The 52,500-nt window shown below is 40.2% G+C and overlaps 1 protein-coding gene across 2 annotated transcripts; it reads left to right on the top strand.

Moving 5' to 3' along the window:
- Nucleotides 1-32,921: 32,921 nt before the first annotated feature.
- Nucleotides 32,922-45,589, top strand: LOC120554760 (fas apoptotic inhibitory molecule 1-like). Of its 2 annotated transcripts, XM_039793791.1 has the most exons (5): nt 32,922-34,188; nt 34,689-34,925; nt 35,791-36,019; nt 41,728-41,777; nt 44,465-45,589. In XM_039793791.1, the coding sequence occupies exons 2-5, from the start codon at nt 34,809-34,811 to the stop codon at nt 44,612-44,614; spliced, it is 546 nt and encodes a 181-aa protein (XP_039649725.1). In that variant the 5' UTR covers nt 32,922-34,188; nt 34,689-34,808; the 3' UTR covers nt 44,615-45,589. The 2 variants fall into 2 exon arrangements, with proteins under 2 accessions (XP_039649725.1, XP_039649726.1); XM_039793792.1 differs by lacking the exon at nt 32,922-34,188 and having other exon boundaries at nt 34,684-34,925.
- The last annotated feature ends 6,911 nt before the right edge of the window (nt 45,590-52,500 follow it).

Genomic DNA, 52,500 nt, shown 5'->3' on the forward strand with positions numbered 1-52,500 from the left:
TGTGTGTGTGTGTGTGTGTGTCTGTGTGAAAAGTTACCCTACTTTAGCTGTAAGTTTTAATGTGTGGTGTGTGTGTGTGTTTGTGTGTCCCTCTCTGTGTGTGTATGTGTGTGTGTAAAAGTGAAGTTAAGTTATTAAGGTAAACAATGTTAAAATTATGCTAATTGTGTTATCTTAAAATGCTGCGGCTGTGTAGTACACAGTGGCATAATGTGTATGTAATACCTAAATGCAGTTTATTTATTCCATATTTTATTTTTCTCTTTAAACCAGTTCTCACGGGTTGGTCTGACTAGTTAACCCTGTATTATAACTATTTAACTAACTATAACTAACTCCGTAGAAGCCGGTGGGGCCACATTATCAGATTCATAATGATTATAATTGTATATGTGTAAATAGTTCATTATGGAGGTCAGTGGGTAAGTTTTACACTATTAAACTATTGAATGTTTATTTTGTCTTTCCAGGCTCCAAGCAGTCTAAGCATCAATATGACCAGATATGTTGTACTTCGGCGTTTGGTGGTGAACTTCGAGGAATCTACAGATCAACTCTTAAAAGAATAAGGTAATCTCTCCCTCTCATCAATTTTTATTGATATATTCTGACTTTATTACGTGAAATATTCAGACTTTATTACGTGAAATATTCAGACTTTATTACTTGAAATATTCTGACTTTATTACGTGAAATATTCTGACTTTATTACTTTAAGTTTCTTTAGCTGCAAGTTTCAATGTGTGTGTGTGTGTGTCTGTGGGTAAAAGTTAAGTTACTGTAGCTGCAAGTTTTAATGTGTGTCTGTGTGTGTGTGTTTGTGTAAAAGTTAAGTTACTGTAGCTGCAAGTTTTAATGTGTGTGTCTATGTGTGTGTGTCTGTGTGTAAAAATTACTTTAGTTACTTTAGTAGTTACTTTAGCTGCACGTTTTAATGTGTGTGCGTTTGACTTTATTATTGAAATATTCTGACTTTATTATTTGAAATATTCTGACTTTATTACTGAAATATTCTGACTTTATTATTGAAATATTCTGAATTTATTATTGAAATATTCTGACTTTATTATTGAAATATTCTGAATTTATTACTGAAATATTCTGAATTTATTACTGAAATATTCTGACTTTATTATTGAAATATTCTGACTTTATTACTGAAATATTCTGACTTTATTACTGAAATATTTTGACTTTATTATTGAAATATTCTGACTTTATTATTTGAAATATTCTGAATTTATTACTGAAAAACTGAAATATTCTGACTTTATTATTTGAAATATTCTGACTTTATTACTGAAATATTCTGACTTTATTATTTGAAATATTCTGACTTTATTACTGAAATATTCTGACTTTATTATTGAAATATTCTGAATTTATTATTGAAATATTCTGACTTTATTATTGAAATATTCTGCATTTATTACTGAAATATTCTGACTTTATTATTTGAAATATTCTGACTTTATTACTGAAATATTCTGACTTTATTATTTGAAATATTCTGACTTTATTACTGAAATATTCTGACTTTATTATTGAAATATTCTGAATTTATTATTGAAATATTCTGACTTTATTATTGAAATATTCTGACTTTATTACTGAAATATTCTGACTTTATTATTTGAAATATTCTGAATTTATTATTGAAATATTCTGACTTTATTATTTGAAATATTCTGAATTTATTACTGAAATATTCTGACTTTATTATTGAAATATTCTGACTTTATAATTGAAATATTCTGAATTTATTATTGAAATATTCTGACTTTATTATTGAAATATTCTGAATTTATTACTGAAATATTCTGAATTTATTACTGAAATATTCTGACTTTATTATTGAAATATTCTGACTTTATTATTTGAAATATTTTGACTTTATTACTGAAATATTCTGACTTTATTATTTGAAATATTCTGAATTTATTACTGAAATATTCTGACTTTATTATTGAAATATTCTGACTTTATAATTGAAATATTCTGAATTTATTATTGAAATATTCTGACTTTATTATTGAAATATTCTGAATTTATTACTGAAATATTCTGACTTTATTATTGAAATATTCTGACTTTATAATTGAAATATTCTGAATTTATTATTGAAATATTCTGACTTTATTATTGAAATATTCTGAATTTATTACTGAAATATTCTGAATTTATTACTGAAATATTCTGACTTTATTATTGAAATATTCTGACTTTATTTTTGAAATATTCTGCATTTATTACTGAAATATTCTGACTTTATTATTTGAAATATTTTGACTTTATTACTGAAATATTCTGACTTTATTATTTGAAATATTCTGACTTTATTACTGAAATATTCTGACTTTATTATTGAAATATTCTGAATTTATTATTGAAATATTCTGACTTTATTATTGAAATATTCTGACTTTATTACTGAAATATTCTGACTTTATTATTTGAAATATTCTGAAGCTTTATTATTGAAATATTCTGACTTTATTATTTGAAATATTCTGAATTTATTACTGAAATATTCTGACTTTATTATTGAAATATTCTGACTTTATAATTGAAATATTCTGAATTTATTATTGAAATATTCTGACTTTATTATTGAAATATTCTGAATTTATTACTGAAATATTCTGAATTTATTACTGAAATATTCTGACTTTATTATTGAAATATTCTGACTTTATTACTGAAATATTCTGACTTTATTACTGAAATATTCTGACTTTTATTATTGAAATATTCTGACTTTATTACTGAAATATTCTGACTTTATTATTTGAAATATTATTTTATAATTAAATATCTGACTTTATTACGAAATATTCTGACTTTATTATGTTGCTTTATTATTGAAATATTCTGACTTTATTACTGAAATATTCTGACTTTATTACTGAATATTCTGACTTTATTATTGAAATATTCTGACTTTATTATTTCAAATATTCTGAATTTTTACTGAAATTCAATTTATTATTGAAATATTCTGACTTTTTGCTAAATATTTTTTAATGGAAATTTAATTATTATGAATATTTTATTTATTATTGAAATTTCTGTTTATTATTGAATTTGACTTTATTATTGTTTATTTATATTATAATATTTTTATTATTTGTTATTAGAAATATCTGTTTTTTTTTATTATGAAATATTGTTATTTTATTTTATAAAATGTTTATAATACTTTATTGAATATTTGTTTTATTATTTGAAATTTTTACTGAATATCTGACTTTATTGAATATTTGAATTTTTAAATTTTTGTTTTTGCATTATTACTGAATATCTCTTATTTGAAAATTACTATTACTTTATTTGAATTGATGTTAATATGCTTATTATTGAAATATTCTGACTTTATTATTGAAATATTCTGACTTTATTACTGAAATATTCTGACTTTATTACTGAAATATTCTGACTTTATTATTGAAATATTCTGACTTTATTATTTCAAATATTCTGAATTTATTACTGAAATATTCTGACTTTATTATTGAAATATTCTGACTTTATTGCTGAAATATTCTGACTTTATTACTGAAATATTCTGACTTTATTACTGAAATATTTTGACTTTATTATTGAAATATTCTGACTTTATTACTGAAATATTTTGACTTTATTACTGAAATATTCTGACTTTATTATTGAAATATTCTGACTTTTTACTTAAATATTCTGACTTTATTACTGAAATATTTTGACTTTATTTGAAATATTCTACTTTATTTTGATATTTATTTATGAAATATTCTGACTTTATTATTTGAAATATTCTGACTTTATTATTGAAATATTCTGCTTTATTTGAAATATTCGTTTTTATTATTGAATACTGACTTTATTATTGAAATTTACTTTATTACTAAATATTGATTTATTACTGAAATATTCTGACTTTATTATTAATATTAATTGTAGAAATATTCTGACTTTATTACTGAAATATTCTGACTTTTATTATTGAAATATTCTGACTTTATTACTGAAATATTCTGACTTTATTATTTGAAATATTCTGACTTTATTATTGAAATATTCTGACTTTATTACTGAAATATTCTGACTTTATTACTGAAATATTCTGACTTTATTATTGAAATATTCTGACTTTATTACTGAAATATTCTGACTTTATTACTGAAATATTTTGACTTTATTGAAATATTTACTTTATTATTTTTCTTTATTATTAAATATACTTTATTTGAAATATTCTGACTTTATTATTGAAATATTCTGACTTTATTACTGAAATATTCTGACTTTATTATTTAAATATTCTGACTTTATTACTGAAATATTCTGACTGAAATATTCTGACTTTTGTTACTGAAATATTCTGACTTTATTACTGAAATATTCTGACTTTATTATTGAAATATTCTGACTTTATTATTTGAAATATTCTGAATTTATTACTGAAATATTCTGACTTTATTATTTGAAATATTCTGACTTTATTACTGAAATATTCTGACTTTATTATTTGAAATATTCTGACTATAATTGAAATATTCTGACTTTATTATTTGAAATATTCTGACTTTATTATTTGAAATATTCTGACTTTATTATTGAAATATTCTGACTTTATTATTTGAAATATTCTGACTTTATTATTTGAAATATTCTGAATTTATTATTGAAATATTCTGACTTTATTATTTGAAATATTCTGAATTTATTATTGAAATATTCTGACTTTATTACTGAAATATTCTGACTTTATTATTGAAATATTCTGACTTTATTACTGAAATATATTGACTTTATTATTGAAATATTCTGACTTTATTACTGAAATATTCTGACTTTATTACTGAAATATTCTGACTTTATTGTTGAAATATTCTGATTTTATTACTGAAATATTATGATTTTATTACTGAAAAACTGAAATATTCTGACTTTATTATTTTAAATATTCTGACTTTATTACTTTAAGTTACCGTAGCTACAATTTTTAATGTGTGTGTGTGTGTGTGTGTGTGTGTGTGTGTGTGTCTGTCTTTCAAATGCTACTGATAAAAGTACTTAAAGGTCCCATGACATGATGCTCTTTGGATGCTTTTATATAGGCCTTAGTGGTCCCCTAATACTGTATCTGAAGGGGAACTCATATTAATGTTAAAAAAACCTCATGAAGTGAAATTTTCATGCCATGGTACCTTTAAAGTGTCCTTACTGCCAATTTTAGGATGCCAGAAAAAAATGTTGCATTGTATTTGTCTTTTTCTGTCTTCTCTGCCACCATAAACAAGAAATCCCTTCTCTTGCCTCGTTCATGCAGACATCCAACCAGTCCCTCGAGAAGTACAACAGATGGATCAGTCATTCCTACCCTCCCTACAACCCAAAGGTGCTTCTAAAAGTCCCCAAGCAGAGGGTACGTGATCACACCTATGGCTGAGAAGGTAAAATCAGGAACCACCCCTTTCCCATCTTGAAGTAATATTTAATTTGTGTTAAGGTAAATTGGTGTTAATTAAATGCTTAATTATCTGTGATTTCCCTTGTTTTCGTCATAACTTTGAGCTGGTTCATGACACCGTGCTGTCACAATCGCCAGTTCCTGTGATCTTGAAGTAATATTTAATGTGTTAAAGTAAATTGGTGTTAATTAAATGCTTAATTATCTGTGATTTCCCTTGTTTTCGTCATAACTTTGAGCTGGTTCATGACACCGTGCTGTCACAATCGCCAGTTGCTGTGATCTTGAAGTAATATTTAATGTGTTAAAGTAAATTGGTGTTAATTAAATGCTTAATTATCTGTGATTTCCCTTGTTTTCGTCATAACTTTGAGCTGGTTCATGACACCGTGCTGTCACAATCGCCAGTTCCTGTGATCTTGAAGTAATATTTAATTTGTGTTAAAGTAAATTGGTGTTAATTAAATACTTAATTATCTATGATTTCCCTTTTTTTCGTCATAACTTTGAGCTGGTTCATATTACCGTGCTGTCACATCGCCAGTTCCTGTGATCTTGAAGTAATATTTAATTTGTGTTAAAGTAAATGGGTGTTAATTAAATGCTTAATTATGTGTGATTTCCTTGTTTTCATAACTTTGAGCTGGTTCATGACACCGTGCTGTCACAATCGCCAGTTGCTGTGATCTTGAAGTAATATTTAATGTGTTAAAGTAAATTGGTGTTAATTAAATGCTTAATTATCTGTGATTTCCCTTGTTTTCGTCATAACTTTGAGCTGGTTCATGACACCGTGCTGTCACAATCGCCAGTTGCTGTGATCTTGAAGTAATATTTAATGTGTTAAAGTAAATTGGTGTTAATTAAATACTTAATTATCTGTGATTTCCCTTGTTTTCGTCATAACTTTGAGCTGGTTCATGACACCGTCTGTCACATCGCCAGTTCCTGTGATCTTGAAGTAATATTTAATTTGTGTTAAAGTAAATTGGTGTTAATTAAATACTTAATTATCTGTGATTTCCCTTGTTTTCGTCATAAGTTTGAGCTGGTTCATGACACCGTGCTGTCACAATCGCCAGTTCCTGTGATCTTGAAGTAATATTTCATTTGTGTTAAAGTAAATTGGTGATAATTAAATGCTTAATTATCTGTGATTTCCCTTGTTTTTGTCATAACTTTGAGCTGGTTCATGACACCGTGCTGTCACAATCGCCAGTTGCTGTGATCTTGAAGTAATATTTAATTTGTGTTAAAGTAAATTGGTGTTAATTAAATACTTAATTATGTGTGATTTCCCTTGTTTTCGTCATAAGTTTGAGCTGGTTCATGACACCGTGCTGTCACAATCACCAGTTCCTGTGATCTTGAAGTAATATTTAATGTGTTAAAGTAAATTGGTGATAATTAAATACTTAATTATCTGTGATTTTTCTTGTTTTCGTAATAACTTTGAGCTGGTTCATGACACCGTGCTGTCACAATCGCCAGTTCCTGTGATCTTGAAGTAATATTTAATTTGTGTTAAAGTAAATTGGTGTAAATTAAATACTTAATTATCTGTGATTTCCCTTGTTTTCGTCATAACTTTGAGCTGGTTCATGACACCGTGCTGTCAGAATCGCCAGTTCCTGTGATCTTGAAGTAATATTTAATGTGTTAAAGTAAATTGGTGTTAATTAAATACTTAATTATCTGTGATTTCCCTTGTTTTCGTCATAACTTTGAGCTGGTTCATGACACCGTGCTGTCACAATCGCCAGTTCCTGTGATCTTGAAGTAATATTTAATGTGTTAAAGTAAATTGGTGTTAATTAAATACTTAATTATCTGTGATTTCCCTTGTTTTCGTCATAACTTTGAGCTGGTTCATGACACCGTGCTGTCACAATCGCCAGTTCCTGTGATCTTGAAGTAATATTTAATTTGTGTTAAAGTAAATTGGTGTTAATTAAATACTTAATTATGTGTGATTTTTCTTCTTTTCGTCATAACTTTGAGCTGGTTCATGACACCGTGCTGTCACAATCGCCAGTTCCTGTGATCTTGAAGTAATATTTAATTTGTGTTAAAGTAAATTGGTGATAATTAAATACTTAATTATCTGTGATTTCCCTTGTTTTCGTCATAACTTTGAGCTGGTTCATGACACCGTGCTGTCACAATCGCCAGTTCCTGTGATCTTGAAGTAATATTTAATGTGTTAAAGTAAATTGGTGTTAATTAAATACTTAATTATCTGTGATTTCCCTTGTTTTCGTCATAACTTTGAGCTGGTTCATGACACCGTGCTGTCACAATCGCCAGTTCTTGTGATCTTGAAGTAATATTTAATGTGTTAAAGTAAATTGGTGTTAATTAAATACTTAATTATCTGTGATTTTTCTTGTTTTCGTCATAACTTTGAGCTGGTTCATGACACCGTGCTGTCACAATCGCCAGTTGCTGTGATCTTGAAGTAATATTTAATTTGTGTTAAAGTAAATTGGTGATAATTAAATACTTAATTATCTGTGATTTCCCTTGTTTCTTCATAACTTTGAGCTGGTTCATGACACCGTGCTGTCACAATCGCCAGTTCCTGTGATCTTGAAGTAATATTTAATGTGTTAAAGTAAATTGGTGATAATTAAATGCTTAATTATCTGTGATTTCCCTTGTTTTCGTCATAACTTTGAGCTGGTTCATGACACCGTGCTGTCACAATCGCCAGTTCCTGTGATCTTGAAGTAATATTTCATTTGTGTTAAAGTAAATTGGTGTTAATTAAATACTTAATTATCTGTGATTTCCCTTGTTTTCGTCATAACTTTGAGCTGGTTCATGACACCGTGCTGTCACAATCGCCAGTTCCTGTGATCTTGAAGTAATATTTAATTTGTGTTAAAGTAAATTGGTGATAATTAAATACTTAATTATCTTTGATTTCCCTTGTTTTCGTCATAACTTTGAGTTGGTTCATGACACCGTGCTGTCACAATCCTGTCAATTTCCTGAAGAGGATTGCCAGTCAAGACTTGGAAGTTGCCAGTTTCTCTGCTTCAGACTTTGCCATTTCCTGAAGAGGATTTCCTGCCAAGGCTTCGACGTTGCCAGCTTCTGTGCTGCGGACATGTCGGATCCAGAGGAGGATAGCCAGTTTCATGGATTCACCCTTGAGGGATGGGTTAAATGCAGAGAATGGATTTCGCTACATGTATGTGTATGTGACAATAAAGTACCTTTACCTTATGTCTGGTGTGGTGCCGTGGTTGGCTTTGAGAGGCTTGGTCTGTATGTCCAGTAGTTGGTCGGTATGTTGGAGACCCTAGGTCAAAAGGTGAGAGTGAGCTGAAATGTGGACACCTACCATTTCCTGAAGAGGATTGGCAGTGAAGACTTTGAAATTGCCAGTTTCTTCGCTTCGGACTTTAAACATTTCCTAAAGATGATTGCCAGTCAAGACTTTGAAGTTGCCAGTTTCAGTGCTGCAGACTTTGCCATTTCCTGAAGAGGATTGCCAGTAAAGACTTTGAAATTGCCAGTTTCTGTGCTTTTCCATTTCCTGAAGAGGATTGCCAGTCAAGACTTTGAAGTTGCCAGTTTTTGTGCTTCGGACTTTGCCATTTCCTGAAGAGGATTGGCAGTCAAGACTTTGAAGTTGCCAGTTTCTGTTTGCGTTATTTGCCATTTCCTGAAGAGGATTGCCAGTCAAGACTTTGAAGTTGCCAGTTTCTTTGCGTGGGCTTTGCCATTTCCTGAAGTGGATTGGCAGTCAAGACTTTGAAGTTGCCAGTTTCTGTTTGCTTTATTTGCCATTTCCTGAAGTGAATTGCCAGTCAAGACATTGAAGTTGCCAGTTTTTGTGCTGCGGACTTTGCCATTTCCAGAAGAGGATTGCCAGTGAAGACTTTGAGGTTGCCAGTTTGTGTTTTGCGGACTTTGTCATTTCCTGAAGAGGATTGCCAGTCAAGAGTTTGGAATTGCGAGTTTCTGTGCTGTGGACTTTGCCATTTCCTGTAGAGGATTGCCAGTCAAGAGTTTGGAATTGCGAGTTTCTGTGCGTGGGCTTTGCCATTTCCTGAAGAGGATTGCCAGTCTTGACTTTGAAGTTGCCAGTTTCTGTGCTGCGGACTTTGTCATTTCCTGAAGAGTATTGCCAGTCTTCGCTTTGAAGTTGCCAATTTCTGTGCTGCGGACTTTGCAATTTCTTGTAGAGGATTGCCAGTCAAGACTTTGAAGTTGCCAGTTTATGTGCTGCGGACTTTGTCATTTCCTGAAGAGGATTGCCAGTGAAGACTTTGAGGTTGCCAGTTTGTGTGCTGTGGACTTTGCCATTTCCTGAAGAGGATTTCCAGTCTTGACTTTGAAGTTGCTAGTTTCTGTGCTGCGGACATGTCCATTTCCTGTTGAGGATTGCCAGTCAGGACTTTGAAATTGCCAGTTTCTGTGTGCGTTATGTGCCATTTCCTGAAGAGGATTGCCAGTGTTGACATTAAAGTTGCCAGTTTCTGTGCTACGGATTTTGCCATTTCCTGAAGAGGATTGCCAGACAAGACTTTGAAGTTGCCAGTTTCTGTGCTGCGGACTTTGCTATTTCTTGTAGAGGATTGCCAGTCAAGACTTTGAAGTTGCCAGTTTCTTTGCGTGGGCTTTGCCATTTCCTGAAGAGGATTGCCAGTTAAGACTTTGGAATTGCCAGTTTGTGTTTTGCGGACTTTGCCATTTCCTGTAGAGGATTGCCAGTCAAGAGTTTGAAGTTGCCAGTTTTTGTGGTTTGCCATTTCCTGAAGAGGATTGCCGGTCAGGACTTTGAAATTGCCAGTTTCTGTGCGCGTTATTTGCCATTTCTTGAAGAGGATTGCCAGTCAAGACTTTGAAGTTGCCAGTTTCTGTGCTTTACTATTTCCTGAAGAGGATTGCCAGTCAAGACTTTGAAGTTGCCAGTTTCTGTGCTGCGGACTTTGCCATTTCCTGAAGAGGATTGCCAGTGAAGACTTTGAGGTTGCCAGTTTGTGTTTTGCGGACTTTGTCATTTCCTGAAGAGGATTGCCAGTCTTGACTTTGAATTTGTCAGTTTCTGTGCTGCGGACTTTGCCATTTCCTGAAGAGGAGTGCCAGTGTTGATATTGAAGTTGCCAGTTTCTGTGCTGCGGATTTTGCCATTTCCTGAAGAGGATTGCCAGTTAAGACTTTGAAGTTGCCAGTTTATGTGCTGCGGACTTTGTCATTTCCTGAAGAGGATTGCCAGTGAAGACTTTGAGGTTGCCAGTTTGTGTGCTGTGGACTTTGCCATTTCCTGAAGAGGATTTCCAGTCAAGACTTTGAAGTTGCTAGTTTCTGTGCTGCGGACATGTCCATTTCCTGTTGAGGATTGCCAGTGTTGACATTGAAGTTGCCAGTTTCTGTGCTACGGATTTTGCCATTTCCTGAAGAGGATTGCCAGACAAGACTTTGAAGTTGCCAGTTTCTGTGTTGTGGACTTTGCCATTTCCTGAAGAGGATTGCCTGCCACGGCTTTGAAGTTGCCAATTTCTGTGCTGCGGACTTTGCTATTTCTTGTAGAGGATTGCCAGTCAAGACATTGAAGTTGCCAGTTTCTGTGCTGCGGACTTTGCCATTTCCTGAAGAGGATTGCCAGTGAAGACTTTGAGGTTGCCAGTTTCTGTGCTGCGGACTTTGCCATTTCCTGAAGAGGATTTCCAGTCAAGACTTTGAAGTTGCTAGTTTCTGTGCGTGACATGTCCATTTCCTGTTGAGGATTGCATTGAAGTTGCCGCTTCTGTGCTATGGATTTTGCCATTTCCTGAAGAGGATTGCCAGACAAGACTTTGAAGTTGCCAGTTTCTGTGTTGTGGACTTTGCCATTTCCTGAAGAGGATTGCCTGCCACGGCTTTGAAGTTGCCAATTTCTGTGCTGCGGACTTTGCTATTTCTTGTAGAGGATTGCCAGTCAAGACTTTGAAGTTGCCAGTTTCTGTGGGCTTTGCCATTTCCTGAAGAGGATTGCCAGTTAAGACTTTGGAATTATGAAGTTTCTGTGTGGCTTTGCCATTTCCTGAAGAGGATTACCAGTCTTGACTTTGAAGTTGCCAGGTTTTTGTGGTTTGCCATTTCCTGAAGAGGATTGCCAGTGAAGACTTTGAGGTTGCCAGTTTGTGTTTTGCGGACTTTGTCATTTCCTGAAGAGGATTGCCAGTCTTGACTTTGAATTTGTCAGTTTCTGTGCTGCGGACTTTGCCATTTCCTGAAGAGGATTGCCAGTCAAGACTTTGAAGTTGCCAGTTTCTGTGCTGTGGACTTTGCCATTTCCTGAAGAGGATTGCCAGTCAAGACTTTGAAGTTGCCAGTTTCTTTGCGTGGGCTTTGCCATTTCCTGAAGAGGATTGCCAGTCAAGACTTTGAAGTTGCCAGTTTCTGTGCTGCGGACTTTGCCATTTCCTGAAGAGGATTGCCAGTGAAGACTTTGAGGTTGCCAGTTTGTGTTTTGCGGACTTTGTCATTTCCTGAAGAGGATTGCCAGTCTTGACTTTGAATTTGCCAGTTTCTGTGCTGCGGACTTTGCCATTTCCTGAAGAGGATTGCCAGTGTTGATATTGAAGTTGCCAGTTTCTGTGCTGCGGATTTTGCCATTTCCTGAAGAGGATTGCCAGTCAAGACTTTGAAGTTGCCAGTTTATGTGCTGCGGACTTTGCCATTTCCTGAAGAGGATTGCCAGTGAAGACTTTGAGGTTGCCAGTTTGTGTGCTGTGGACTTTGCCATTTCCTGAAGAGGATTGCCAGTCAAGACTTTGAAGTTGCCAGTTTCTGTGCTAGACATGTCCATTTCCTGTAGAGGATTGCCAGTGTTGACATTGAAGTTGCCAGTTTCTTGTGCTAATGCAGATTTTGCCATTTCCTGAGAGATTGCTACAAGACTTTGAGTTGCCAGTTTTTGTGTTGTGGACTTTGCTATTTCTTGTAGAGGATTGCCAGTCAAGACTTTGAAGTTGCCAGTTTCTTTGCGTGGGCTTTGCCATTTCCTGAAGAGGATTGCCAGTTAAGACTTTGAATTGCGAGTTTCTGTGCGGCTTTGCCATTTCTTGAAGAGGATTGCCAGTCTTGACTTTGAAGTTGCCAGTTTCTGTGGTTTTGCCATTTCCTGAAGAGGATTGCCAGTGAAGACTTTGAGGTTGCCAGTTTGTGTTTTGCGGACTTTGTCATTTCCTGAAGAGGATTGCCAGTCTTGACTTTGAATTTGTCAGTTTCTGTGCTGCGGACTTTGCCATTTCCTGAAGAGGAGTGCCAGTGTTGATATTGAAGTTGCCAGTTTCTGTGCTGGGGATTTTGCCATTTCCTGAAGAGGATTGCCAGTTAAGACTTTGAAGTTGCCAGTTTATGTTTGTCGGACTTTGTCATTTCCTGAAGAGGATTGCCAGTGAAGACTTTGAGGTTGCCAGTTTGTGTGCTGTGGACTTTGCCATTTCCTGAAGAGGATTTCCAGTCAAGACTTTGAAGTTGCTAGTTTCTGTGCTGCGGACATGTCCATTTCCTGTTGAGGATTGCCAGTCAGGACTTTGAAATTGCCAGTTTCTGTGTGCGTTATGTGCCATTTCCTGAAGAGGATTGCCAGACAAGACTTTGAAGTTGCCAGTTTCTGTGTTGTGGACTTTGCCATTTCCTGAAGAGGATTGCCTGCCACGGCTTTGAAGTTGCCAATTTCTGTGCTGCGGACTTTGCTATTTCCTGAAGAGGATTGCCAGTGAAGACTTTGAGGTTGCCAGTTTGTGTGCTGTGGACTTTGCCATTTCCTGAAGAGGATTGCCAGTCAAGACTTTGGAATTGCGAGTTTGTGCGTGGGCTTTGCCATTTCCTGAAGAGGATTACCAGTCTTGACTTTGAAGTTGCCAGTTTTTGTGGTTTGCCATTTCCTGAAGAGGATTGCCAGTGAAGACTTTGAGGTTGCCAGTTTGTGTTTTGCGGACTTTGTCATTTCCTGAAGAGGATTGCCAGTCTTGACTTTGAATTTGTCAGTTTCTGTGCTGCGGACTTTGCCATTTCCTGAAGAGGAGTGCCAGTGTTGATATTGAAGTTGCCAGTTTCTGTGCTGTGGACTTTGCCATTTCCTGAAGAGGATTGCCAGTCAAGACTTTGAAGTTGCCAGTTTCTTTGCGTGGGCTTTGCCATTTCCTGAAGAGGATTGCCAGTCAAGACATTGAAGTTGCCAGTTTCTGTGCTGCGGACTTTGCCATTTCCAGAAGAGGATTGCCAGTGAAGACTTTGAGGTTGCCAGTTTGTGTTTTGCGGACTTTGTCATTTCCTGAAGAGGATTGCCAGTCAAGAGTTTGGAATTGCGAGTTTCTGTGCTGTGGACTTTGCCATTTCCTGTAGAGGATTGCCAGTCAAGAGTTTGGAATTGCGAGTTTCTGTGCGTGGGCTTTGCCATTTCCTGAAGAGGATTGCCAGTCAAGACTTTGAAGTTGCCAGTTTATGTGCTGCGGACTTTGTCATTTCCTGAAGAGGATTGGCAGTGAAGACTTTGAGGTTGCCAGTTTGTGTGCTGCGGACTTTGCCATTTCCTGAAGAGGATTTCCAGTCTTGACTTTGAAGTTGCTAGTTTCTGTGCTGCGGACATGTCCATTTCCTGTTGAGGATTGCCAGTCAGGACTTTGAAATTGCCAGTTTCTGTGTGTAGTGTGCCATTTCCTGAAGAGGATTGCCAGTGTTGACATTAAAGTTGCCAGTTTCTGGTGGATTTTGCCATTTCCTGAAGAGGATTGCCAGTTAAGACTTTGAAGTTGCCAGTTTATGTGCTGCGGACTTTGTCATTTCCTGAAGAGGATTGCCAGTGAAGACTTTGAGGTTGCCAGTTTGTGTGCTGTGGACTTTGCCATTTCCTGAAGAGGATTTCCAGTCAAGACTTTGAAGTTGCTAGTTTCTGTGCTGCGGACATGTCCATTTCCTGTTGAGGATTGCATTGAAGTTGCCAGTTTCTGTGCTACGGATTTTGCCATTTCCTGAAGAGGATTGCCAGACAAGACTTTGAAGTTGCCAGTTTCTGTGTTGTGGACTTTGCCATTTCCTGAAGAGGATTGCCTGCCACGGCTTTGAAGTTGCCAATTTCTGTGCTGCGGACTTTGCTATTTCTTGTAGAGGATTGCCAGTCAAGACTTTGAAGTTGCCAGTTTCTTTTGTGCGGCTTTGCCATTTCCTGAAGAGGATTGCCAGTTAAGACTTTGGAATTGCGAAGTTTCTGTGCGTGGCTTTGCCATTTCTTGAAGAGGATTGCCAGTCAAGACTTTGAAGTTGCCAGTTTCTGTGCTTTACTATTTCCTGAAGAGGATTGCCAGTGAAGACTTTGTGGTTGCCAGTTTGTGTTTTGCGGACTTTGTCATTTCCTGAAGAGGATTGCCAGTCTTGACTTTGAATTTGTCAGTTTCTGTGCTGCGGACTTTGCCATTTCCTGAAGAGGAGTGCCAGTGTTGATATTGAAGTTGCCAGTTTCTGTGCTGCGGATTTTGCCATTTCCTGAAGAGGATTGCCAGTCAAGACTTTGAAGTTGCGTTCTGTGCTGTGGACTTGTCCATTTCCTGAAGAGGATTGCCAGTCAAGACATTGAAGTTGCCAGTTTTTGTGCTGCGGACTTTGCCATTTCCTGAAGAGGATTGCCAGTGAAGACTTTGAGGTTGCCAGTTTGTGTTTTGCGGACTTTGTCATTTCCTGAAGAGGATTGCCAGTCAAGAGTTTGGAATTGCGAGTTTCTGTGCTGTGGACTTTGCCATTTCCTGTAGAGGATTGCCAGTCAAGAGTTTGGAATTGCGAGTTTCTGTGCGTGGGCTTTGCCATTTCCTGAAGAGGATTGCCACTTAAGACTTTGAAGTTGCCAGTTTATGTGCTGCGGACTTTGTCATTTCCTGAAGAGGATTGGCAGTGAAGACTTTGAGGTTGCCAGTTTGTGTGCTGCGGACTTTGCCATTTCCTGAAGAGGATTTCCAGTCTTGACTTTGAAGTTGCTAGTTTCTGTGCTGCGGACATGTCCATTTCCTGTTGAGGATTGCCAGTCAGGACTTTGAAATTGCCAGTTTCTGTGTGCGTTATGTGCCATTTCCTGAAGAGGATTGCCAGACAAGACTTTGAAGTTGCCAGTTTCTGTGTTGTGGACTTTGCCATTTCCTGAAGAGGATTGCCAGTCAAGACTTTGAAGTTGAAGTTGCCAGTTTTTGTGCTGCGGACTTTGCCATTTCCTGAAGAGGATTGCCAGTGAAGAATTTGAGGTTGCCAGTTTCTGTGTTGCGGACTTTGTCATTTCCTGAAGAGGATTGCCAGTCTAGACTTTGAAGTTGCCAGTTTCTGTGCTGGATTTTCCATTTCCTGAAGAGGATTGCCAGTCAAGACTTTGGAGTTGCCAGTTTGTGTGCGGGGACTTTGCCATTTCCTGAAGAGGATTGCCAGTCAAGACTTTGAAGTTGCTAGTTTCTGTGCGGACATGTCCATTCCTGTAGAGGATTGCCAGTGTTGACATTGAAGTTGCCAGTTTCTGTGCTCTGATTTTCCATTTCCTGAAGAGGATTGCCAGACAAGACTTTGAAGTTGCCAGTTTCTGTGTTGTGGACTTTGCCATTTCCTGAAGAGGATTGCCTGCCACGGCTTTGAAGTTGCCAATTTCTGTGGCGGACTTTGCTATTTCTTGTAGAGGATTGCCAGTCAAGACTTTGAAGTTGCCAGTTTCTTTGCTGGGCTTTGCCATTTCCTGAAGAGGATTGCCAGTTAAGACTTTGGATTTCGAGTTTTGTGCAAGGCTTTGCCATTTCCTGAAGAGGATTACCAGTCTTGACTTTGAAGTTGCCAGTTTCTTGTGGCACTTTGCCATTTCCTGAAGAGGATTGCCGGTCAAGACTTTGAAATTGCCAGTTTTCGTGCTTTACTCATTTCCTGAAGAGGATTGCCAGTCAAGACATTGAAGTTGCCAGTTTCTGTGCTGCGGACTTTGCCATTTCCTGAAGAGGATTGCCAGTCAAGACTTTGAAGTTGCCAGTTTGTGTTTTGCGGACTTTGTCATTTCCTGAAGAGGATTGCCAGTCGACTTTGAAGTTGTCAGTTTCTGTGCTGCGGACTTTGCCATTTCCTGAAGAGGATTGCCAGTGTTGATATTGAAGTTGCCAGTTTCTGTGCTGCGGACTTTGCCATTTCCTGAAGAGGATTGCCAGTCAAGACTTTGAAGTTGCCAGTTTCTGTGCTGCGGACTTTGCCATTTCCTGAAGAGGATTGCCAGTGAAGACTTTGAGGTTGCCAGTTTGTGTGCTGTGGACTTTGCCATTTCCTGAAGAGGATTTCCAGTCAAGACTTTGAAGTTGCTAGTTTCTGTGCTGCGGACATGTCCATTTCCTGTTGAGGATTGCCAGTCAGGACTTTGAAATTGCCAGTTTCTGTGTGCGTTATGTGCCATTTCCTGAAGAGGATTGCCAGACAAGACTTTGAAGTTGCCAGTTTCTGTGTTGTGGACTTTGCCATTTCCTGAAGAGGATTGCCTGCCACGGCTTTGAAGTTGCCAATTTCTGTGCTGCGGACTTTGCTATTTCTTGTAGAGGATTGCCAGTCAAGACTTTGAAGTTGCCAGTTTCTTTGCGTGGGCTTTGCCATTTCCTGAAGAGGATTGCCAGTTAAGACTTTGGAATTGCGAGTTTCTGTGCGTGGGCTTTGCCATTTCCTGAAGAGGATTACCAGTCTTGACTTTGAAGTTGCCAGTTTTTGTGGTTCGCCATTTCCTGAAGAGGATTGCCAGTGAAGACTTTGAGGTTGCTAGTTTGTGTTTTTTCGGACTTTGTCATTTCCTGAAGAGGATTGCCAGTCTTGACTTTGAATTTGTCAGTTTCTGTGCTGCGGACTTTGCCATTTCCTGAAGAGGAGTGCCAGTGTTGATATTGAAGTTGCCAGTTTCTGTGCTGTGGACTTTGCCATTTCCTGAAGAGGATTGCCAGTCAAGACTTTGAAGTTGCCAGTTTCTTTGCGGGGCTTTGCCATTTCCTGAAGAGGATTGCCAGTCAAGACATTGAAGTTGCCAGTTTCTGTGTGCGGACTTTGCCATTTCCTGAAGAGGATTGCCAGTGAAGACTTTGAGGTTGCCAGTTTGTGTTTTGCGGACTTTGTCATTTCCTGAAGAGGATTGCCAGTCAAGAGTTTGGATTTGCGAGTTTCTGTGCTGTGGTCTTTGCCATTTCCTGTAGAGGATTGCCAGTCAAGAGTTTGGAAGTTGCGAGTTTCTGTGCGTGGGCTTTGCCATTTCCTGAAGAGGATTGCCAGTCAAGACTTTGAAGTTGCCAGTTTATGTGCTGCGGACTTTGTCATTTCCTGAAGAGGATTGCCAGTGAAGACTTTGAGGTTGCCAGTTTGTGTGCTGTGGACTTTGCCATTTCCTGAAGAGGATTTCCAGTCTTGACTTTGAAGTTGCCTTGCTTGTGTGGCGCGGACATGTCCATTTCCTGTAGAGGATTGCCAGTCAAGGACTTTGAAATTGCCAGTTTCTGTGTGGCATTTGCCATTTCCTGAAGAGGATTGCCAGTGTTGACATTAAAGTTGCCAGTTTCTGTGCACGGATTTTGCCATTTCCTGAAGAGGATTGCCAGACAAGACTTTGAAGTTGCCAGTTTCTGTGTTGTGGACTTTGCCATTTCCTGAAGAGGATTGCCAGTCAAGACTTTGAAGTTGCCAGTTTCTGTGCTGCGGACTTTGCCATTTCCTGAAGAGGATTGCCAGTCAAGACTTTGAAGTTGCCAGTTTCTGTGCTGCGGACTTTGCCATTTCCTGAAGAGGATTGCCAGTCAAGACTTTGAGGTTGCCAGTTTCTGTGCTGTGGACTTTGCCATTTCCTGAAGAGGATTGCCAGTCAAGACTTTGAAGTTGCCGTTTCTGTGCGTGACATGTCCATTTCCTGTAGAGGATTGCCAGTGTGGACATTGAAGTTGCCAGTTTCTGTGCTGCGGATTTTGCCATTTCCTGAAGAGGATTGCCAGTTAAGACTTTGAAGTTGCCAGTTTCTGTGCTGCGGACTTTGCCATTTCCTGAAGAGGATTGCCTGCCACGGCTTTGAAGTTGCCAATTTCTGTGCTGCGGACTTTGCCATTTCCTGAAGAGGATTGCCAGTCAAGACTTTGAAGTTGCCAGTTTGTGTGCTGTGGACTTTGCCATTTCCTGAAGAGGATTGCCAGTCAAGACTTTGGAATTGTGTAGTTCTGGGCTTTTGCCATTTCCTGAAGAGGATTACCAGTCTTGACTTTGAAGTTGCCAGTTTTTGTGGCTTTGCCATTTCCTGAAGAGGATTGCCGTCAGTGACTTTGAAATTGCCAGTTTCTGTGTTTACTTTGCATTTCTGAAGAGGATTGCCAGTCATGACATTGAAGTTGCCAGTTTCTGTGCGCGGACTTTGCCATTTCCTGAAGAGGATTGCCAGTCAAGACTTTGAAGTTGCCAGTTTGTGTTTTGCGGACTTTGCCATTTCCTGAAGAGGATTGCCAGTCTAGACTTTGAAGTTGCCGTTTGTGTGTGCGGACTTTGCCATTTCCTGAAGAGGATTGCCAGTTAAGACTTTGAAGTTGCCAGTTTCTGTGCTGCGGACTTTGCCATTTCCTGAAGAGGATTGCCAGTCAAGACTTTGAAGTTGCCAGTTTCTGTGCTGCGGACTTTGCCATTTCCTGAAGAGGATTGCCAGTGAAGACTTTGAGGTTGCCAGTTTGTGTGCTGTGGACTTTGCCATTTCCTGAAGAGGATTGCCAGTCAAGACTTTGAAGTTGCCAGTTTTGTGCGGCGGACATGTCCATTTCCTGTTGAGGATTGCCACTCAGGACTTTGAAGTTGCCAGTTTCTGTGCTACGGATTTTGCCATTTCCTGAAGAGGATTGCCAGACAAGACTTTGAAGTTGCCAGTTTCTGTGTTGTGGACTTTGCCATTTCCTGAAGAGGATTGCCTGCCACGGCTTTGAAGTTGCCAATTTCTGTGCTGCGGACTTTGCTATTTCTTGTAGAGGATTGCCAGTCAAGACTTTGAAGTTGCCAGTTTCTTTGCGTGGGCTTTGCCATTTCCTGAAGAGGATTGCCAGTTAAGACTTTGGAATTGCCGAAGTTTCTGTGTGGGGCTTTGCCATTTCCTGAAGAGGATTACCAGTCTTGACTTTGAAGTTGCCAGTTTCTGTGCGGATTTGCCATTTCCGAAGAGGATTGCCAGTGAAGACTTTGAGGTTGCCAGTTTGTGTTTTGCGGACTTTGTCATTTCCTGAAGAGGATTGCCAGTCATGACTTTGGATTTGCCAGTTTCTGTGCGCGGACTTTGCCATTTCCTGAAGAGGATTGCCTTTGACTTTGAAGTTGCTCAGACTTTGCAATTTTTGTAAACTTTATAGTTTTACTATTTCCTGAAGAGGATTGCCAGTCAAGACATTGAAGTTGCCAGTTTCTGTGCTGCGGACTTTGCCATTTCCTGAAGAGGATTGCCAGACAAGACTTTGAAATTGCCAGTTTCTGTGCGCGTTATTTGCCATTTCTTGAAGAGGATTGCCAGTCAAGACTTTGAAGTTGCCAGTTTCTGTGCTGCGGACTTTGCCATTTCCTGAAGAGGATTGCCAGTGAAGACTTTGAGGTTGCCAGTTTGTGTTTTGCGGACTTTGTCATTTCCTGAAGAGGATTGCCAGTCAAGAGTTTGGAATTGCGAGTTTCTGTGCTGCGGACTTTGCAATTTCCTGTAGAGGATTGCCAGTCAAGACTTTGAAGTTTCCGTTTTCTTTATTGGGCTTTGCCATTTCCTGAAGAGGATTGCCAGTGTTGACATTGAAGTTGCCAGTTTCTGTACTCACAGATTTTGCCATTTCCTGAAGAGGATTGCCAGACAAGACTTTGAAGTTGCCAGTTTCTGTGTTGTGGACTTTGCCATTTCCTGAAGAGGATTGCCTGCCCGGCTTTGAAGTTGCCAATTTCTGTGCTGCGGACTTTGCTATTTCTTGTAGAGGATTGCCAGTCAAGACTTTGAAGTTGCCAGTTTCTGTGCTTCGGACTTTGCCATTTCCTGATGAGGATTGCCAGTCAAGACTTTGAGGTTGCCAGTTTGTGTTGTGCGGACTTTGTCATTTCCTGAAGAGGATTGCCAGTCAAGACTTTGGAGTTGCCAGTTTGTGTGCTGTGGACTTTGCCATTTCCTGAAGAGGATTTCCAGTCAAGACTTTGAAGTTGCTAGTTTCTGTGCTGCGGACATGTCCATTTCCTGTTGAGGATTGCCAGTCAGGACTTTGAAATTGCCAGTTTCTGTGTGCGTTATGTGCCATTTCCTGAAGAGGATTGCCAGTGTTGACATTGAAGTTGCCAGTTTCTGTGCTACGGATTTTGCCATTTCCTGAAGAGGATTGCCAGACAAGACTTTGAAGTTGCCAGTTTCTGTGTTGTGGACTTTGCCATTTCCTGAAGAGGATTGCGCCCCCCGCGGCTTTGAAGTTGCCAATTTCTGTGCTGGGACTTTGCTATTTCTTGTAGAGGATTGCCAGTCAAGACTTTGAAGTTGCCAGTTTCTGTGCTGCGGACTTTGCCATTTCCTGAAGAGGATTGCCAGTCATGACTTTGAAGTTGCCAGTTTCTGTTTTCGGGACTTTGCCATTTCCTGAAGAGGATTGCCAGTCAAGTGTTTGGAGTTGCGAGTTTCTGTGCTGCGGACTTTGCCATTTCTTGTAGAGGATTGCCAGTCAAGACTTTGAAGTTGCCAGTTTCTTTGCGTGGGCTTTGCCATTTCCTGAAGAGGATTGCCAGTTAAGACTTTGGAATTGCCAGTTTCTGTGCGTGGGCTTTGCCATTTCCTGAAGAGGATTGCCTATCTTGACTTTGAAGTTGCCAGTTTTGCGGACTTTGCCATTTCCTGAAGAGGATTGCCAGTCAAGACTTTGAAGTTGCCAGTTTCTGTGTTGCGGACTTTGCCATTTCCTGATGAGGATTGCCAGTCTGGACTTTGAATTTGCCAGTTTCTGTGCTACGGTTTTGCCATTTCCTGAAGAGGATTGCCAGACAAGACTTTGAAGTTGCCAGTTTCTGTGTTGTGGACTTTGCCATTTCCTGAAGAGGATTGCCTGCCACGGCTTTGAAGTTGCCAATTTCTGTGCTGCGGACTTTGCTATTTCTTGTAGAGGATTGCCAGTCAAGACTTTGAAGTTGCCAGTTTCTGTGCTGCGGACTTTGCCATTTCCTGAAGAGGATTGCCAGTCAAGACTTTGAGGTTGCCAGTTTGTGTTTTGCGGACTTTGCCATTTCCTGAAGAGGATTGCCAGTCAAGACTTTGAAGTTGCCAGTTTCTGTGCTGTGGACTTTGCCATTTCCTGAAGAGGATTTCCAGTCAAGACTTTGAAGTTGCTAGTTTCTGTGCTGCGGACATGTCCATTTCCTGTTGAGGATTGCCAGTCAGGACTTTGAAATTGCCAGTTTCTGTGTGCGTTATGTGCCATTTCCTGAAGAGGATTGCCAGTGTTGACATTGAAGTTGCCAGTTTCTGTGCTACGGTTTTGCCATTTCCTGAAGAGGATTGCGAGACAAGACTTTGAAGTTGCCAGTTTCTGTTGTGGACTTTGCCATTTCCTGAAGAGGATTGCCTGCCACGGCTTTGAAGTTGCCAATTTCTGTGCTGCGGACTTTGCTATTTCTTGTAGAGGATTGCCAGTCAAGACTTTGAAGTTGCCAGTTTCTGTGCTTCGGACTTTGCCATTTCCTGATGAGGATTGCCAGTCAAGACTTTGAAGTTGCCAGTTTCTGTGCTTTGCCATTTCCTGAAGAGGATTGCCAGTCTTGACTTTGAAGTTGCCAGTTTCTGTGCTTTGCCATTTCCTGAAGAGGATTGCCAGTCTTGACTTTGAAGTTGCCAGTTTTTGTGGTTTGCCATTTCCTGTAGAGGATTGCCAGTGAAGACTTTGAGGTTGCCAGTTTGTGTTTTGCGGACTTTGTCATTTCCTGAAGAGGATTGCCAGTCTTGACTTTGAATTTGTCAGTTTCTGTGCTACGGATTTTGCCATTTCCTGAAGAGGATTGCCAGACAAGACTTTGAAGTTGCCAGTTTCTGTGTTGTGGACTTTGCCATTTCCTGAAGAGGATTGCCTGCCACGGCTTTGAAGTTGCCAATTTCTGTGCTGCGGACTTTGCTATTTCTTGTAGAGGATTGCCAGTCAAGACTTTGAAGTTGCCAGTTTCTTTGCGTGGGCTTTGCCATTTCCTGAAGAGGATTGCCAGTTAAGACTTTGGAATTGCGAGTTTCTGTGCGTGGGCTTTGCCATTTCCTGAAGAGGATTACCAGTCTTGACTTTGAAGTTGCCAGTTTTTGTGGTTTGCCATTTCCTGAAGAGGATTGCCGGTCAGGACTTTGAAATTGCCAGTTTCTGTGTGCGTTATTTGCCATTTCTTGAAGAGGATTGCCAGTCAAGACTTTGAAGTTGCCAGTTTCTGTGCTTTACTATTTCCTGAAGAGGATTGCCAGTCAAGACTTTGAAGTTGCCAGTTTCTGTGCTTTACTATTTCCTGAAGAGGATTGCCAGTCAAGACATTGAAGTTGCCAGTTTCTGTGCTGCGGACTTTGCCATTTCCTGAAGAGGATTGCCAGACAATACTTTGAAATTGCCAGTTTCTGTGCGCGTTATTTGCCATTTCTTGAAGAGGATTGCCAGTCAAGACTTTGAAGTTGCCAGGTTCTGTGCTGCGGACTTTGCCATTTCCTGAAGAGGATTGCCAGTGAAGACTTTGAGGTTGCCAGTTTGTGTTTTGCGGACTTTGTCATTTCCTGAAGAGGATTGCCAGTCAAGAGTTTGGAATTGCGAGTTTCTGTGCTGCGGACTTTGCAATTTCTTGTAGAGGATTGCCAGTCAAGACTTTGAAGTTTCCAGTTTTTGTGCTTCTGTCTTTGCCACTTCCTGAAGAGGATTGCCAGTCTTGACTTTGAAGTTGCCAGTTTCTGTGCTGCGGATTTTGCCATTTCCTGAAGCGGATTGCCAGACAAGACTTTGAAATTGCCAGTTTCTGTGCACGTTATTTGCCATTTCTTGAAGAGGATTGCCAGTCAAGACTTTGAAGTTGCCAGTTTCTGTGCTGCGGACTTTGCCATTTCCTGAAGAGGATTGCCAGTGAAGACTTTGAGGTTGCCAGTTTGTGTTTTGCGGACTTTGTCATTTCCTGAAGAGGATTGCCAGTCAAGTGTTTGGAATTGCGAGTTTCTGTGCTGCGGACTTTGCAATTTCTTGTAGAGGATTGCCAGTCAAGACTTTGAAGTTGCCAGTTTCTTTGCGTGGGCTTTGCCATTTCCTGAAGAGGATTGCCAGTTAAGACTTTGGAATTGCGAGTTTCTGTGCGTGGGCTTTGCCATTTCCTGAAGAGGATTACCAGTCTTGACTTTGAAGTTGCCAGTTTTTGTGGTTTGCCATTTCCTGTAGAGGATTGCCAGTGAAGACTTTGAGGTTGCCAGTTTGTGTTTTGCGGACTTTGTCATTTCCTGAAGAGGATTGCCAGTCTTGACTTTGAATTTGTCAGTTTCTGTGCTACGGATTTTGCCATTTCCTGAAGAGGATTGCCAGACAAGACTTTGAAGTTGCGGTTTCTTGTTGTGGACTTTGCCATTTCCTGAAGAGGATTGCCTGCCACGGCTTTGAAGTTGCTCAATTTCTGTGCTGCGGACTTTGCTATTTCTTGTAGAGGATTGCCAGTCAAGACTTTGAAGTTGCCAGTTTCTTTGCGTGGGCTTTGCCATTTCCTGAAGAGGATTGCCAGTTAAGACTTTGGAATTGCGAGTTTCTGTGCGTGGGTTTTGCCATTTCCTGAAGAGGATTGCCAGTCTTGACTTTGAAGTTGCCAGTTTTTGTGGTTTGCCATTTCCTGAAGAGGATTGCCAGTCAAGACATTGAAGTTGCCAGTTTCTGTGCTGCGGACTTTGCCATTTCCAGAAGTGGATTGCCAGTGAAGACTTTGAGGTTGCCAGTTTGTGTTTTGCGGACTTTGTCATTTCCTGAAGAGGATTGCCAGTCAAGAGTTTGGATTTGAGAGTTTCTGTGCGTGGGCTTTGCCATTTCCTGAAGAGGATTGCCTATCTTGACTTTGAAGTTGCCAGTTTCTGTGCTGCGGACTTTGTCATTTCCTGAAGAGTATTGCCAGTCTTCGCTTTGAAGTTGCCAATTTCTGTGCTGCGGACTTTGCAATTTCTTGTAGAGGATTGCCAGTCAAGACTTTGAAGTTGCCAGTTTCTGTGCTTTACTATTTCCTGAAGAGGATTGCCAGTCAAGACATTGAAGTTGCCAGTTTCTGTGCTTGCGGACTTTGCCATTTCCTGAAGAGGATGTGCCAGACAAGATTTGAAATTGCCAGTTTTGTGGCGTTATTTGCCATTTCTTGAAGAGGATTGCCAGTCAAGACTTTGAAGTTGCCAGTTTCTGTGCAGCGGACTTTGCCATTTCCTGACGAGGATTGCCAGTGAAGACTTTGAGGTTGCCAGTTTGTGTTTTGCGGACTTTGTCATTTCCTGAAGAGGATTGCCAGTCAAGAGTTTGGAATTGCGAGTTTCTGTGCTGCGGACTTTGCAATTTCTTGTAGAGGATTGCCAGTCAAGACTTTGAAGTTGCCAGTTTCTTTGTGTGGGCTTTGCCATTTCCTGAAGAGGATTGCCAGTGTTGACATTGAAGTTGCCAGTTTCTGTGCTACGGATTTTGCCATTTCCTGAAGAGGATTGCCAGACAAGACTTTGAAGTTGCCAGTTTCTGTGCTGTGGACTTTGCCATTTCCTGAAGAGGATTGCCAGTCAAGACTTTGAAGTTGCCAGTTTCTTTGCGTGGGCTTTGCCATTTCCTGAAGAGGATTGCCAGTCAAGACTTTGAGGTTGCCAGTTTGTGTTTTGCGGACTTTGTCATTTCCTGAAGAGGATTGCCAGTCAAGAGTTTGGAATTGCGAGTTTGTGTGCTGTGGACTTTGCCATTTCCTGAAGAGGATTTCCAGTCAAGACTTTGAAGTTGCTAGTTTCTGTGCTGCGGACATGTCCATTTCCTGTTGAGGATTGCCAGTCAGGACTTTGAAATTGCCAGTTTCTGTGTGCGTTATGTGCCATTTCCTGAAGAGGATTGCCAGTGTTGACATTGAAGTTGCCAGTTTCTGTGCTACGGATTTTGCCATTTCCTGAAGAGGATTGCCAGACAAGACTTTGAAGTTGCCAGTTTCTCTGTTGTGGACTTTGCCATTTCCTGAAGAGGATTGCCTGCCACGGCTTTGAAGTTGCCAATTTCTGTGCTGCGGACTTTGCTATTTCTTGTAGAGGATTGCCAGTCAAGACTTTGAAGTTGCCAGTTTCTGTGCTGCGGACTTTGCCATTTCCTGAAGAGGATTGCCAGTGAAGACTTTGAGGTTGCCAGTTTGTGTTTTGCGGACTTTGTCATTTCCTGAAGAGGATTGCCAGTCAAGTGTTTGGAATTGCGAGTTTCTGTGCTGCGGACTTTGCAATTTCTTGTAGAGGATTGCCAGTCAAGACTTTGAAGTTGCCAGTTTCTTTGCGTGGGCTTTGCCATTTCCTGAAGAGGATTGCCAGTTAAGACTTTGGAATTGCGAGTTTCTGTGCGTGGGCTTTGCCATTTCCTGAAGAGGATTACCAGTCTTGACTTTGAAGTTGCCAGTTTTTGTGGTTTGCCATTTCCTGTAGAGGATTGCCAGTGAAGACTTTGAGGTTGCCAGTTTGTGTTTTGCGGACTTTGTCATTTCCTGAAGAGGATTGCCAGTCTTGACTTTGAATTTGTCAGTTTCTGTGCTACGGATTTTGCCATTTCCTGAAGAGGATTGCCAGACAAGACTTTGAAGTTGCCAGTTTCTGTGTTGTGGACTTTGCCATTTCCTGAAGAGGATTGCCTGCCACGGCTTTGAAGTTGCCAATTTCTGTGCTGCGGACTTTGCTATTTCTTGTAGAGGATTGCCAGTCAAGACTTTGAAGTTGCCAGTTTCTTTGCGTGGGCTTTGCCATTTCCTGAAGAGGATTACCAGTCTTGACTTTGAAGTTGCCAGTTTTTGTGGTTTGCCATTTCCTGAAGAGGATTGCCAGTCAAGACATTGAAGTTGCCAGTTTCTGTGCTGCGGACTTTGCCATTTCCAGAAGAGGATTGCCAGTGAAGACTTTGAGGTTGCCAGTTTGTGTTTTGCGGACTTTGTCATTTCCTGAAGAGGATTGCCAGTCAAGAGTTTGGATTTGAGAGTTTCTGTGCGGCACTTTTTCATTTCCGAAGAGGATTGCCTATCTTGACTTTGAAGTTGCCAGTTTCTGTGCTGCGGACTTTGTCATTTCCTGAAGAGTATTGCCAGTCTTCGCTTTGAAGTTGCCAATTTCTGTGCTGCGGACTTTGCAATTTCTTGTAGAGGATTGCCAGTCAAGACTTTGAAGTTGCCAGTTTCTGTGCTTTACTATTTCCTGAAGAGGATTGCCAGTCAAGACATTGAAGTTGCCAGTTTCTGTGCTGCGGACTTTGCCATTTCCTGAAGAGGATTGCCAGACAAGACTTTGAAATTGCCAGTTTCTGTGCGCGTTATTTGCCATTTCTTGAAGAGGATTGCCAGTCAAGACTTTGAAGTTGCCAGTTTCTGTGCAGCGGACTTTGCCATTGTGCTGCACGTAGATACCAGTGAAGACTTTGAGGTTGCCAGTTTGTGTTTTGCGGACTTTGTCATTTCCTGAAGAGGATTGCCAGTCAAGAGTTTGGAATTGCGAGTTTCTGTGCTGCGGACTTTGCAATTTCTTGTAGAGGATTGCCAGTCAAGACTTTGAAGTTTCCCGTTTCTTTGTGTGGGCTTTGCCATTTCCTGAAGAGGATTGCCAGTGTTGACATTGAAGTTGCCAGTTTCTGTGCTACGGATTTTGCCATTTCCTGAAGAGGATTGCCAGACAAGACTTTGAAGTTGCCAGTTTCTGTGTTGTGGACTTTGCCATTTCCTGAAGAGGATTGCCTGCCACGGCTTTGAAGTTGCCAATTTCTGTGCTGCGGACTTTGCTATTTCTTGTAGAGGATTGCCAGTCAAGACTTTGAAGTTGCCAGTTTCTGTGCTTCGGACTTTGCCATTTCCTGATGAGGATTGCCAGTCAAGACTTTGAGGTTGCCAGTTTGTGTTTTGCGGACTTTGTCATTTCCTGAAGAGGATTGCCAGTCAAGAGTTTGGAATTGCGAGTTTGTGTGCTGTGGACTTTGCCATTTCCTGAAGAGGATTTCCAGTCAAGACTTTGAAGTTGCTAGTTTCTGTGCTGCGGACATGTCCATTTCCTGTTGAGGATTGCCAGTCAGGACTTTGAAATTGCCAGTTTCTGTGTGCGTTATGTGCCATTTCCTGAAGAGGATTGCCAGTGTTGACATTGAAGTTGCCAGTTTCTGTGCTACGGATTTTGCCATTTCCTGAAGAGGATTGCCAGACAAGACTTTGAAGTTGCCAGTTTCTCTGTTGTGGACTTTGCCATTTCCTGAAGAGGATTGCCTGCCACGGCTTTGAAGTTGCCAATTTCTGTGCTGCGGACTTTGCTATTTCTTGTAGAGGATTGCCAGTCAAGACTTTGAAGTTGCCAGTTTCTGTGCTGCGGACTTTGCCATTTCCTGAAGAGGATTGCCAGTGAAGACTTTGAGGTTGCCAGTTTGTGTTTGCTGGACTTTGTCATTTCCTGAAGAGGATTGCCAGTCAAGTGTTTGGAATTGCGAGTTTCTGTGCTGCGGACTTTGCAATTTCTTGTAGAGGATTGCCAGTCAAGACTTTGAAGTTGCCAGTTTCTTTGCGTGGGCTTTGCCATTTCCTGAAGAGGATTGCCAGTTAAGACTTTGGAATCGCAGTTTCTGCGCGGCGGCTTTGCCATTTCCTGAAGAGGATTACCAGTCTTGACTTTGAAGTTGCCAGTTTTTGTGGTTTGCCATTTCCTGTAGAGGATTGCCAGTGAAGACTTTGAGGTTGCCAGTTTGTGTTTTGCGGACTTTGTCATTTCCTGAAGAGGATTGCCAGTCTTGACTTTGAATTTGTCAGTTTCTGTGCTACGGATTTTGCCATTTCCTGAAGAGGATTGCCAGACAAGACTTTGAAGTTGCCAGTTTCTGTGTTGTGGACTTTGCCATTTCCTGAAGAGGATTGCCTGCCACGGCTTTGAAGTTGCCAATTTCTGTGCTGCGGACTTTGCTATTTCTTGTAGAGGATTGCCAGTCAAGACTTTGAAGTTGCCAGTTTCTTTGCGTGGGCTTTGCCATTTCCTGAAGAGGATTACCAGTCTTGACTTTGAAGTTGCCAGTTTTTGTGGTTTGCCATTTCCTGAAGAGGATTGCCAGTCAAGACATTGAAGTTGCCAGTTTCTGTGCTGCGGACTTTGCCATTTCCAGAAGAGGATTGCCAGTGAAGACTTTGAGGTTGCCAGTTTGTGTTTTGCGGACTTTGTCATTTCCTGAAGAGGATTGCCAGTCAAGAGTTTGAAGTTGCCAGTTTTTGTGGTTTGCCATTTCCTGAAGAGGATTGCCTATCTTGACTTTGAAGTTGCCAGTTTCTGTGCTGCGGACTTTGTCATTTCCTGAAGAGTATTGCCAGTCTTCGCTTTGAAGTTGCCAATTTCTGTGCTGCGGACTTTGCAATTTCTTGTAGAGGATTGCCAGTCAAGACTTTGAAGTTGCCAGTTTCTGTGCTTTACTATTTCCTGAAGAGGATTGCCAGTCAAGACATTGAAGTTGCCAGTTTCTGTGCTGCGGACTTTGCCATTTCCTGAAGAGGATTGCCAGACAAGACTTTGAAATTGCCAGTTTCTGTGCGCGTTATTTGCCATTTCTTGAAGAGGATTGCCAGTCAAGACTTTGAAGTTGCCAGTTTCTGTGCTGCGGACTTTGCCATTTCCTGACGAGGATTGCCAGTGAAGACTTTGAGGTTGCCAGTTTGTGTTTTGCGGACTTTGTCATTTCCTGAAGAGGATTGCCAGTCAAGAGTTTGGAATTGCGAGTTTCTGTGCTGCGGACTTTGCAATTTCTTGTAGAGGATTGCCAGTCAAGACTTTGAAGTTTCCAGTTTCTTTGTGTGGGCTTTGCCATTTCCTGAAGAGGATTGCCAGTGTTGACATTGAAGTTGCCAGTTTCTGTGCTACGGATTTTGCCATTTCCTGAAGAGGATTGCCAGACAAGACTTTGAAGTTGCCAGTTTCTGTGTTGTGGACTTTGCCATTTCCTGAAGAGGATTGCCTGCCACGGCTTTGAAGTTGCCAATTTCTGTGCTGCGGACTTTGCTATTTCTTGTAGAGGATTGCCAGTCAAGACTTTGAAGTTGCCAGTTTCTGTGCTTCGGACTTTGCCATTTCCTGATGAGGATTGCCAGTCAAGACTTTGAGGTTGCCAGTTTGTGTTTTGCGGACTTTGTCATTTCCTGAAGAGGATTGCCAGTCAAGAGTTTGGAATTGCGAGTTTGTGTGCTGTGGACTTTGCCATTTCCTGAAGAGGATTTCCAGTCAAGACTTTGAAGTTGCTAGTTTCTGTGCTGCGGACATGTCCATTTCCTGTTGAGGATTGCCAGTCAGGACTTTGAAATTGCCAGTTTGTGTATGCTATTACCATTCCTGAAGAGGATTGCCAGTGTTGACATTGAAGTTGCCAGTTTTTGTGCTACGGATTTTGCCATTTCCTGAAGAGGATTGCCAGACAAGACTTTGAAGTTGCCAGTTTCTGTGTTGTGGACTTTGCCATTTCCTGAAGAGGATTGCCGGCCACGGCTTTGAAGTTGCCAATTTCTGTGCTGCGGACTTTGCTATTTCTTGTAGAGGATTGCCAGTCAAGACTTTGAAGTTGCCAGTTTCTTTGCTGGGCTTTGCCATTTCCTGAAGAGGATTGCCAGTTAAGACTTTGGAATTGCGTAGTTTTGCGTGGGCTTTGCCATTTCCTGAAGAGGATTACCAGTCTTGACTTTGAAGTTGCCAGTTTTTGTGGTTTGCCATTTCCTGTAGAGGATTGCCAGTGAAGACTTTGAGGTTGCCAGTTTGTGTTTTGCGGACTTTGTCATTTCCTGAAGAGGATTGCCAGTCTTGACTTTGAATTTGTCAGTTTCTGTGCTACGGATTTTGCCATTTCCTGAAGAGGATTGCCAGACAAGACTTTGAAGTTGCCAGTTTCTGTGTTGTGGACTTTGCCATTTCCTGAAGAGGATTGCCTGCCACGGCTTTGAAGTTGCCAATTTCTGTGCTGCGGACTTTGCTATTTCTTGTAGAGGATTGCCAGTCAAGACTTTGAAGTTGCCAGTTTCTTTGCGTGGGCTTTGCCATTTCCTGAAGAGGATTGCCAGTTAAGACTTTGGAATTGCGAGTTTCTGTGCGGGCTTTGCCATTTCCTGAAGAGGATTACCAGTCTTGACTTTGAAGTTGCCAGTTTTTGTGGTTTGCCATTTCCTGAAGAGGATTGCCGGTCAGGACTTTGAAATTGCCAGTTTCTGTGTGCGTTATTTGCCATTTCTTGAAGAGGATTGCCAGTCAAGACTTTGAAGTTGACAGTTTCTGTGCTTTACTATTTCCTGAAGAGGATTGCCAGTCAAGACTTTGAAGTTGCCAGTTTCTGTGCTTTACTATTTCCTGAAGAGGATTGCCAGTCAAGACATTGAAGTTGCCAGTTTCTGTGCTGCGGACTTTGCCATTTCCTGAAGAGGATTGCCAGACAATACTTTGAAATTGCCAGTTTCTGTGCGCGTTATTTGCCATTTCTTGAAGAGGATTGCCAGTCAAGACTTTGAAGTTGCCAGGTTCTGTGCTGCGGACTTTGCCATTTCCTGAAGAGGATTGCCAGTGAAGACTTTGAGGTTGCCAGTTTGTGTTTTGCGGACTTTGTCATTTCCTGAAGAGGATTGCCAGTCAAGAGTTTGGAATTGCGAGTTTCTGTGCTGCGGACTTTGCAATTTCTTGTAGAGGATTGCCAGTCAAGACTTTGAAGTTGCCAGTTTCTTTGTGTGGGCTTTGCCATTTCCTGAAGAGGATTGCCAGTGTTGACATTGAAGTTGCCATTTTCTGTGCTTCGGATTTTGCCATTTCCTGAAGAGGATTGCCAGACAAGACTTTGAAATTGCCAGTTTCTGTGCGCGTTCTTTGCCATTTCCTGAAGAGGATTGCCAGTCAAGACTTTGAAGTTGCCAGTTTCTGTGCAGCGGACTTTGCCATTTCCTGACGAGGATTGCCAGTGAAGACTTTGAGGTTGCCAGTTTGTGTTTTGGACTTTGTCATTTCCTGAAGAGGATTGCCAGTCAAGACTTTGAATTGCAGTTTCTGTGCCCGGACTTTGCAATTTCTTGTAGAGGATTGCCAGTCAAGACTTTGAAGTTGCCAGTTTCTTTGTGTGGGCTTTGCCATTTCCTGAAGAGGATTGCCAGTGTTGACTTTGAAGTTGCCAGTTTCTGTGCTACGGATTTTGCCATTTCCTGAAGAGGATTGCCAGACAAGACTTTGAAGTTGCCAGTTTCTGTGTTGTGGACTTTGCCATTTCCTGAAGAGGATTGCCGCCACGGCTTTGAAGTTGCCAATTTCTGTGCGGACTTTGCCTTCTTGTAGAGGATTGCCAGTCAAGACTTTGAAGTTGCCAGTTTCTGTGCTCCGGGACTTTGCCATTTCCTGAAGAGGATTGCCAGTGAAGACTTTGAGGTTGCCAGTTTGTGTTTTGCGGACTTTGTCATTTCCTGTAGAGGATTGCCAGTCAAGAGTTTGAAGTTGCCAGTTTTTGTGGTTTGCCATTTCCTGAAGAGGATTGCCGGTCAGGACTTTGAAATTGCCAGTTTCTGTTGCTGGACATGTCCATTTCCTGTTGAGGATTGCCAGTCAGGACTTTGAAATTGCCAGTTTTCTGTGCGCGATGTGCCATTTCCTGAAGAGGATTGCCAGTGTTGACATTGAAGTTGCCAGTTTCTGTGCTACGGATTTTGCCATTTCCTGAAGAGGATTGCCAGACAAGACTTTGAAGTTGCCAGTTTCTGTGTTGTGGACTTTGCCATTTCCTGAAGAGGATTGCCAGTCAAGGCTTTGAAGTTGCCAATTTCTGTGCTGCGGACTTTGCTATTTCTTGTAGAGGATTGCCAGTCAAGACTTTGAAGTTGCCAGTTTCTGTGCTGCGGACTTTGCCATTTCCAGAAGAGGATTGCCAGTTAAACTTTGAGTTGCAGTTTGTTTTTATTTGATTTCTAGCAGAAGACTTTGAAGTTGCCAGTTTCTGTGTTGTGGATTTTGCCATTTCCTGAAGAGGATTGCCTGCCACGGCTTTGAAGTTGCCAATTTCTGTGCTGCGGACTTTGCTATTTCTTGTAGAGGATTGCCAGTCAAGACATTGAAGTTGCCAGTTTGTGTGCTGCTGACTTTGTCATTTCCTGAAGAGATTTGCCAGTCAAGACTTTGAAGTTGCCAGTTTCTGTGCTTTGCCATTTCCACTTCTTGAAGAGGATTGCCAGTCAAGACTTTGAAGTTGCCATTTTCTGTGCCGCAGTTTAGCCATTTCCTGAAGAGGATTGCCAGTCAAGACTTTGAAGTTGCCAGTTTCTGTGCTGTGGACTTGCCGGATCCAGAAGAGAATAGCCAGTTTCATGGATTCACCAGATGTCCGGTTTGGTGACGCGGTCGGCTTTGAGAGGCTTGCTCTGTCCAGTCGTTGGTCTGAATGTTGAAGACCCTAGGTCAACAGGTGAGAGTGAGGTGAAATGTGGACACCTACGCCATACTAGTTGACTGCCAAAGTTGCCTGTTCCTTTGCTGTTTCCGTCACCGTTTGTCATCACTTCTTTGCCAGTTTTTCTCTACTTCCTCGGCTGCTCTTTGGCGTTTTTTTGCCAGTTCTTCAACTTTTCCTTCAGGTTCACGAGGTGAAAATGTGGATCTCATGTGGCATGCCTACTCAGTAAGTTGCCCTTGGCGGTGAGGTTAGACTTTCGGCGCGGTATGTTCCGCAACCCACGTGCTGCATACATGCTCCAGGACTTCACTGATAGGCTCCAGTACGAGTCTCCGTGTCAAGACTTTGAAGTTGACAGTTTCTGTGCTGCGGACTTTGCCGGTTCCAGAAGAGGATTGCCAGTCAAGACTTTGATAGACAGAAGATGAACACATGCTGGTGCTGTGGAAGGTCCCATCTGGCATCACACTTTTTGCTGAAGAAGCTTTGGGTCCTTGTCAAGGATAACTGTCTACAGTTTGTGTCCTGCCAAAGTTGACAGGTTCTGTGCTGCGGCCTTTGCCGGATCCAGAAGAGGATTGCCACTCTCATGGATTTACCAGATGTCCGGTTTGGTGACGCGGTTGTCTTTGAGTGGTTCGTTCTGCAGGTCCTGTCATTGGTGGGAATGTTAAAGACCCTAGTGGTGAGAGTGACTTGAAATGTGGACACCTACGCCATACTAAATGATTGCCGAAGTTGCCAGTTCCTCTGCTTTTGCCTTCCCCAGTTCCTCGCCAGTTCATCGTTAATTCTTTGCCAGTTCTTTGTCTTTTCCTTCATGTCCAGAAGGTGAGATTTAGCTTAGTGTGGATCTCATGTAGCACCCAGTTCCTGTGTTGCTGCAGTCGACAGTTCCTGTGATGTTGAAGTAATATTTAATTTAGCTGCAACAAATTTGCTTCAATTTAATTCTTAAATATGTGTGAGCTCCCTTGTTTTTGTCATAACTTTGAGTTGGTTTATGAAACAGTGCTGCCACCATCACCAGTTCCTCTGTTGCTGCAGTCCCCAGTTTCTGTGCTGCCACTGTCTTCAGTTCTGAACTCCAGCGTTTTCTTCTGGTTAGGACAGTCTCAGAGGTCAAAGGTTAGTACATTAACCTAGGACTGGGCAATATATCGATACTATACTTCATCATGATATGAGACTAGATATCGTCTTAGATTTTGGATATCATCATATCGTGATATGACATAGCCTAAGTGTTGTCTTTTCCTGGTTTAAAAGGCTGCATTACCAGACTGTTATAGCTGTTCTATTATTTGCCTTTTCCCCACTTTATGTCAGACATTATGTCCACATTACTGAATATTATTTATCTAAAATCTAAGTGTGAAGATATTTTGTTAAAGCCCCAATTCTCAACCCTAGAATATTGCTGCAGTATCGATATCAATGTATTTGTTCAAGAATGTCGTGATATCTGATTTTTTCCACATCGCCCAGCCCTACATCAACCTTTATTCACAATTTCTGTACAAAGAAGGAGGTGATTTGGCTTACTTGCACTAACCACAGATACAAAGCTTGTCCTAATTATCTCTGTGTCAGTTTAAAGTGAGCTCACGTCTGTAAGCCTCTTACAGTAATACACCTGCTGCTGAGCCGACAGTCCTCCGCACACAGCGAGCTCAAACGGGAGGGCTTCTTTCAGACGTGGAGATGACAGAGTGATCGTCAGGAGAGGGTCCTGTGGCGTGTCAGAGATGCTGGGTGGAGATCTGGTGGCGACGTGGGACGTGGCGCTGAGCGACAACGTGTACAAGATTGAGTTCGCTCATGGCACCACCACGGGGAAACGCATCGTGTACGTCAACGGACAGGTAAGTCCATGTTTAGGTATCTTCACAACCTCTTGAAAGGAAGTCTGCTTGTGGTTGTACATCAAAGAGTTTTGTATTTGTTTGGGAGACTAATTAGAAACCTGAAGAAGCAAAAGTATTCGTTATTTTAACTAAAACACTTAAAGAATATTCCCATCTGATTTAGATAAAACTAGTAATACCACAGTTTAGAAATACTCAGTTACAAGTAAATATCCTCCTTTTTTAAACCTCTAATTCCACCTGCCAGTGTTATGCTTTACTTTAACATTGTACTCTCAAATATGAGGTCCGATCTCCTGATGTGACTCTCAGTAAGAAAGTCAAGATAGTTGAGTGTATTTGTCAAAATTTGGAAATATTCCTTCAACATATTTGAGGCAAATTAATTTAAAAAAGTAATATTTGAGGTACTTTATTTGAGTATTTCCTTTTTCTGTTACTTTATACTTCTATTCCACTACATCTACTATAAATATACTTCTTATTGCATAATTTTCTTCAGATTTTAAATTAATTAATTGGGTAGAGCAGGTGCACATATACTGAGGTCCAGGGTTTGAATCCGACCTGTGACGATTTCCTGCATGTCTTCCCCCCCCCCCCCCCCTCTCTCTCTCTCTCTCTCTCTCTCTCTCTGTCTCTCTCTCTCTCTCTCTCTCTCTCTCTCTCTCTCTCTCCCTCCCCTTTCTCACCTATCTGTCCTATCAAATAAAGGCGGAAAAGCCCCAAAAAAAGAGTGTTAATGCGTCTCCACTCAATGCCTTTTGTAAACAGGAACTACACTCACAGATGTCCGAACTTCTTCCACTACTGATCACCAGTTTTTGCGTGTTATCTGTCATGAACATTTTTCCCTCAACAGGAAGTCGTCAGGAAAGACTGGCTGTTCAAGCTGGTTGGAAAGGAAACCTTCACCGTGGGGAGCTCCAACACCAAAGCCACCATACTCATTGAGGCGGTCGGTGGCTTTGCCTACGAGTACACGCTGCAGGTGGACGGCAAGAGTCTGCAGAAGTTCATTGACAACAGAGCCAAGACGTCCAAGACATGGCTGCTCAAAGTGAAGGGAGAGGACTGCAGGGTGGTGCTGGGTGAGTGATGTAACTGCTGTTTAATCTGCTCAGTGTGAGTATTTTAGGAAGCATGTCGACCTGCAACAACCCAGTTTCACTCAACAGGAGCGTGCCTATGTTCCCACAGCCCTATGCTCCCACATTTCTAAGAATTTTCTTTTTCACTGAAAATTAGGCCCTATGTTCCCACATTTAAAAAAAAAAAATTAAATTAGGCCCTATGTTCCCACATTTAAAAAAAAAAATTAGGCCCCTATGTTCCCACATTTCTAAAAAAAAAAAAATTAAATTAGGCCCTATGTTCCCACATTTCTAAAAAAAAATATAATTAGGCCCTATGTTCCCACATTTCTAAAAAAAAAAAAATTAAATTAGGCCCTATGTTCCCACATTTCTAAAAAAAAAAATTAAATTAGGCCCTATGTTCCCACATTTCTAAAAAAAAAAAAAATTAAATTAGGCCCTATGTTCCCACAATTCTAAAAAAAAAAAATTAAATTAGGCCCTATGTTCCCACATTTCTAAAAAAAAAATTAAATTAGGCCCTATGTTCCCACATTTCAAAAAAAGAAATTTTAATTAGGCCCTATGTTCCCACATTTCTAAAAAAAAAAAATTAAATTAGTCCGCCCTATGTTCCCACATTTAAAAAAAAAAAATTTAATTAGGCCCCTATGTTCCCACATTCCTAAAAAAAAAATTAAATTAGGCCCTATGTTCCCACATTTCTAAAAAAAAAAAATTAAATTAGGCCCTATGTTCCCACATTTCTAAAAAAAAAATTTAATTAGGCCCTATGTTCCCACATTTCAAAAAAAAAATTAAATTAGGCCCTATGTTCCCACATTTCTAAAAAAAAAAAAAAATTAAATTAGGCCCTATGTTCCCACTTTAAAAAAAAAAAATAATCAAATTAGGCCCTATGCTCCCACATTTCTAAAAAAAAAAAAATTAAATTAGGCCCTATGTTCCCACATTTCTAAAAAAAAAATAAAATTAAATTAGGCCCTATGTTCCCACATTTCAAAAAAAAAAAAATTAAGTTAGGCCCTATGTTCCCACATTTCTAAAAAAAAAAAAAATTAAATTAGGCCCTATGTTCCCACATTTAAAAAAAAATTTAAAATTAGACCTATATGTTCCCACATTTCTAAAAAAAAAATTCAATTAGGCCCCTATGTTCCCACATTTCTAAAAAAAAAAAAATTAAAATTAGGCCCTATGTTCCCACATTTCTAAAAAAAAAAAAAAAATATTTAATTAGGCCTTATGTTCCCACACATTTCTAAAAAAAAAAAAAAATTAAATTAGGCCCTATGTTCCCACATTTCTAAAAAAAAAAAAAAATTAAATTAGGCCCTATGTTCCCACTTTAAAAAAAATAATAATCAAATTAGGCCCGACCCTATCTTCCACATTTCTAAAAAAAAAATTAAATTAGGCCTATGTTCCCACATTTCTAAAAAAAAAAATATTTAATTAGGCCTTATGTTCCCACATTTCTAAAAAAAAAAAAATATTTAATTAGGCTTATGTTCCCACATTTCTAAAAAAAAAAAAATTAGGCCCTATGTTCCCACATTTCTAAAAAAAAAAAAAAAAAATTAAAAATTAGGCCCCTATGTTCCCACTTTAAAAAAAAAAATAAAATCAAAAATTAGGCCCTATGCTCCCACATTTCTAAGAATTTTCTTTTTCACTGAAAATTAGGCCCTATGTTCCCACATTTAAAAAAAAAAATTTAATTAGGCCCTATGTTCCCACATTTCTAAAAAAAAAAAAATAAAATTAGACCCTATGTTCCCACATTTCTAAAAAAAAAAAAAAAAATATTTAATTAGGCCTTATGTTCCCACATTTCTAAAAAAAAAAAAAATTAAATTAATGGCCCTATGTTCCCACATTTCTAAAAAAAAAAAATTAAATTAAGGCCCTATGTTCCCACATTTCATAAAAAAAAAATTAAAATTAGGCCCTATGTTCCCCACTTTAAAAAAAAATAATAATCAAATTAGGCCCTAATCTCCCACATTTCTAAGAATTTTCTTTTCACTGAAAATTAGGCCCTATGTTCCCACATTTAAAAAAAATTAAAAATTAGACCCTATGTTCCCACATTTCTAAAAAAAAAAAAAAAATTAAATTAGGGCCCTATGTTCCCACATTTCTAAAAAAAAAAAAATTAAAATTAGGCCCTATGTTCCCACATTTAAAAAAAAAAAAAAAAATTAAATTAAGGCCCTATGTTCCCACATTTCTAAAAAAAAAAAAAAAAAAATTAAATTAGGCCCTATGTTCCCACATTTCTAAAAAAAAAAAAAAAAAATTAAATTAGGCCCTATGTTCCCACATTTCAAAAAAAAAAAAAATTAAAATTAGGCCCTATGTTCCCCACATTTCTAAAAAAAAAAAAAATTAAATTAGGCCCTATGTTCCCCACATTTCTAAAAAAAAAAAAAAAAAATTAAATTAGGCCCTATCCTCCCACATTTCAAAAAAAAAAAAAATTAAATTAGGCCCTATGTTCCCACATTTCTAAAAAAAAAAAAAATTAAATTAGGCCCTATGTTCCCACATTTAAAAAAAAAAATTTAATTAGGCCCTATGTTCCCACATTTCTAAAAAAAAAATTAAATTAGGCCCTATGTTCCCACATTTCTAAAAAAAAAAATTAAATTAGGCCCTATGTTCCCACATTTCTAAAAAAAAAAAAAAAATTAAAATTAGGCCCTATGTTCCCACATTTCTAAAAAAAAAAAAAAAAAATTTAATTAGGCCTTATGTTCCCACATTTCTAAAAAAAAAAAAAAAATTAAATTAGGCCCTATGTTCCCACATTTCTAAAAAAAAAAAAAAAAAATTAAATTAGGCCTTATGTTCCCACATTTCTAAAAAAAAAAAAAAATTAAATTAGGCCCTATGTTCCCACTTTAAAAAAAAATAATAATCAAATTAGGCCCTATGCTCCCACATTTCTAAGAATTTTCTTTTTCACTGAAAATTAGGCCCTATGTTCCCACATTTCAAAAAAAAAAAATTAAATTAGGCCCTATGTTCCCACATTTCTAAAAAAAAAAAAAAATTAAATTAGGCCCTATGTTCCCACATTTCTAAAAAAAAAAAAAAAAAAAATTTAATTAGGCCTTATGTTCCCCACATTTCTAAAAAAAAAAAAAATTAATTAGGCCCTATGTTCCCACATTTCAAAAAAAAAAAAAAAATTTAATTAGGCCCTATGTTCCCCACTTTAAAAAAAAATAATCAAATTGGGCCCTATGCTCCCACATTTCTAAGAATTTTCTTTTTTCACATGAAAATTGGGCCCTATGTTCCCACATTTCAAAAAAAAAAATTAAATTAGGCCCTATGTTCCCACATTTCTAAAAAAAAAAAAAAAAATTAAATTAGGCCCTATGTTCCCACATTTCAAAAAAAAAAAAAATTAAATTAGGCCCTATGTTCCCACATTTCTAAAAAAAAATAATTAAATTAGGCCCTATGTTCCCACAGCTCTATATTCCCACATTTCTAAGATTATTTTCCAAAATTAGGCCCTATGTTCCCACATTTCCTTTTTCATAAATTTATATCAGATTTTATTCCCCTTTCTCCCAATTTGGTAGCCAATTACACCCAACCTATTATCCAGTAGCAATGGACTACAGATGGAATGTAACCCTAACATAGGGCCTTATTTTAAGAAAAATCTTAGAAATGTGGGAACATAGGGCTGTATGAACATAGGGCTGTGGGAGCATAGGGCTGTGGGAACATAGGGCTGTGGGAACATAGGGCTGTGGGAACATAGGGCTGTGGGAACATAGGGCTGTGGGACCATAGGGCTGTGGGAACATAGGGCTGTGGGAGCATAGGGCTGTGGGACCATAGGGCTGTGGGAACAGGGCGTATGGGGACATAGGGCTGTGGGAGCATAGGGCTGTGGGAACATAGGGCTGTGGGACCATAGGGCTGTGGGAAGAGGGGGAACATAGGGCTGTGGGAACATAGGGCTGTGGGAACATGGGCTGTGGGAACATAGGGCTGTGGTAGGGCTGTGGGGCATAGGGCTGTGGGAACATTGGGCTGTGGGAGCATAGGGCTGTGGCATTGGGCTGTGGGAACATAGGGTTGACCATAGGGCTGTGGGAACATAGGGCTGTGGGACCATAGGGCTGTGGGAACATAGGGCTGTGTAGGCTGTGGGAACATTGGTGTGGGAGCATAGGGCTGTGGAATGCTAGGACTGTGGACATATTGATGGGTTGGGTGGTTGGTTTGCTGTGGGACCATAGGCTTGGAACATAGGGCTGTGGACATACTGTGAGACTGGTGTGGGAACATAGGTTGGATAGGGTTATGGAATGGGTGTGGGAACATAGGGTTGAGAACATAGGCTGGGAACATAGGGCTGTGGGAACATAGGGCTGTGGGAACATTGGTGTGGAACATAGGGCTGTGGGAACATTGGGCTGTGGGAACATAGGGCTGTGGGCCTTAGGGCTGTGGGAATATAGATCTGGAACATGTGGGAACATAGGGTGTGGGAACATAGGGCTGTGGAACATGGACTGTGGGAACATGGGGCTTGGGCCATAGCTGTGGAACATAGAGCTGTGGGAACATAGGGCGTGGGAACTTGGCTGTGGAGATAGGGTTGGGAACATAGGGCTGTGGGAACATAGGGCTGTGGGAACATTGGGCTGTGGGAACATAGGGCTGTGGGACCATAGGGCTGTGGGAACATAGAGCTTGGGAACATAGGGCTGTGGGAACATTGGGCTGTGGGAGCATAGGGCTGTGTGGAACATTGGGCTGTGGGAGCATAGGGCTGTGGGAACATAGTGGGCTGTGGGAGCATAGGGCTGTGGGAACATTGGGCTGTGGGAACATAGGACTGTGGGAACATAGGACTGTGGGAACATGGGCTTGGGAACATAGGGCTGTGGGATAGGCTGGCATAGGGCTGTGATAACATAGGGCTGTGGGAACATAGGGCTGTGGGAACATAGGGCTGTGGGAACATAGGGCTGTGGGAACATAGGGCTGTGGGACCATAGGGCTGTGGGAACATAGAGCTGTGGGAACATGGGCTATGGGAACATTGGGCTGTGGGGAGCATGGGGCTGTGGGAACATTGGGCTGTGGGAGCATGGGGCTGTGGGAACATTGGCTGTGGGGAGCATGGGACAATGGGAACATGGTTGGGGAACATGGGACTGTGGGAACATGGGACTGTGGGAACTATAGGACTGTGGGAACATAGGGCTGTGGGAACATAGGGCTGTGGGAACATAGGGCTGTATGCATTAGGCTGTGGGAACATAGAGGGCTGTGGGAACATAGGGCTGTGAGACATAGGGCTGTGGGAACATAGGGCTGTGGGAACATAGGGCTGTGGGAACATAGGGCTGATGGGAACATGGGGCTGTGAGAACACATGGGGCTGTGGGAACATAGGGCTGTGGGAACATAGGGCTGTGGGAACATAGGGCTGTGGGAACATAGGGCTGTGTGGGAACATAGGGCTGTGAGAACATAGGGCTGTGGGAACATAGGGCTGTGGGAACATAGGGCTGACCCCGACTAAACCTTTGTTCATGTCCAGGGACCGAGCCATTTTCCCCCATTTACGAAAGTTATTTATTACAACAAAATACATGTACTGCATGACATTTTGAGATACTTTGTATACTTTAGAAACATACTGTTGTTCTTTTTTCCAACAGAAAAGGACACCATGGATATTTGGTGCAACGGGCAGAAAATGGACACAATGGTGAGAATGACCCAAAAACGTTTAAAACTGTTTAAATTATAATATGATAATATAAAGATAAATATTACTATTGTTACTGTGGATTTAAACTGAGATGAGAGTCTAACAACAGTTCTTTTTTTATTGTATTTGGTAATAAGATTAGTTAATTGTCACTGAGATGAAAAAGACTGAAAATTAAAACTTCCGTCTGGAGCTAAATAATTTAAATAATTTAAATAATTTAAATAAAATGCAACTAATTACCAACATCTGGGTTAGATAGCTGATGATTCCTGTGTTGTAATACCCACTGGAGTGGGTTTTTATACTACAAATGCTGCTAATATATACTATGTATATTAAATCAAAGCCACAGAACAAAGGGAAGAAACCATGATATGACAGATTTAAAGAAACCATTCATAAATTAAGAAGAAAAAGGGGGAAATATAGACGTAAACATGCAGTTGTTAAATGGTTATAATTTTGGCTTTAATTGGTTATCTCATAATGTGTGTGTGTGTGTGTGTGTCTCTGTGCGTCTATGTGTGTGTGTGTGTGTGTGTGTGTGTGCACCGCATGCGTGTGTGTCTGTCTCTGTGTTTGTGTGTGTGTCTGTCTCTGTCGGTCTGTCTCTGTGTGTGTCTGTGTGTGTGTCTGTGTTTGTGTGTGTGTGTGTTTTGTGTGTATCTGTCTCTGTGTTTGTGTGTGTGTGTGTGTTGTGTGTGTGTGTGTGTGTGTGTGTGTCTGTCTCTGTGTGTGTGTCTGTGTGTGTCTGTTTGTGTGTGTGTGTGTGTGTGTGTGTGTGTCTGTCTCTGTGTGTGTGTCTGTGTGTGTGTCTCTGTGTTTGTGTGTGTGTGTGTTTGTGTGTATCTGTCTCTGTGTTTGTGTGTGTGTGTGTGTCTGTCTGTGTGTGTGTGTGTGTGTGTCTCTGTGTTTGTGTGTCTGTCTGTGTGTGTGTGTGTGTTTGTGTGTATCTGTCTCTGTGTTTGTTTGTGTGTGTGTGTGTGTGTGTGTGTGTGTCTGTGTGTGTGTCTGTGTTTGTGTGTGTCTGTGTTTGTGTGTGTCTGTCTCTGTTTGTTTGTTTGTTTGTGTGTGTGTGTGTGTCTGTCTGTGTGTGTGTGTGTGTGTGTGTGTCTGTGTGTTTGTGTGTGTCTGTCTGTGTGTGTGTGTGTGTTTGTGTGTATCTGTCTCTATGTGTTTGTGTGTGTGTGTCTGTCTCTGTGTGTTTGTGTGTGTGTGTGTGTGTCTCTGTGTGTTTGTGTGTGTGTGTGTGCATGTGTGTGTGTGTTTGTGTGTATCTGTCTGTTTGTTTGTGTGTGTGTGTGTGTCTGTCTGTGTGTGTGTCTGTGTGTTTGTGTGTGTCTGTCTCTGTGTGTGTGTGTCTCTATGTGTTTGTGTATGTGTGTGTGTGTTTGTGTGTGTGTGTGTGTGTCTGTCTCTGTGTGTGTGTGTCTCTATGTGTTTGTGTATGTGTGTGTGTGTTTGTCTGTGTGTGTGTGTGTGTGTGTGTGTGTAAAAGGCATCTCCCGTAAAAGTATATAAAAAATACATGAAACATGTATTTAAAAGGTGATTTTTGGTGTTCCTACCGTCTCCTTCTCTAAGATAAGGTGTTTCTATTTTTCAAAATAAAATACGAAGCATTTAAAGGAAACGTCTTGACTCAGTAAACATTTTAATATTTCACCTGACACAAATAAACTGTTAAAAGTATGAGAGCTATTCCATACTTTTAAACTTGCACATCAATCTACAAATTTTGAGATTAGTCACAGTCCGAATATTTTGAGAAAAAAAGTCAGAATATTTTAATATTTTCAGGATAAGTCAGAATAGTTTTAGGGAAAAAAATGTAAAATATAAAAATGTTGAGGAAGAAGTCAAAATATTGTTTTTTAAAAGTCAGAATATTTTGAGAAAAAGTCAGAATATTTTGGGAGGAAAAATCTGAATATTTTCAGAATAAAAGTCAAAATAGTTTGAGAGGAAAAATCTGAATATTTTCAGAATAAAAGTCACAATAGTTTGAGGAAAAATAAGTTTAAATATTTTAATTTTGAGGAAGAAGTCAAAATATTGTTTTTTTTTAAGTCAGAATATGTTTAGAATAATTCTGAATATTTTGGGAAAAGGAGTTAGAATATTTTGAGGAAGTCATAATATTTTAATATTTTCAGAATAAAAGTCAGAATATTTTGAGGAAAATATTTTAATTTTGAGAAAGAAGTCAAACAATTTGAAAATTTTAATATTTTCAGGATAAAAGCCAGAATAGTTTGAGATAAAGAGTTGAAATAATTTAAGAAAAAAAGTCAAAATAATTTTCACACTATTTCAAAAAAAAAAAGTTAAAATAATTTTTTAAAAGTCAGAATATTTTGAGAGGAGTCTTTCTCATAGGCCGCAGATACCTCACCTGCCTATCAGAGAGTCTGTAAGCCGCCTGAGAGGCGACTCAGATGAGAAAACATTAACCTCCTCCTCTCATCATCTAGATTTTGACAGCTGCACAGTTTAAATTAATCATTTATAGAGATTAAGTGAGTAGATCAAACTGAAATAATAAGTCTTTTAAAAACATGGAGTCCCAGTTTGAACAAGAGCGGAAACAAATAAATAAAAATCAGCAGAAATGCATCATAAATAGTAAACAGATAGATGAAATCCTCATAACTGAGTGTGTTTTTGTGGCCTTTTTCAAGGGAGAGTTTGTAGACGACGGCACAGAGACGCGCTTCATGTTGGGGGAACACGAATGCTGCATCAAGGCGACGAGCGGTGGGAAGAAAAAGAGCAGCATTGTGCACTCCTTACTGCTGGACGGAGAGAAAATACCAGCCTCAACACAATAGTGCCGGACGAACTCTCAAAGAGACTCTATGAAAGAGGTATTTGCACGCAAAGGACAAATACCAAGCAGTACTACAGGCTGGGCTTTATGACGAAAGGAATTTGTTTTTTATCATTTAGTTGGGTTTGATTATAGATTTTGAAAATAAAGATACAAATATGTGCTTGTAAATATAGCAAATAAACACTGTGCATCATGTTCTACTGGGTGATTCTTTGCTATTTTATTTTGAAGGGGCCCTGAAGAAAGTAACATCCTGCAGTCAAATTAAGAAGTCTGAGAAATACACTTGTGTTTTTAAGTCATTTTGCTGCAGCCTCCACGCAGGAAGTATCTTCCTGAAGGTCGCTACATCAAGCTTGCAGCGGTTAGTTAGAGAAAGACGGGAATAAAGGAGGTTTGATTTTCAAAATAAAAGCATCAGAAATGTATTGGCAACTAAATGTACTACAACTAAATGTAAAGTATAAAAACTACAAATGAAAAATACAAAATGACTGAAGAAATGTAAGTATCAAGTGTTTCACTAAAAACTCAGAAAAATGACCTGAGTTTGGTGTCACAGAAATATAGTCAGAGTTGGAAGAAGTACTCTTTTCTATTAGTAAAAGTACTAATACCACAGTGTAGAAATATATGTTACAAGTTTACAAATGTAAAACTTTATGCAAAATCCCCCCTGCCAGTGTTTTTATGTTGTACTTTACATTGTACTGGTTGTTATCGATTTTCTCATCTTACTCTCAGTAACAAAGCCGAGATATTTGAGTGTATTTCCCAAAATGTGGAACTATTCCTTTACTATTTACTGTGTATTTATATTGTATAACTTTATACTTATACTCCACGACATCTCAGAGGGAAATGTTGTAGCTCAGAATCAGAATGGCATTTACGAAGTAAAGTTTTCACTGTGTTTTGGTGCATACAATAATAATAGTAATACCTTCACAATAAAGCGCTTTTCAAAAAACAAGTTACAAAGTGCTTTTCATTTCATTTAAAAAGAACAAATAGTAAAATAAATAAAAGGGCAAGTCTGAAATAGTGAGTTTTTGTAAGGAGACTTAAAAGAAGAAGGTGTGTTAGCTTCCTGATGTCCTCCGGCAGGTGGTTGCACAGCTGAGGGTCCCGAGCAGAAACAGCCTGATCAGGTTTAGTTTAAGGTTCGACTGAGGAACGACCACGACCGATCCACCACAGGCTCTGAGGTAGGTTGTGCAGTCTGTTCCCATGTTTGGAAAAGCAAGAAATGTGTCACTCTGTGTGGGATCAGTTAGAGAGGAAGGGAGAGAGAGAGAGAAAAAGGAAGGGAGAGAGTGTGTGTGTGTCTGTTGCTTGTTGTTGTGTTGTGTGTGTGGTGAGGAGTGGTTTTGTGTGTGTGTGTGTGTGTGTGTGTGTGTGTGTGTGTGTGTGTGTGTGTAGAGAGTGAGTTTGTGTGTGTGTGTGTGTGTGTGTGTGTGTGTGTGTGTGTGTGTGTGTGTGTGTGTGTAGGAGAGTGAGTTTGTGTGTGTGTGTGTGTGTGTGTGTGTGTGTGTGTGTGTGTGTGTGTGTGTGTGTGTGTGTGTGTGTGTGTGTGTGTAGAAGTTGTGAGAGTATGAGTGTGTGTGTGTGTGTGTGTGTGTGTGTGTGTGTGTGTGTGTGTGTGTGTGTGTGTGTGTGTGTGTGTGTGTGTGTGAGTGAATGTGTGCGTATGTATGTGTACACGAGTGTGTCAGTTAAAGCCATTATAATAAAAAATTTTTAATAAGTTAAGCAACATAAATTTGGCAGTTTGAGAAGTGCCAGCATATTGGTTTATGCATGCAGTTTGCAACACTGGCGCTGCACATCATCTATCCCCCATTAGAGCTTTAAAAGTTATCATTAAAATGTTTAAATCCTCTCTAAAACACACTGGGAGCCAATGAAGTGTGTTCTCTCCTGTTTGACCTGGTTATGAGTCTGGCTGCTCGATTATGAATGAGCGGAAGTGTATTCAGGTTTTGTTGTGAGAGGTTAAGTGAGAAGTGCATTTCTGTAATCTAACCAAGATGAAATGAGACAAATGAATGAAAAGGGAATAAACGATAGAGCAAAGTACTGCAACAGTCAGAAACGTAAATATATACTTGACATTGCAATAAAAATATATAACAAATGTGCACAATGTAACTGTTTTGAAAGGGATTGCTTGTTTTTTTCCAAATAATTCATAAAATCAAGTCAACTTTATTGTCAATTCTCTCAAAATATGTGCGAGATATACAGAGGAATCAAAAATGCGTTTCTCTCCGACCCACGGTGCAACAAGTACAAATATATACAATAAAATAAATTTTAAAAATTGCAAAAGTGAGACAAAACCAAACAGTATAGAAAACTAAAGACACTGAAAATGTGGAATATAAAGGAAAAATCATGATATATATACTGTATATAGCCGATTTTGGTATAAAAATCAGCCTTTTAACAAGTCTTACAAACAATTAGAAGTAAATGTACTATGTGGACAAAAATCAGAAGTATCGGTACTCAGTACTGGCCCATTTCAGGCACTGTTTGAGGAAACGTGCTTTCCAGCAGTGCTATTTAATCATTATGTTTACATTCTTGTCTTTTCATAGTCACAGTTAATATTTAATAATAAGCTATTGCACTGTTCAGTCCTGCACTGTTCTCTTTTGCACTACCACCTTTGCGCACACTCTACCATACAGCACCTTATCATGGTCATTGCATCACACGGTCAGTCCATACCAGACCTTAAATTATTAACTCTTTACATTTCTGTGAGTGATTTTTAGTTTTATGTATGTGAGATATATGTGTGTATGTGTTTCTCTAAGCTACTTGATGCCTAAAATTTCACTCGGGATGAATAAATATCTATCCATCCATCCATCCATCCATCCATCTATATATATATATATATTTTATTTTCTTTTTTTGTTTTTTTTTCAGTGGCGCCTTTTATTTTGAAAATGTTACCGGAACTCGTGTTGTTGAGCTTGCGTCACTTGAAACACACCGGAGCGTAATCACGTTCCCGGCCGGGATACTGTGGCTCTACACGGGATGGACCTCGCAGCAACACGGGAAGGGGGAAAGGCGGAGTGTTTGGGCGCCGTGTGCAGGACTTACCTGTGAAAAACGTGTCTGTAAACAACACCTGGATACATTTTAGGGTGCGCGTGTCGGTTCTGGTTAAGTTTAAAGTGGACTGAAGGTTATTCGTGCGCAGCTTGCTGGTCCCGGAGACAAAACAACGGACGGGAATATCCTAACTACCCCTCCACGAACTGTGTGTATCACGCAGCCTCACTGCCAACAGCTGCTGTTTTAATTCATATTTTTTTAATGGTGGTTTCGTGTCCTCTCGGAGGCTTTGACACCCCAGTTAGTCGTTATGTAAAGCGGACTTTAAAGCCTGAAGAACGGCGAGTTTTTCCCTCCTCCCTCCTGTTGGAAGCTAGAGCTAGTTAGCTTTAGCCGCCTAGCATCAAGGCCGTTTTTATCATTGTCGTCTGGTCAATTTATGAATGTAAGTGACGCTTAAAGCTCTTTTAAATCCGCATAAACCCGAGAAAGTGTCATTTTAATCCTACGTGGACTGTAAGGATATGGGGAAGCGTTGCTCAGCCAGCCGCACATCTGTCACCGGGACACCCCGGGGAACAGCTGCCTTCACCGGCCAGTAGCAGCAGTCTGGTCGCTGGGGGGAAAAAAAACACACTGGGAATATATCTTGTATTAAAATTTCCAGGCATGTAGAGGAGGATCAGCTGTGTTTTATTTTTAAGCAGGAAAGACTCTACCTACTTTTTGATTTAAACCAATTCTATACCTGATACACTGATGTGTTACGTTCACCAGGGTGCGTTGGAGAAAAGCATGATTTAAGGCTTCCCTGAGCTTGTTCCCCGGCTCCTGGAGGTCACAGCTTTCACCTTCCTCTCCCTCCACTTCCCTGCCAACACCACCGTCTGATCCCCCCCTCTCTCTCTCCCCTTTTTTTTAAAAAAAAAAGGTTTGGCGGGAAAAAAACCCCCGGGGTGGAGGGAAAAAAAACAAACAACAACCCCCCCACCGGGCCCCCCCTCCATTCCACATTCAGAGGTTTGAGTCCGTCCCCGACAAAAAATTTTTTTCATCCCAACATCTACTCCATCTACGAGCTGCTGGAGCGTGTGGAGGAGCCGCTGCTGCAGAACCAGATCCGGGAGCATGTCATTGCGATTGAAGGTAGGACAGTGGGTGGGTTTCAAGGTAATCCTGGGTGTCACTTTACATCTTAAATGCCTCCAAATACACACAAATACAGCGCCTCAAATGGTCTGTTAAATGTGGCAAATTCCTGTTTAAGTGTCGTGGGTTTTGTAGTATTTTTGCATAATCCTAACTAGCATGTACTGAATTTGAGCCTGTAACAATATACCACTTCAGGACAACTTTACTTCATCACATTCATGCAAAAAATCTTGCAACATTGCACAGAGGTCAGGCACAAACAGATAGTTAAGATACATAATGTTCCAGAGAGCAGATAAAAACAGTGGAAATGTAAAGGTAACCTGGTGTCACACGGTTGTTGTTAGCTTCTCCAGACGTTTTATCTGATTAGCTGAGAAGTCAGGTTTTTAGATCCCATGATGATGATGATGAAGAAGGGCTTGTAGAAGGATCTTGCCGTGTGTTTGTGTCGTACCAGACTCCCCAAACTTGAAGCTGCTCTGTTTGTGTGCTAGTCGCCTTTGTTTACGAACATCTGTATGCTGTAAACAACCTGTACTGTGATGCACAGATGTGTCATGCAGAGCACACCAAAAAAAAAAGTGAAAAACAGGCCGAAAAAAGGCAGTTTTAAAGGTCAGCATTGATGCTTTTAAGAGGATTTCTGACCTTACCACACAGAAAATGTCAAGTTATTGCTGCTAATAATAGACTTTCTCTGTATTCAATCAAGATTTAAAAACAAAATGTTCACAGTTTTCTTTCAGATATCTCTGCAAAAATATCGACTAAAATGAAAGGGGGTTTGGCTCGAGGGAGGTTTTGTAGAATCATTTATTATATTTTGTGGAGTAACAAAGGATTTGGGTACAAAAGCACAGTTTAAATTGAATCAAAATCTGCATTAGGACCAGTTGAGTGAATGTGCTCTTGTGGCTGCACAGCTGTCAAAGCTACATAACACAAAAGAGTCGTAGCGGTGACTCGCAGCTACTTTGCTCATTTCCATTTTCCCTGAATTGACTGGCACTCTGTGACTCATTCAGCCTGCTTTTCATGCTGGAAATAACCCAAAAACAGCAGCAGTAGCAGCAGCAGCTGTACTGTCATCCTGTTTCTTTTGCCTCTGCGCACATCTGGATGTGTCGCTCAGATTCATGTCATGTTATGCAAGCTCTCAGCTGGAGAGGCCAGCCATCCCTTCTGTGTGTTTGGTTGTTGTTGTTATGTAAGTAAAGGCTACATCTACACTACTGCGTTTTCTTAGGGTTTAAAAACTAATATCTTTTGCTCAGATTACTTCTGGCGTCTCGCTACTCTGGCGTTTACGAGCCCCTAAAACATTTGGAAACACTGCTGTCCCCAGTTTGGTTTGATAACTCCAGGGGTTGCTTTGCAGATAGTTAGGTAGTAGGGCTGAAAAAAATATAATCACGATTATTTCGGTCAATATTGAAAGTCACGATAATGTGACACGACTACTCGTTGACTTCTGGAAAAGATGTTGCAGTTATTGAACTTAATAAAACAGTGGAAAAAGTTTAAATAAATCAACAGTAAAAAAAACACTTACAACTGTGAACTTTACCTTTTTAATACTTTTCCTATTCAAACTTAATTTTTTCATTCAGAACACAAAGAGAAAATAAGAGTTTACTTTGCAAAACGTTAATGAGCTGAATAAGAGTTTTTCTCGATTATAGCCAAAATCATAATCACGATTTACATTTAGATTAAATGCACAGCCCTATTAGGAAGGTAGGTAGCTTTCAGTAACAGATGTAGCCTAACTCGTCCATTCCTCTGAGACAAATGGACGATTTCTGACATTAATATTAGGCCTCGTTTCTGCGCCGTGACTCACATCTCGCCACATATTCTCCGCTGGCGTTGGGGCTCATTTGCATTTGAGGCAGCCGGCGAGATGCTCTGCAGCCAGGTGACACTGACCCACTTTCTGTGTTTTGGCCTCGGAGCTGTGGCTGTTATAAACAGAAATCAGTCCACCTTTACTGCTGTCTCTCTCTCTCTCTGTCTGTCTGTCTCTCTCTCTCCCTCTCTCCCTCTCTCCCTCTCGGTCTCTCTGTCTCTCTCTCTCTCTCTCTCTCTCTCTCTCTCTCTCTCTCTCTCTCTCTCTCTCTCTGTCTCTTCTGTCTCTCTCTATCTCTCTCTCTGTCTGTCTCCTGTCTGTCTCTCTGTCTCTCTGGCTGTCTCCTCCCTCTCTCTCTCTCTCTCTCTCTCCCTCTGTCTCTCTCTCCCCTCTCTGTCTCTCCATCTCTGTGTCTCTCTCTCTCTGGCTGTTTTCCCTCTCTCTCTCTCTCTCTCTCTCTCTCTCTCTCTCTCTCTCTCTCTCTCTCTCTCTCTCTCTCTCTCTCTCTCTCTCTCTCTCTCTCTCTCTCTCTCTCTCTCTCTGTCTCTCTCTCTCTCAGGCTGTCTCTCTCTCTGTCTCTCTCTCTCTCCTCTCTCTCAGGCTGCTGTGAACATCACACACTTCATTTTCCCACAGCGGGAAACACAGTTGGCTTTCACCCAAAGACTGTTTTTTAACAAACTACAATCAGATATCCATCACCAGCAACAAAGAAAGCTCATCAGAAAACTACAAGAACCAGAGTCTTTTGTTTTTAATGCTGAATTATCTCTCTGAGGGCTGTCTGTTTTAATATTATTATAACCCATATCAGACGTCTTGTATCAACCAGGAGATTCCTCCCAGTTTTGTAAAAACAAATTTAAGTTTCCATATTTTTAGCAAACACTTGACAGTTGATTTATTCATCTTCTGTAATCGGTTGCTTCCTTTTGCCGACTCTTATAAAGACAAAGGTCTGAAACGATTGACTTTAGTTTGACAGTGTTACATAAACTGAAAACATTACACACACACACACACACACAGAGACACACACACACACACACACACACACACACACACAGAGACACACACACACACACACACACACACACAGAGACACACACACACACACACACACAGAGACACACACACACACACAGAGACACACACACACACACACACACAGAGACACACACACACACACACACACACACACACACACAGAGAAACACACACACACACACACACACACACACAGACACACACACACACACACACACACACACACACACACAGAAACACACACAGACACAGAGAAACACAGAGACACACACACACACACAGATACGCACGCACACATACAAACACATATACAGACACACACACAGAGACACTCAGAAACATATATACATAGATACACACACACACACACACACACACACACACAGACACACACACACAGAGAGACACACACACACACACACACACACACACACACACACACACACAGAGAAACACACAGACACAGAGAAACACAGAGACACACACAGAGAGACACACACACACACACACACACACACACACACACACAGAAACACACACACAGACACAGAGAAACACAGAGACACACACAGAGAGACACACACAGAGACACACACACACACACACACACAGACACACACACACACAGAGAGACACACACACACACACACACAGAGAAACACACAGACACAGAGAAACACAGAGACACACACAGAGACACACACACACACACACAGACACAGAGAAACACAGAGACACACACACAGAGAGACACACAC

Source organism: Perca fluviatilis, chromosome 24, assembly GCF_010015445.1.
Source record: "Perca fluviatilis chromosome 24, GENO_Pfluv_1.0, whole genome shotgun sequence".
Classification (NCBI taxonomy): Eukaryota; Metazoa; Chordata; class Actinopteri; order Perciformes; family Percidae; genus Perca; species Perca fluviatilis.

Excerpts from the sequence above, each read along its gene's own strand:
- LOC120554760 (XM_039793791.1), top strand. The coding sequence starts at position 34,809 with ATGCTGGGTGGAGATCTGGTGGCGACGTGGGACGTGGCGCTGAGCGAC. Across the intron at positions 36,020-41,727 it reads GGACTGCAGGGTGGTGCTGG|AAAAGGACACCATGGATATT; the intron begins GTGAGTGATGTA and ends TTTTTCCAACAG. Across the intron at positions 41,778-44,464 it reads GGCAGAAAATGGACACAATG|GGAGAGTTTGTAGACGACGG; the intron begins GTGAGAATGACC and ends GCCTTTTTCAAG.